This window comes from Lissotriton vulgaris, chromosome 7 (assembly GCF_964263255.1).
Source record: "Lissotriton vulgaris chromosome 7, aLisVul1.2, whole genome shotgun sequence".
Classification (NCBI taxonomy): Eukaryota; Metazoa; Chordata; class Amphibia; order Caudata; family Salamandridae; genus Lissotriton; species Lissotriton vulgaris.
This window is the reverse complement of record NC_141695.1, coordinates 1,775,967,058-1,776,038,768: the sequence shown is the minus strand read 5'-3', so window position 1 is coordinate 1,776,038,768 and position 71,711 is coordinate 1,775,967,058. Positions and strand designations below refer to the sequence as shown.

At 53.6% G+C, this 71,711-nt stretch overlaps 1 protein-coding gene across 1 annotated transcript; it reads left to right on the top strand.

Moving 5' to 3' along the window:
* Nucleotides 1-11,535: 11,535 nt before the first annotated feature.
* Nucleotides 11,536-55,774, top strand: LOC147706656 (anionic trypsin-2-like). The gene is made up of 5 exons (XM_086933161.1): nt 11,536-11,623; nt 31,411-31,567; nt 36,358-36,617; nt 41,732-41,862; nt 55,233-55,774. The coding sequence occupies exons 1-5, from the start codon at nt 11,584-11,586 to the stop codon at nt 55,380-55,382; spliced, it is 738 nt and encodes a 245-aa protein (XP_086789287.1). The 5' UTR covers nt 11,536-11,583; the 3' UTR covers nt 55,383-55,774.
* Nucleotides 55,775-71,711: the final 15,937 nt, after the last annotated feature.

Sequence of the window (71,711 nt, the reverse complement as noted above, 5' to 3'; positions counted from 1 at the left end):
ATATATGGAATTTCAATGGTTTTGTGTGAGTAAAATAAGGTTTTGTAAATGCGAATTCCTAACTATATATGGTCTATAACCTATGGTTTTTTCAGTGAATATATATATATATATATAATCAGGAATCCAATCCTGACGCGATGAAGATCATGAACAAACAGGTACAGACCACACAAGTGAAATTCAAGATGAAACGTGCTTTACTGGCAGCATGACGCGTTTCGACCGGGTAAACCCGGTCTTGATCACAATATATATATCTATACGTAGGTATAGTTAGGCGGAGGCCTTACCTGATTTCTCCCCGATTCTCAGACCACACACCTGGTACGAGTGGTGGGGGGGCTCAGTGCACCTTCTGATGTCAAGGAGAGGCCCCCTGGGGTCCCTGGTACCCTCTGAGGGGGTACGGGGGGGACGGGGTGGCAGAGGGAGGCTGCTAAGTACATCCTCTTAGAGGTATACCTTGGTCAGTTAGGGTGGGGGGCAAAAGATTTCCCATCACACTGGTACATAAAGTTAGAATACATTACAGGACAAGCGGGCACAAGAGGGGCGGGAAGAGCAGTGGGAAGGGAGGGGCACACATTTTTTTGTGACATCAACAACATGTTTGCAGTCTCTCCCTGCAGAAAGGAGAGAGTATGAAACTGAAAGCAGCTGCACCCCATTATTTGCCACAAAATACATGTATTAGGGGGTGTAATCCCCAAAACAACCCCCCAAGCTGCACCCTGCATCTTCTGAGGTCAGAGAGAGAGGTATTTGGGCTCACAGGAAGGGCTTTAAGTGGGCCGAGGCCTGCCGGTGCTCAGCAGGATGTATGACGTTACAACGCATACATTCACAACGCATACCATTACAACGAAACTTTTACAACGCAGGATCCATTGCAACGCATGCCATTACAACGCATGCCATTACAATGCAGCTGCTATTACAACGCATACACGCATTGCAACGTAAGTATGGGTGAGTATTTTTTAAGTTTTTTATTAATGGAAATGTAATAGTAGTGTAAGTGTTGGATAGTGAAGGGGTTAAAATTACTATTTTAACTCCAGTGGGGTGTAATAGTAGTGTAAGTGTTGGATAGTGAAGGGGTTAAAATTACTATTTTAACTCCAGTGGGGTGTAATAGTAGTGTAAGTGTTGGATAGTGAAGGGGTTAAAATTACTATTTTAACTCCAGTGGGGTGTAATAGTAGGGTAAGTGTTGGATAGTGTAGGGGTTAAAATTACTATTCTAACTCCAGGGGGGCGTAATAGTAGGGTAAGTGTTGGATGGTGTAGGGGTTAAAATTACTATTCTAACTCCAGGGGGGCGTAATAGTAGGGTAAGTGTTGGATGGTGTAGGGGTTAAAATTTAATTAAATACTTACCCATACTTACTTTGTAATGGCATGCGTTGTAATAGCAGCTGCGTTGTAATGGCATGCGTTGTAATGGCATGTGTTGTAATGGATCCTGCGTTGTAAAAGTTTTGATGTAATGGTAGTGCGTTCTTTTAGTTGCGTTGTAATGGCTGTTTCCTGCTCAGCAACAGCAGTTCTAAAAAGCAGGAACTGAGACAGGTCCCCATCAGACTCTTCATTCTCGTCCTCACCCCGGGGTGAAAAAAGATAGGGGCATATTACCAAGGGTGGTGATATTGAATTATTGCCGCTTTAGCGGCCGTTTTCGGCCGCTAAGCGACGATAATTCCATCGCCCTATTACCAAGCTGTCGCTAACATCAGTTAGCGACAGCTTTTAGGTGATAGCGAGCAGTTTGGGGCTCGCTTCGCATGTCAGCGATATTTATCGCTAATGACATGCAAAGTGGGCGTACCCAACCCATTAGCGACTGACAGCAGTCGCTAACATCGCTATCGCCTATTACCAAGAAAGGCGAAGCAATGAAAATATTTGCGCTAACCGCGAATATCGCCAAACCCTAACGCCTGCAAATACCAGTTCTTAGCCATGTTATCCAATGGGAGGTGGATAACATGGCTAACAGCATTTGCACGCTAATGCGTGAACACTGCGGGTTTTCGAGCGATATTCACGCTAACGCCTGCAATATTATCGCTTTTGAGATAAATGTTGGTAAGAGGACGTTATCTCAGCGATAATATTGGGCGAAGCGCGGCGTTAAAAAATACGAACGCTAAGCTCAGTGAGCGATAAATATCGCTAACTGTTGGTAATATGCCCCTTAAATCTTAGCTCAGCGGCAGCGATACCCCCCTCCCCCGCCCCCCCCCCGACCCCCCTTCACTGCCCTGGAGGTCACTTCAAAGGGACTCGTTGAAGTTCTTTCACAGTCTCACCATTTCAGAACTGAAGCATTTTCAATATTAAATACAACAAAGTCATAGTTACTGTTTATTTATCTTCTGCAACTAACAACCAGTGACGAAGGAATAGTTTTGGCTTCTGTGGGTGTGATGTTACCTGTATTATATTTCTGGATGACTGGACAGAAGCAGCAACATACCAGCTGGGCGGCACACTCTCTAAGCACTGAACTTTAGCTTACGTGTTTTAAGCCACGCCCTGATTACATCAGCCACGCCCCTTTGAGAGACCCAGAGTTTTTTTATCCCACTTAAAGCCCTGGTCACAGCTGCCCTGTGAGCAGTGTTGCCAGATTGGGCTAGATCATGCACAATTGGGCTATATTTTGCCGGTTGTGTGGTACAATATTGGTTTGTGCTAGTTGCCAGATTATAAATATAAATACAGAGCTCCAGCAAAGTAGTGTGTTAAAGCGCTTTATTAGATAAATATTTACTTGGCATCCTGCTGCAAAATCAATTTTAATGCATTCACCACCTTCTTGACTCTGTCCCTGCCCCTCCTTCCCTAAAGTAGCAATATTGGGCTAGTTTGGGCTACTTTTTGGTTTGCGTTGGGCTACAGAAATCTTTAAAAATCTGACAACACTGCCTGTGAGGGAGGAAGGAGGGATCCAGGGTTGTAAGGGGCATTTCTTTATCCCTTTATCACTTGGTCTGAAGTAAGGTAACACAGAGCTATCCTAAGACCCTTGGGGACCCTGTTAGATGTATTTGGGGCCCCCTGTTCAGAGCACAGCTGCAGCTTACACCAATTTCCAGCTAAGTGATGTCTTCGCGATGCCAAGCCATATTTCATCATATATTCGATGTTCATAAACAGCCCTTCCTCCCGCCTGGCACTGCCAGCCTGTAGTGCCACAAGAAACCGCAAGCCTTCCAGAGGGCGTTTCAGTAGTTCTTGGCGCTAGGAAGCCATGTTTTAGAGGGACAGAGGCTGCCCGCAGCGCGCGCAGTGCACCCATTCAAGAGGGCGGCCACCTTAGTGCCACCTTAGGCACATCACCACGTTCCACTCATGAAGACCCCAAATAGTCTCCAAAGTCCGGCGCCGATGCCACGTCACTTCCGGCGCCCAGAGGGTTGGGGAGAGGTACTTAACCTGCCCCCGCCCATCTGCCCCTCCTCTTTGTGCCTCCTGGTCACGACGTGGACATGAAACAACTTACATTCAATACATGTCATATGATTCTGAAGGATGAGAGGACCATGCCTAAGGTGCTAGCTCTGGGGTTTAGGGGGGGCGATGGGGGCGGGGTGCCATCGGTCCCAAGACTCCACGCTGTCCCCACCCAATAACCCTCCCGAGGGGGACCATATCCCACTTGCTGCTGCCCACATGGGTACCAATTTGAACCCTCAAACTTGGGACTCACCAAGTAGGAGGGGAGGAGGCTTAGTCGACCCCCAAATGTAACTGCACAAATCTGCTCACAGCGCACATGGGAATATATCACCCACGACAGCGGCTACGAAGAGAGCAATAGTTTAAGTTCTCTATGGGGTGATACTTCTTGCCGGCTGTACTCTCATACTTGTGGCGGTCAGCGGGCAGAGGTCAGGGGATTGTGCTGGCCACAAACAATAACTTGTTAATAAATATCCTGACGGGCTTGGCGGTGAGCCCCGCTGTGCGTAACAGAGAATCCTGAAATCAGGGCCCGGGCTGAGAGCGGTAAATGCGGGGCTCTGCCGACCCCTCACCCGAAGGCCCATAGTGTCTTTAGACATGGAATACATGCCAACGCCCTGGATTATTTGGAGGAGGACGGGGTTCACCTGCCAAAATTGGTCACAGACTCGTTCTTGTTGGACCGGAGCAGAGCTCTGGTAACAGCGGGTTGTAAATGAAGAACACGGCCTGCTTGGTGGGGAGTCCCAGGATGTGACGGCTGACATGGGGGGGGTTACAGGGCGATCCGGAGGCTGAATGGGAAATAGGGGTGCCCTCTTCAGGAGCACAATAGGGGTGCCCATGCTAAACCCCAGGAGTCTGTACGGCAGGACCATGGATGAAAACGACAGCATCCGCTAGGCGGTTGTACGCCTGAGCAACCAGGGGCTTGCCATACAACGCTCCCTAAAATGGCATGGGTAAAGTTATGCCCTGGTGGTCCATGGTATGTAAGGGGGGTCATCCCCACATAAATGGAAACACTGATTGGGTTGGCCACGGTGCGGTTGCCCCATCAGGCGGGCAGGACAGGTTCGGTGAGTCTCCGCTGCCTGCCCTTGGATCGCCCGTAAATTAACCCACCACGTTGGCATACTTCTTGTATGAAATAAACATGCAGGAAACTGTTTTCCAACAAACCTGTTTTGTGTGAATATTTATTGCAGCGCATGCTCTGTACCTCATGAGGGGGGGCATGCGCTGTACCTCATGAGGGGGGGCATGCGCTGTACCCCATGAGGGGGGGCATGCGCTGTACCTCATGAGGGGGAGGCATGCTCTGTACCTCATGAGGGGGGCATGCTCTGTACCCCATGGGGGGGGGCATGCTCTGCACCTCATGAGGGGGAGGCATGCTCTGTACATCATGAGGGGGAGGCATGCTCTGTACCTCAAGAGATGGGCATGCTCTGTACCTCATGAGGGGGAGGCATGCTCTGTACCTCATGAGGGGGAGGCATGCTCTGTACCTCATGAGGGGGGCATGCTCTGTACCTCATGAGGGGGAGGCATGCTCTGTACCTCATGAGGGGGAGGCATTATCTGTACCTCAAGAGGGGGGCATGCTCTGTACCTCATGAGGGGGGGCATGCTCTGTACCTCATGAGGGGGGCATGCTCTGTACCTCATGAGGGGGGCATGCTCTGTACCCCATGAGGGGGGGCATGCGCTGTACCTCATGAGTGGGAGGCATGCTCTGTACCTCATGAGGGGGAGGCATGCTCTGTACCTCATGAGGGGGGCATGCTCTGTACCCCATGAGGGGGGCATGCGCTGTACCTCATGAGGGGGGCATGCGCTGTACCTCATGAGGGGGAGGCATGCTCTGTGCCTCATGAGGGGGAGGCATGCTCTGTACCTCATGAGGGGGAGGCATGCTCTGTACCTCATGAGGGGGAGGCATGCTCTGCACCTCATGAGGGGGGGGGGGCATGCTCTGTACCTCATGAGGGGGGCATGCTCTGTACCTCATGAGGGGGGCATGCTCTGTACCCCATGAGGGGGGGCATGCGCTGTACCTCATGAGGGGGAGGCATGCTCTGTACCTCATGAGGGGGAGGCATGCTCTGTACCTCATGAGGGGGGCATGCTCTGTACCTCATGAGGGGGGCATGCTCTGTACCCCATGAGGGGGGGCATGCGCTGTACCTCATGAGGGGGGCATGCTCTGTACCCCATGAGGGGGGGCATGCGCTGTACCTCATGAGGGGGCATGCTCTGTATCTCATGAGGGGGGCATGCTCTGTACCTCAAGAGGGGGGCAGGCTCTGTATCCCATGAGGGGGGCATGCTCTGTACCTCAAGAGGGGGGCATGCTCTGTACCTCATGAGGGGGGCCTGCTCTGTATCTCATCAGGGGGGAGGCATGCTCTGTACCTCATGAGGGGGGCATGCTCTGAACCTCATGAGGAGGGCATGCTCTGAACCTCATGAGGGGGAGGCATGCTCTGTACCTCATGAGGAGGGGCATGCTCTGTACCTCATGAGGGGGAGGCATGCTCTGTACCTCATGAGGAGGGCATGCTCTGTACCTCATGAGGGGGGGCATGCTCTGCACCTCATGAGGGGGAGGCATGCTCTGTACCCCATGAGGGGGGCATGCTCTGTACCTCATGAGGGGGGCATGCTCTGTACCTCATGAGGGGGGCATGCTCTGCACCTCATGAGGGGGAGGCATGCTCTGTACCTCATGAGGGGGAGGCATGCTCTGTACCTCATGAGGGGGGCATGCTATGTACCTCATTAGGGGGGCATGCTCTGCACCTCATGAGGGGGAGGCATGCTCTGTACCTCATGAGGGGGAGGCATGCTCTGTACCTCATGAGGAGGGGCATGCTCTGTACCTCATGAGGGGGAGGCATGCTCTGTACCTCATGAGGAGGGCATGCTCTGTACCTCATGAGGGGGGGCATGCTCTGCACCTCATGAGGGGGAGGCATGCTCTGTACCCCATGAGGGGGGCATGCTCTGTACCTCATGAGGGGGGCATGCTCTGTACCTCATGAGGGGGGCATGCTCTGCACCTCATGAGGGGGAGGCATGCTCTGTACCTCATGAGGGGGAGGCATGCTCTGTACCTCATGAGGGGGGCATGCTCTGTACCTCATGAGGGGGGCATGCTCTGCACCTCATGAGGGGGAGACATGCTCTGTACCTCATGAGGGGGAGGCATGCTCTGTACCTCATGAGGGGGGCATGCTCTGAACCTCTCATGAGGGGGGAGGCATGCTCTGTACCTCATGAGGGGGGAGGCTTGCTCTGTACCTCATGAGGGGGGCGGCATGCTCTATACCTCATGAGGGGGAGGCATGCTCTGTACCTCATGAGGGGGAGGCATGCTCTGTACCTCATGAGGGGGGCCTGCTCTGTACCTCATGAGGAGGGGCATGCGCTGTACCTCATGAGGAGGGCATGCTCTGTACCTCATGAGGGGGACATGCTCTGTACCTCATAAGGGGAAGGCATGCTCTGTACCTCATGAGGAGGGCATGCTTTGTACCTCATGAGGGGGGGAGGCATGCTCTGTACCTCATGTGGGTGCATGATCTGTACCTCATGAGGGGGGCATGCTCTGTACCTCATGAGGGGGGCATGCTCTGCACCTCATGAGGGGGAGGCATGCTCTGTACCTCATGAGGGGAGGCATGCTCTGTACCTCATGAAGGGGGCATGCTCTGTACCTCATGAGGGGGGCATGCTCTGCACCTCATGAGGGGGAGGCATGCTCTGTACCTCATGAGGGGGAGGCATGCTCTGTACCTCATGAGGGGGGCATGCTCTGAACCTCATGAGGGGGAGGCATGCTCTGTACCTCATGAGGGGGGCCTGCTCTGCACCTCATGAGGGGGGAGGCATGCTCTGTACCTCATGAGGGGGGAGGCTTGCTCTGTACCTCATGAGGGGGGTGGCATGCTCTATACCTCATGAGGGGGAGGCATGCTCTGTACCTCATGAGGGGGAGGCATGCTCTGTACCTCATGAGGGGGGCCTGCTCTGTACCTCATGAGGGGGGGCATGCTCTGTACCTCATGAGGGGGGGGCGGCATGCTCTGTACCTCATGAGGGGGGCATGCTCTGTACCTCATGAGGAGGGGCATGCGCTGTACCTCATGAGGAGGGCATGCTCTGTACCTCATGAGGGGGGCATGCTCTGTACCTCATAAGGGGAAGTGAAATGAAAAGATTTCCCTTAGGTAAAAAACTAAGCGGGATGCCCAAAAGTTTAGTCTTGGACACAAGGCTTCACTAAGCAAAAGAATTTAACAAATAAAACAATTATATATAAGTATCAAAATTTATTCAAACATACAATAAAATCATGTTAAAACTCATTGTCATAGATAAAAAGAAACTATTCCTTCACATTGAATAAAAAAATTTTTTGTCAACAAATACACAATTTATACATATTAAAAATACCTATCGTGAAAAAAGTACAATTAAATCACCTTCCTGTGTATCTAAAGAGCAGATTTTTTAGAAAAGAGAGACATACAAACACTGGGACATAAACAATTTGTCTTTCATCAAGTGCACATCAAAACCCTCTTTTTCTAGCACCCGCTACAAGACTTGATTTTTTTCTTGTGTTCTTGGAGTAGGTTGGGAGATTGGATTGTGCGATGCTAGGCGTCGACGCGTTTCGATGGTTTTGTTTATTCATGTACCATCTTTATCAAGACTACTGAATATGGTTGTCTCTCCTGTAAGGGCACTGGATGGTTGCCTTTACCAACGGATCCTTATTCCATTTTAGATTTTCTTCACACCATATATTGATTCCTTTTTATAGTTTTGCATCCTTTTGCCAGGCGGTTTCTTAGAATCTTTCGGTTTGTACGCTGATATTGGTTCAGTTCCAACAAAAATGGTAGCTTCTAGCGTTCTCACTATTGGCTCCACTAGGGCGTTGTATCTTTAAATCTACTCGCCTTCTAGGACATATCTTATCCCAGGATTCCGTATTTCATCTTTGCACACATTTATACTAAACGTCAGGCAACAAAAATTTTTGGGGTCGGGAGACCAGAGTGTCGCGCTAGGTCTGCTGCACGAGGTTTTGGCCTCGCATTCGGTCCTAACTACGGAGCGATGCACTGTAGTCTTGCGTTGGGAGGAAGGTCTCCTTACAGCGCGTGTTTCCTGGTAACGGCACCCGACTCCCGTCCTTTCTCTTGCGTCTTTTTCAGGAAGGTAAGGGGAAGGCATGCTCTGTACCTCATGAGTAGGGCATGCTTTGTACCTCATGAGGGGGGAGGCATGCTCTGTACCTCATGTGGGGGCATGATCTGTACCGCATGAGGGGGGCATGCTCTGTACCTCATGAGGGGGGCATGCTCTGCACCTCATGAGGGGGAGGCATGCTCTGTACCTTATGAGGGGGCATGCTCTGTACCTCATGTGTGGGGCATGCTCTGTACCTCATGAGGGGGGCATGCGCTGTACCTCATGAGGGGGAGGCATTTGCTGTACCTCATGAGGGGGAGGCATGCTCTGTACCTCATGAGTAGGGCATGCTCTGTACCTCATGACTGGGGCATGCTCTGTACCTCATGAGGGGGGCATGCTTTGTACCTCATGAGGGGGAAGGCATGCTCTGTACCTCATGAGGGGGAGGCATGCTCTGTACCTCATGAGGGGGGAGGCATGCTCTGTACATCATGAGGGGGAGGCATACTCTGTACCTCATGAGGGGGAGGCATGCCCTGTACCACATGAGGGGGAGGTATACTCTGTACCTCATGAGGGGGGAGGCTTGCTCTGTTCCTCATGAGGGGGAGGTATACTCTGTACCTCATGAGGGGGAGGCATGCTTGTACCTCATGAGGGGGAGGCATGCTCTGTACCTCATGAGAGGGTAGGCATGCTCTGAACCTCATGAGGGGGGCATGCTCTGTACCTCATGAGGGGGGCATGCTCTATACCTCATGAGGGGGAGGCATGCTCTGTACCTCATGAGGGGGAGGCATGCTCTGAACCTCATGAGGAGGGCATGCTCTGTACCTCATGAGGGGGAGGCATGCTCTGTACCTCATGAGGGGGGCATGCTCTGTACCTCATGAGGGGGGAATGCTCTGTACCTCATGCGGGGAGAGGCATGCTCTGTACCTCATGAGGGGGAAGGCATGCTCTGTACCTCATGAGGGGGGAATGCTCTGTACCTCATGCGGGGGGAGGCATGCTCTGTACCTCATGAGGGGGAAGGCATGCTCTGTACCTCATGAGGGGGGAATGCTCTGTACCTCATGCGGGGGGAGGCATGCTCTGTACCTCATGAGGGGGAAGGCATGCTCTGTACCTCATGAGGGGGGAATCCTCTGTACCTCATTCGGGGGAGGCATGCTCTGTACCTCATGAGGGGGAGGCATGCTCTGTACCTCATGAGGGGGTAGGCATGCTCTGTACCTCATGAGGGGGAGGCATGCTCTGTACCCCATGAGGGGGGCATGCTCTGTACCTCATGAGGGGGGCATGCTCTGTACCTCATGAGGGGGCATGCTATGTACCTCATGAGGGGGGAGGCATGCTCTGTACCTCATGAGGGGTGAGGCATGCTCTGTACCTCATGAGGGGGAGGCATGCTCTGCACCTCATGAGGGGGGCATGCTCTGTACCTCATGAGGGGGGAATGCTCTGTACCTCATGCGGGGGGAGGCATGCTCTGTACCTCATGAGGGGGAGGCATGCTCTGTACCTCATGAGGGGGAGGCATGCTCTGTACCTCATGAGGGGGAGCCATGCTCTGTACCTCATGAGTGGGAGGCATGCTCTGTACCACAGTGCAAGGGAGCCTGTGTTGAGGGGAAGGTTGTTTATGTGCAGGGAAGTGTCCCTTCCTGCACATAAACAATCTTTAAATGGTGTTGTATAACTTCTATGTGCGCTGCCTAATGCAGCACACACAGAAGTTGCATAATGTCATTTTTTATTGATTGTTTATGTGCAGGAAGGGTTGCCTTCCTGCACATAAACATTCAATTGCCTTTTGCTGTTTCTATGCGCGCTGCACAGCGCAGCACACATGGAAACAACAAAATCGAGGAGAAATTAAACATTTCTCCACGTTGCACCTGTTAAAGACCAGATTTTTCTTGCTGTTAATTTTGGCGCTGCCCCAAAGTTACGCTGCACTCGTGAATAATGGGCGGCGTCAATATCAACGGGTTTTGTGGTGGAGCGCCCACCGCAACTACCATTGCCCCCCCTTTCACGCTAATTAACCACGTTAGGAGGCTTAACACTGCCTTGTAAATAAGGCGAAGCCCATATCGCCAGCACAATGTCGCTAAAAGTGAAGTTCCTTTGGTAATAGAGGCTTGCAAACTTGCCGTTGCATCTGCTGCTGAGGTTTTTGAGTTGTGGGTGTTTCTCTACTGAGGGGCTGACCCGACGCAATGCTTGGGACGCTTGGTGTGCTTGGGCTGCTGGGTACCTCGGCCACCGGTTTGTTTCGGCAGCAGAAAGGGTTGAGGGTGGTCACCTGCTGAGCTGCTTGAGTTGCTGATGGTTTCTGTTTGTGAAGTTGCAGGGATTCCTGGGGTTTGTTCTGCTGTGGAACTGCTGTATTTTGGCTGCTGACATGGATTGGCCTCTGGGAATGTTGGGTCTGGGAGATAGTTTGGAGGCTTGGTTGGTTACAGGGCTGTTTTGAGTCTCTGCAGAGCATCAGCCTCTTCTTCCTTTGAGGTTTCAGCTGCTGGCGCTTTGCTCTTAGGGGACCTGGAGCTCCAGACAGTCTCTTGTTTAGAAAGAGGCCCCTGGAAAGAAGCAGGGGTCCCCTCAGGGTTAGACTTACCTGGGAGCCCAGCTCCTTGCCACCCTGGCCTACTTATCTCCCCTCACATGCTCAGGTGTTCCAAGGGCAGCAAACACTGGACTCTGATAAAGAGACCACTCTGGGCCGGTAATGGGGTGGGGGTGTGGTGTCTGTGTGAGTGCAGCATGTGCTGCCTTCACTCAAAGCCATGGCCAGGAAACCCTGGTTAATCATAAACTTCCTCTCTGATTTTAAGGGTATAAACCTGTGGTCGGCCCAGAGTTCTGGCCGGTGCACCCTCCGACAGAGGCATGATGCTACTTCTGCTGTCAGTGCTTGTTGGAGCAGCAGGTGAGGGCACCACTCATTGGTGGCTGGAAAGACTGGAGGGTGTCAGGAGAGGAGGGGCAGCCTCCCTGGGGCAGATTTACAAGAAACGAACGCAGCGCGGTGACGCAAGTCATTTTGCTGAGTTGCATTAGTTTTGAAGCAAGGGAAGCATCATATTTACAACAATGTATGGCATCTATGTGCTTCCCCCTGCGCTGGCACAGAAACTGCTGCCATCAGAGCTCGTAGGCACCCTTGCACCATGGCGCACGGATGCCTGGGTCACGGGTAGATTGATAGGTCCCCTTCCTGCAAAAAAACAATCAATTGAGGTGATTTCCTCTTCCAATGTGTGCTGTGGAATGCAGCGCGCATTGAAAGAGGAAAAAAACCCAAGGAGAAGTAAAAACATTTCTCCTTGTTGCGCCTCGCAGCGCCACCCCTGGGGCGGCGTAGCACATTGACGTATTACCAGATTTACAATTACTCATAAATCTGAAAATGCATCAGTGGACATAGGTGTTGCTTAGGAACAACCACAGCAACACTCATGTCACGAAGGTAACATGACAAAGTGTCGCATGAACAGGGGTGATATTTACAAGCACAGGTTTAGTCATGCCGGGTGGTTTTACCTTTGCTTGTAAATATCACTCAGCAGGTTGAATAACTGTGCGTCACGCAACGTGACGCACAAACGGTGCAAGAGGTTTATAAATCAGCCCCCCTTGGTCTGACTCACCCCTTGGAGTTCTTTGCGGGGCTTCCACAGTGGTGAACATTATGAGGCTCCTTTCACCCCAATGTAGTGTCCGCACTCCGGAGCCTGCTATGACCGTATTTACAGCAGAGGGTATGTCAGACTCCATGGGCACCGCAGTCAGAGGTGACGGGGCCTCAGCCATGGCAGGGGGGGTAAGTGTCCTCTTCTGTCCTGAGACCTGTCTCACTATAGATCAGCAAAACTGGGCAATATACAGGCCCTTCAGCACTTGACTCTCAGTGGTAGCGATGGGGAGCAGGCACAGGCGTCTCAGGGAGGTTAGTGTGAGGGGAGCAGTCACAGGCGTCTCACGGAGGTTAGTGTGAGGGGAGCAGTCACAGGCGTCTCGCGGAGGTTAGTGTGAGGAGAGCAGTCACAGGCTTCTCAGGGAGGTCAGTGTGAGGGGAGAGCAGTCACAGGTTTCTCACAGAGGTTAGTGTGAGGAGAGCAGTCACAGGCTTCTCGCGGAGGTTAGTGTGAGGAGAGCAGTCACAGGCGCCTCAGGGAGGTTAGTGTGAGGAGAGCAGTCACAGGCTTCTCACAGACGTTAGTGTGAGGAGAGCAGTCACAGGCGTCTCATGGAAGTTAGTGTGGGTTGAGCAGTCACAGGCGTCTCACGGAGGTTAGTGTGGGGAGAGCAGTCACAGTCACAGGCGTCTCACAGAGGTTAGTGTGAGGGGAGCAGTCACAGGTTTCTCATGGAGGTTAGTATGGAGAGAGCAGTCACAGGCGTCTCACAGAGGTTAGTGTGAGGAGAGCAGTCACAGGTGTCTCACAGATGTTAGTGTGAGGAGAGCAGTCACAGGCGTCTCACAGAGGTTAGTGTGAGGGGAGCAGTCACAGGCGCCTCAGGGAGGTTAGTATGAGGAGAGCAGGCACAGGCTTCTCACAGAGGTTAGTGTGTGGGGAGCAGTCACAGGCGTCTCGCGGAGGTTAGTGTGAGGAGAGCAGTCACCGGCTTCTCACAGAGGTTAGTGTGAGGAGAGCAGTCACAGGCTTCTCACGGAGGTTAGTGTGGGGAGAGCAGTCACAGGCGTCTCACAGAGGTTAGTGTGAGGGGAGCAGTCACAGGCTTCTCACATAGGTCAGTGTGAGGGGAGCAGTCACAGGCGCCTCAGGGAGGTTAGTGTGAGGAGAGAGCAGTCACCAGCTTCTCACAGAGGTTAGTGTGTGGGGAGCAGTCACAGGCGTCTCGCGGAGGTTAGTGTGAGGAGAGCAGTCACAGGCTTCTCAGGGAGGTCAGTGTGAGGGGACAGCAGTCACAAGCGTCTCACGGAGGTTAGTGTGAGGAGAGCAGTCACAGGCGCCTCACTGAGGTTAGTGTGAGAGGAGCGGTCACAGGCGTCTCACGGAGGTAAGTGTGAGGAGAGCAGTCACAGGCGCCTCAGGGAGGTTAGTGTGAGGAGAGCAGTCACAGGCTTCTCACGGAGGTTAGTGTGAGGAGAGCAGTCACAGGCATCTCATGGAGGTTAGTGTGAGGAGAGCAGTCACAGGCATCTCATGGAGGTTAGTGTGAGGAGAGCAGTCACAGGCATCTCACGGAGGTTAGTGTGAGGGGAGCAGTCACCGGCTTCTCACAGAGGTTAGTATGACGAGAGAGCAGTCACCGGCTTCTCACAGAGGTTAGTGTGAGGAGAGAAGTCACAGGCTTCTCACGGAGGTTAGTGTGAGGAGAGCAGTCACAGGCTTCTCAGGGAGGTCAGTGTGAGGGGAGAGCAGTCACAGGTTTCTCACAGGGGTTAGTGTGAGGAAAGCAGTCATAGGCTTCTCGCGGAGGTTAGTGTGAGGGGAGCAGTCACAGGCTTCTCAGGGAGGTCAGTGTGAGAGGAGAGCAGTCACAGGCTTCTCAAAGACGTTAGTGTGAGGAGTGCAGTCACAAGCGTCTCACGGAGGTTAGTGTGAGGGGAGCAGTCACAGGCGTCTCACAGAGGTTAGTGTGGGGAGAGCAGTCACAGGCTTCTCAGGGAGGTTAGTGTGAGGAGAGCAGTCACAGGCTTCTCACCGAGGTTAGTGTGAGGGGAGCAGTCACAGGCGTCTCACAGAGGTTAGTGTGGGGAGAGCAGTCACAGGCTTCTCAGGGAGGTTAGTGTGAGGAGAGCAGTCACAGGCATCTCACAGAGGTTAGTGTGAGGAGAGCAGTCACAGGCGTCCCAGGGAGGTTAGTGTGAGGGGAGCAGGCACAGGCGTCTCACGGAGGTTAGTGTGGGTTGAGCAGTCACAGGCTTCTCACATAGGTTAGGGTGAGGGGAGCAGTCCCAGGCGTCTCACAGAGGTTAGTGTGAGGGGAGCAGTCACTGGCGTCTCACAGAGGTTAGTGTGAGGGGAGCAGTCACAGGTGCCTCAGGGAGGTTAGAGTGAGGAGAGCAGTCACAGGCATCTCACAGAGGTTAGTGTGAGGGGAGCAGTCCCAGGTGCCTCAGGGAGGTTAGTGTGAGGAGAGCAGGCACAGGCGTCTCACAGAGGTTAGTGTGAGGGAGCAGTCACCGGCGTCTCACAGAGGTTAGTGTGGGGAGAGCAGTCACAGGTGTCTCGGAGGTTAGTGTGAGGAGAGCAGTCACAGGCTTCTCACGGAGGTTAGTGTGAGGAGAGCAGGCACAGGCGTCTCACAGAGGTTAGTGTGAGGGGAGCAGTCACAGGCATCTCAAAGAGGTTAGTGTGGGGAGAGCAGTCACAGGCTTCTCAGGGAGGTTAGTGTGAGGAGAGCAGTCACAGGCGTCTCACAGAGGTTAGTGTGAGGGGAGCAGTCACAGGCGTCTCACGGAGGTTAGTGTGAGGGGAGCAGTCACCGGCTTCTCACAAAGGTTAGTGTGAGGAGAGCAGGCACAGGCTTCCCACGGAGTTTAGTATGAGGAGAGCAGTCACAGGCGTCTCACAGAGGTTAGTGTGAGGGGAGCAGTCACAGGTGTCTCACAGAGGTTAGTGTGAGGGGAGCAGTCACCGGCTTCTCACGGAGGTTAGTGTGAGGAGAGCAGTCACAGGCTTCTCACGGAGGTTAGTGTGAGGAGAGCAGGCACAGGCTTCTCACGGAGGTTAGTGTGAGGAGAGCAGTCACAGGCGTCTCAGGGAGGTTAGTGTGAGGAGAGAGCAGTCACAGGTGCCTTACGGAGGTTCATGTGAGGAGAGCAGTCACAGGCTTCTCACAGAGGTTAGTGTGAGGAGAGCAGTCACAGGCGTCCCAGGGAGGTTAGTGTGGGGAGAGCAGTCACAGGAGTCTCACAGAGGTTAGTGTGGGTTGAGCAGTCACAGGCTTCTCACATAGGTTAGTGTGAGGGGAGCAGTCACAGGCGTCCCAGGGAGGTTAGTGTGGGGAGAGCAGTCACAGGAGTCTCACAGAGGTTAGTGTGGGTTGAGCAGTCACAGGCTTCTCACATAGGTTAGGGTGAGGGGAGCAGTCACAGGCGTCCCACAGAGGTTAGTGTGAGGGGAGCAGTCACTGGCGTCTCACAGAGGTTAGTATGAGGAGAGCAGGCACAGGCGTCTCACAGAGGTTAGTGTGAGGGGAGCAGTCACAGGTGCCTCAGGGAGGTTAGAGTGAGGAGAGCAGTCACAGGCGTCTCACAGAGGTTAGTGTGGGGAGAGCAGTCACAGGTGTCTCGGGAGGTTAGTGTGAGGAGAGCAGTCACAGGCTTCTCACGGAGGTTAGTGTGAGGAGAGCAGGCACAGGCGTCTCACAGAGGTTAGTGTGAGGGGAGCAGTCACAGGCGTCTCACAGAGGTTAGTGTGGGGAGAGCAGTCACAGGCTTCTCAGGGAGGTTAGTGTGAGGAGAGCAGTCACAGGCGTCTCACAGAGGTTAGTGTGAGGGGAGCAGTCACAGGCGTCTCACGGAGGTTAGTGTGAGGGGAGCAGTCACCGGCTTCTCACAAAGGTTAGTGTGAGGAGAGCAGGCACAGGCTTCCCACGGAGGTTAGTATGAGGAGAGCAGTCACAGGCGTCTCACAGAGGTTAGTGTGAGGGGAGCAGTCACAGGTGTCTCACAGAGGTTAGTGTGAGGGGAGCAGTCACCGGCTTCTCACGGAGGTTAGTGTGAGGGGAGCAGTCACCGGCTTCTCACGGAGGTTAGTGTGAGGAGAGCAGGGACAGGCTTCTCACGGAGGTTAGTGTGAGGAGAGCAGGCACAGGCTTCTCACGGAGGTTAGTGTGAGGAGAGCAGTCACAGGCGTCTCAGGGAGGTTAGTGTGAGGAGAGAGCAGTCACAGGTGCCTTACAGAGGTTCATGTGAGGAGAGCAGTCACAGGCTTCTCACGGAGGTTAGTGTGAGGAGAGCAGTCACAGGCGTCCCAGGAAGGTTAGTGTGGGGAGAGCAGTCACAGGAGTCTCACAGAGGTTAGTGTGGGTTGAGCAGTCATAGGCTTCTCACATAGGTTAGTGTGAGGAGAGCAGTCACAGGCGTCCCAGGGAGGTTAGTGTGGGGAGAGCAGTCACAGGAGTCTCACAGAGGTTAGTGTGGGTTGAGCAGTCACAGGCTTCTCACATAGGTTAGGGTGAGGGGAGCAGTCACAGGCGTCTCACAGAGGTTAGTGTGAGGGGAGCAGTCACTGGCGTCTCACAGAGGTTAGTATGAGGAGAGCAGGCACAGGCGTCTCACAGAGGTTAGTGTGAGGGGAGCAGTCACAGGTGCCTCAGGGAGGTTAGAGTGAGGAGAGCAGTCACAGGCGTCTCACAGAGGTTAGTGTGAGGAGAGCAGTCACAGGCGTCTCACAGAGGTTAGTGTGAGGGGAGCAGTCACAGGCGTCTCACGGAGGTTAGTGTGAGGGGAGCAGTCACCAGCTTCTCACAAAGGTTAGTGTGAGGAGAGCAGGCACAGGCTTCCCACGGAGGTTAGTATGAGGAGAGCAGTCACAGGCGTCTCACAGAGGTTAGTGTGAGGGGAGCAGTCACAGGTGTCTCACAGAGGTTAGTGTGAGGGGAGCAGTCACCGGCTTCTCATGGAGGTTAGTGTGAGGAGAGCAGTCACAGGCTTCTCACGGAGGTTAGTGTGAGGAGAGCAGGCACAGGCTTCTCACAGAGGTTAGTGTGAGGAGAGCAGTCACAGGCGTCTCAGGGAGGTTAGTGTGAGGAGAGAGCAGTCACAGGTGCCTTACGGAGGTTCATGTGAGGAGAGCAGTCACAGGCTTCTCACAGAGGTTAGTGTGAGGAGAGCAGTCACAGGCGTCCCAGGGAGGTTAGTGTGGGGAGAGCAGTCACAGGAGTCTCACAGAGGTTAGTGTGGGTTGAGCAGTCACAGGCTTCTCACATAGGTTAGGGTGAGGGGAGCAGTCACAGGCGTCTCACAGAGGTTAGTGTGAGGGGAGCAGTCACTGGCGTCTCACAGAGGTTAGTATGAGGAGAGCAGGCACAGGCGTCTCACAGAGGTTAGTGTGAGGGGAGCAGTCACAGGTGCCTCAGGGAGGTTAGAGTGAGGAGAGCAGTCACAGGCGTCTCACAGAGGTTAGTGTGGGGAGAGCAGTCACAGGTGTCTCAGGAGGTTAGTGTGAGGAGAGCAGTCACAGGCTTCTCACGGAGGTTAGTGTGAGGAGAGCAGGCACAGGCGTCTCACAGAGGTTAGTGTGAGGGGAGCAGTCACAGGCGTCTCACAGAGGTTAGTGTGGGGAGAGCAGTCACAGGCTTCTCAGGGAGGTTAGTGTGAGGAGAGCAGTCACAGGCTTCTCACGGAGGTTAGTGTGAGGAGAGCAGTCACAGGCGTCTCACAGAGGTTAGTGTGAGGGGAGCAGTCACAGGCGTCTCACGGAGGTTAGTGTGAGGGGAGCAGTCACAGGCGTCTCAGGGAGGGTATTGTGAGGAGAGCAGTCACAGGTGTCTCGGGAGGTTAGTGTGAGGAGAGCAGTCACAGGCGTCTCAGGGAGGTTACTGTGGGGAGAGCAGTCACAGCCGTCTCACGGAGGTTAGTGTGAGGGGAGCAGTCACCGGCTTCTCACAAGGGTTAGTGTGAGGAGAGCAGGCACAGGCTTCCCACGGAGGTTAGTATGAGGAGAGCAGTCACAGGCGTCTCACAGAGGTTAGTGTGAGGGGAGCAGTCACAGGTGTCTCACAGAGGTTAGTGTGAGGGGAGCAGTCACCGGCTTCTCACGGAGGTTAGTGTGAGGAGAGCAGTCACAGGCTTCTCACGGAGGTTAGTGTGAGGAGAGCAGGCACAGGCTTCTCACGGAGGTTAGTGTGAGGAGAGCAGTCACAGGCGTCTCAGGGAGGTTAGTGTGAGGAGAGAGCAGTCACAGGTGCCTTACGGAGGTTCATGTGAGGAGAGCAGTGTTGGACAGGCCACGTGACGGGCCGCTCTCCCCCGGCTCGACCAAGCCCGAGCCAGTCATACAAGCACCACACCCCACCATTGCACGTCCTACGTCCCCTCAGGGACACCTGCCCCCGAGCATGATAACCTCGTGGGTCCGATCCACGACCGACCCACGCGCCCAGCCCGGGCCGCCATCTTGGACACTTCGCCACGAGGCCGCCTGGCCCCCGATCGACCTCAACCCTGGGCCTAGCCCGGCCTCAGACATTCCGGCACCACCCTCCACCCAGGAGGTGAGCGAGCTACTTGGCCAGTCAATGGGAGAAAGAGGTGTCGATGGTTCTCCCCCGGCCAGTGCCGCTCGCCCATCGCCTCCCCGGGCGCTGGCTCCACCCCCCTGCTGGGTGTCTGGACTCCCTCATCCCGGACCTCCCGACCTCCGAGTGCGAGGGTCCGGACATCAAAGCACGCCAGCCCTATAACTGGGGCAGCTCCAGAACAGGAAGGCAGTTGTATCTTGGAGTCGAGAGACGTAAAGAGGAACTCATCCTGGACGGACTACTGGCGCTGCCGTAGCTCTGTCCTGTGCACCATCGTCCTGCCTGTTGGCGCTGCCACAGCCGTCGTAACCTTCATCCTTCATCGTCGTCCGGATCTGCTGGCGAGGCCGCGGACCGTTGTAACCGTCATCTGCATCGGGACCTGCTTGGCTTCTCCACGGCCCGTCGACCATCCGTCATCCATCCCGGGACCTGCTTGGCTTCTCCACGGCCCGTCGATCATCCTTCGTCCATCTCGGGACCGGCTTGGCTCCTCCACGGCCCGATCAGCAAACACGCCGAGCTCGAGGATTGAGAGCTATTTAACTCATTGGTAACTAAGACTGTCCCGCTACCCTTTTCCTCAACCAGAGATCAGAACCGAGGGGACCCCTGAGTCCAGACCTCCTTGTATTATATCAACGTAACCTAAGAAGTGCATATAAAGTCTCGTTAACCTTCAATCTTGTGTGGTGTCCGTCTGTGGGGGGGGAAGTTACTTATCTGTACAGTCGTTGGAGACGGCTCTCCCTGGAGACCTCTCCCCGTAATCTCGGCCGACCCTCCCGGTCCGTCTAACATTGGTGGCAGCGGTGGGATCCGAATCACCGCATAACGTACAGAGAGTAGCTCACCCCACAACGAACAACAATGTCGACTAAAGAGAGCGGATCAACTGAGAAGTTCCAAATGGAAAAGCTAGAGGAATACAGCCATCGTGAACTAAAGCAGTTCTGCATCGAACTAGGTATCGCTACCACCGGACTAAGTACCAAGGACGATTTTAAGCATGCCCTAGAATCTTGGGCAGAGACCGGGGATGTCGAAGCCCCGGAGCAAAGCACCGCGAAAAAGACCAACACGGCCCCTGAAGAGCAAAGAACGGGTCTCTCGCAAGACGAGATCCAAGAAAGAGAAAAAGCCCGACTACACGAACTTGAAATGGCCCGACTCAAGATGGACATAGAACTCAAATTGGCCGAGCAAAAAATAAACTTAGAGCACCTTCGCCTCCGAGAAGAAAGAGAGGAGAAACAGAGGCAAAGGGAGCTCGAGGAAAAAAGACTAACGTACGAGCACGAGCGGAACCTAGCCGAGATCAACCTGCGCAAACAGAATAAAGAATTAGGGGTGCCCGACAGACCGTCCACCCCCGGGACCACGGACAAAAAAGTGCACATCCCCAAGGATGTGGTCCGAGAATATTTTCGAGAAGACGACATCCAGCAATGGTTTAAAGCATATGAAATCGCGATGACTGCGCACCGGATCGATAGAGCCGACTGGGGAGCCGGCCTATGGGGCAAATTCCTCAATGAGGGCCGCGATACTCTGTTACAGCTCCCAGACCACCAGATGACCTCCTACGACCATATGAAAGCGGCCCTCCTCACTCGCTATGGCCTCACGCCCGAGATGTACCGTCAGAGGTTCCGAGACTGCACACGCATTCCAGGTACAACTTGGGTGGACTATGTAACGTACTTTAGCCGAGCCTTCGAAGGCTGGATCAGAGGGAACAACGTCACGACCTACGAGCAGTTGTTCAATCTGATGGTATGGGAGCATCTGTCCAACAACTGCTTCATTGAACTACGCCAACACCTCCTCGACAGCAAGTTAACCGATCCCCGGCAGCTCGCAGCCGAAGCTGACCGGTGGGAGATCACCCGAGTGGGCCGGAATGGGTCCTACGAGCAGAACAGGAACAACAATGGTCACCACCGATCCAGAGGAGGAGGAGGGGGCCAAGGACGAGGAAGAGACAACACTCCGGCCGCCCCCACTACCAGCACCACCCCCCCGGCCAACCGGGGCAGCACCCCGGCGCGACCGGGATACAGGACCAATGTTACATGTCACCGATGCCAACGAGTCGGCCACTATGCAAATGACCCAAGCTGCCCGCAGTATCAGAGCCCAAGACCCCGCCAGGTGGCCGCCGCGGCACTAGGGGAAGAACAGATCTCCGAGGAACAAGAAACAGACGAGCAAGAGTATCAAGGGTGGGAGCCAGCCGCCATGACTCTCGCGTGCTTAGGGGGAAGAGACATGGTCCCGCGGGCCCCCCTACCCGCTAACACCCGAAAGTACGGCCAATGGGTGAGCATCAATGGACAACGGGCCGAAGCCCTTCGAGACACCGGGGCCAGTGTGACAGCCGTCCGCTGTCATCTGGTGACCCCAGAGCAATATCTACCGAACATTCTCTGCCCTGTACGATCAGCCGACAACTCGGAGAGTCTGTGTCGGATGGCCTGCGTCCCCTTTGAGTGGGGAGGGGTCTCCGGCATGTTGAAAGTAACGGTCCGAGACGACGCCCCCGTGGACTGCCTCCTCGGAAATGACCTGGAAAGCTCCCCGTGGGCAGCCGTGGAGCGAAAAGAACACTTGGGGATGTTGGGCGTCCCAGACTGGGCGTGCGTCACCACCCGGTCTATGGCCGCCCGTGCCAACCATCACCCGGAAGAACCAGAATGGCCGGCGCCTCCGCCTCCGGTCGCCCCCGCCGAGACCCCCGACCAGGGCATCCCCCTCGAACCTGCTCAACCTTCCGACCTTGCTAATCTCGACCAGTGGGCTCAAGAAGGGGGGCCCACACAAGAACAATTTCGTCAGGAGCAGAAGACCTGTCCCTCCCTTGAGGGACTCCGACAACAAGCGCTCGCCCAAAGCGCAGGGGATACCTCCGGAACTCATTGGGTCTACTGGGACAATGACCTACTGTACAGCGAGCAACGAATCGCCGAGCTGGGGGCCAACCGAGTACTAGTGGTGCCACTCCGCTTTAGAGACTTCCTGTTAAATCTGGCCCACGATGTCCCCCTGGCAGGGCACCTGGGACAAGATAAAACCTACAGCCGCCTAGTGACCCACTTCTTCTGGCCAAAAATGAGAAACGATGTGCACCAGCATTGCCGATCTTGCCCCACGTGCCAAGCCAGTGGGAAGAGCGGCCGCAAATTAAAGGCCCCCCTGCAACCCTTTCCCGTAGTCACGACCCCATTTGAGAGGGTCGGAATAGACATTGTGGGACCCCTAGACCCACGTACAAGACAAGGCCATCGCTTCATCCTAGTACTAGTGGACCACGCCACCCGCTACCCTGAGGCTATTCCTCTCCGGACCGTCACAGCCCCAGTGGTCGGCAGGGCCCTGATGGGGATCTTCTCCCGTGTGGGGTTCCCCCGAGAAGTCGTCAGTGACAGAGGCACGAACTTTATTTCCAAATACATGAAGTCCCTCTGGCAACAGTGTGGGGTCACCTACCGCTTCACGACCCCCTATCACCCCCAAGGAAACGGACTTGTTGAGCGGTTCAATCGCACACTAAAAGGGATGATCGGGGGATTGGAAGAACCCCTCCGTCGCCAGTGGGACGTGCTGCTGCCGTGCCTCCTCTTCGCCTACCGGGAGGTCCCACAGAAGTCCCTAGGCTTCAGCCCATTCGAGCTGCTCTATGGGCACCCAGTACGGGGGCCACTCAGCCTGATCAAAGAAGGCTGGGAGTTGCCTCCGGCCAAGAGTCCTCCAGATGTCTTCCGGTACCTCCTCACCCTCCGCAACCAGTCCCAGCGGTTCAGAGACCTAGCGAAAGCCAACCTAGAGGCCAGTCAAGAGGACATGAAGAGATGGTATGACCAGAACGCCTCATCTATTGAATTCGAGCCGGGGCAACAGGTCTGGGTAATGTCCCCCACAGAACCGTGCGCTCTCCAAGACAAATGGACGGGACCCTTCAAGGTAATCGAGCGCAAGGGACCCGCCACCTATCTGATCGATATGGAGTCCGCCCGGAATCCGCTCCGAGTCCTCCACACCAACAGACTGAAACCCCACTTTGCACGAACAGAACTCAGCCTCTTGATGGCCACAGACAACGGGGTTGAGGACGACTCCGAGCCTCTCCCTGACCTCTTGCGGACCCAGGAGCAAGACGGCTCCGTGGATGGGGTCCGACTCTCGGAGACCCTCACCCAGGAACAACGCCAAGAGTGCCAAGCCCTCCTATCACGATTTGCCAGCCTGTTCTCCCTCACCCCAGGTGTCACTTCCTGGTGTGTGCACGATGTGGACACCGGAGACAGCCCTCCTATCCGCCACCGGGCCTACCGCGTACCTGATCGGGTACGGGCCTGCATCCAGGCGGAAGTAACTAAGATGCTCACGCTCGGGGTCATCGAGCCCTCCGACAGTCCATGGGCCAGCCCGGTCGTACTGGTCCCCAAAGCAGCCGCCCCCGGAACCACACCCGAACTCCGGTTCTGTGTCGACTACCGGGGCCTGAATGAAGTCACCAGAACGGACGCACACCCCATCCCCCGGGCAGATGAACTGGTCGACCGAATGGGCGCTGCCCGCTACCTCAGCATCTTTGATCTAACGGCAGGCTATTGGCAGATCGGCCTCACACCCCGCTCCGACCCTACCTTTTTGGCACCCACTTCCGGGTGCAGACTGACCACCGACCCCTGCAGTGGTTGATGCATATGCGGGGGGAAAACCCAAAACTGCTACGCTGGTCCATCTCCTTGCAAGGTATGGACTTTACCGTTGAACACCGGCCTGGGTCTGACCACGCCAACGCGGATGGCCTGTCCCGGTTTTTCCGCCTCGACGAAGAGAGTCCCCAAGAGGATGGGTAACTCTCCCCGCCTTCAGCTGGGGGGGACGCATGTTGGACAGGCCACGTGACGGGCCGCTCTCCCCCGGCTCGACCAAGCCCGAGCCAGTCATACAAGCACCACACCCCACCATTGCACGTCCTACGTCCCCTCAGGGACACCTGCCCCCGAGCATGATAACCTCGTGGGTCCGATCCACGACCGACCCACGCGCCCAGCCCGGGCCGCCATCTTGGACACTTCGCCACGAGGCCGCACAGGCGTCTCACAGAGGTTGGTGTGAGGAGAGCAGGCACAGGCTTCTCACGGAGGTTAGTGTGAGGGGAGCAGGCACAGGCTTCTCACGGAGGTTAGTGTGAGGAGAGCAGTCACAGGCGTCTCAGGGAGGTTAGTGTGAGGAGAGCAGTCACAGGCGTCCCAGGGTGGTTAGTGTGGGGAGAGCAGTCACAGGCGTCTCAGGGAGGTTAGTGTGAGGAGAGCAGTCACAGGCGTCCCAGGGAGGTTAGTGTGGGGAGAGCAGTCACAGGAGTCTCACAGAGGTTAGTGTGGGGAGAGCAGGCACAGGCTTCTCCCATAGGTTAGTGTGAGGGGAGCAGTCACAGGCGTCCTAGGGAGGTTAGTGTGGGGAGAGCAGTCACAGGAGTCTCACAGAGGTTAGTGTGGGGAGAGCAGTCACAGGCTTTTCACAGAGGTTAGTGTGGGTTGAGCAGTCACAGGCTTCTCACATAGGTTAGGGTGAGGGGAGCAGTCATAGGCGTCTCACAGAAGTTAGTGTGAGGGGAGCAGTCACTGGCGTCTCACGGAGGTTAGTGTGAGGAGAGCAAGCACAGGCGTCTCACAGAGGTTAGTGTGAGGGAGCAGTCACAGGCGACTCAGGGAGGTTAGAGTGAGGAGAGCAAGCACAGGCGTCTCACAGAGGTTAGTGTGAGGGAGCAGTCACCGGCGTCTCACAGAGGTTAGTGTGGGGAGAGCAGTCACAGGTGTTTCGGGAGGTTAGTGTGGGGAGAGCAGTCACAGGCGTCTCACGGAGGTTAGTGTGAGGAGAGCAATCACAGGCTTCTCACGGAGGTTAGTGTGAGGAGAGCAGTCACAGGCGTCCCAGGGAGGTTAGTGTGGGGGGAGACCAGTCACATACCTCTCACAGAGGTTAGTGTGGGGAGAGCAGGCACAGGCGTCTGACAGAGGTTAGTGTGAGGAGAGCAGTCACAGGCGTCCCAGGGAAGTTAGTGTGAGGGGAGACCAGTCACATACCTCTCACAGAGGTTAGTGTGGGGAGAGCAGGCACAGGCTTCCCACGGAGGTTAGTATGAGGAGAGCAGTCACAGGCGTCTCACAGAGGTTAGTGTGAGGGGAGCAGTCACAGGCGCCTCAGGGAGGTTAGAGTGAGGAGAGCAGTCACAGGCGTCCCACAGAGGTTAGTGTGGGGAGAGCAGTCACAGGCTTCTCAGGGAGGTTAGTGTGAGGAGAGCAGTCACAGGCGTCTCACAGAGGTTAGTGTGGGGAGAGCAGTCACAGGCGCCTCACGGAGGTTAGTGTGGGTTGAGCAGTCACAGGCTTCTCACATAGGTTAGGGTGAGGGGAGCAGTCACAGGCGTCTCACAGAGGTTAGTGTGAGGGGAGCAGTCACAGGCGTCTCACGGAGGTTAGTGTGAGGGGAGCAGTCACCGGCTTCTCACAAAGGTTAGTGTGAGGAGAGCAGGCACAGGCTTCCCACGGAGGTTAGTATGAGGAGAGCAGTCACAGGCGTCTCACAGAGGTTAGTGTGAGGGGAGCAGTCACAGGCGTCTCACAGAGGTTAGTGTGAGGGGAGCAGTCACCGGCTTCTCACGGAGGTTAGTGTGAGGAGAGCAGTCACAGGCTTCTCACGGAGGTTAGTGTGAGGAGAGCAGGCACAGGCTTCTCACGGAGGTTAGTGTGAGGAGAGCAGTCACAGGCGTCTCAGGGAGGTTAGTGTGAGGAGAGAGCAGTCACAGGTGCCTTACGGAGGTTCATGTGAGGAGAGCAGTCACAGGCTTCTCACAGAGGTTAGTGTGAGGAGAGCAGTCATAGGCTTCTCACAGAGGTCAGTGTGGGGAGAGCAGTCACAGGCGTCTCACAGAGGTTGGTGTGAGGAGAGCAGGCACAGGCTTCTCACGGAGGTTAGTGTGAGGGGAGCAGGCACAGGCTTCTCACGGAGGTTAGTGTGAGGAGAGCAGTCACAGGCGTCTCAGGGAGGTTAGTGTGAGGAGAGCAGTCACAGGCGTCCCAGGGAGGTTAGTGTGGGGAGAGCAGTCACAGGCGTCTCAGGGAGGTTAGTGTGAGGAGAGCAGTCACAGGCGTCCCAGGGAGGTTAGTGTGGGGAGAGCAGTCACAGGAGTCTCACAGAGGTTAGTGTGGGGAGAGCAGGCACAGGCTTCTCCCATAGGTTAGTGTGAGGGGAGCAGTCACAGGCGTCCCAGGGAGGTTAGTGTGGGGAGAGCAGTCACAGGAGTCTCACAGAGGTTAGTGTGGGGAGAGCAGTCACAGGCTTCTCACAGAGGTTAGTGTGGGTTGAGCAGTCACAGGCTTCTCACATAGGTTAGGGTGAGGGGAGCAGTCATAGGCGTCTCACAGAAGTTAGTGTGAGGGGAGCAGTCACTGGCGTCTCACGGAGGTTAGTGTGAGGAGAGCAAGCACAGGCGTCTCACAGAGGTTAGTGTGAGGGAGCAGTCACAGGCGACTCAGGGAGGTTAGAGTGAGGAGAGCAAGCACAGGCGTCTCACAGAGGTTAGTGTGAGGGAGCAGTCACCGGCGTCTCACAGAGGTTAGTGTGGGGAGAGCAGTCACAGGTGTCTCGGGAGGTTAGTGTGGGGAGAGCAGTCACAGGCGTCTCACGGAGGTTAGTGTGAGGAGAGCAATCACAGGCTTCTCACGGAGGTTAGTGTGAGGAGAGCAGTCACAGGCGTCCCAGGGAGGTTAGTGTGGGGGGGGGGGCAGTCACATACCTCTCACAGAGGTTAGTGTGGGGAGAGCAGGCACAGGCGTCTGACAGAGGTTAGTGTGAGGAGAGCAGTCACAGGCGTCCCAGGGAAGTTAGTGTGAGGGGAGACCAGTCACATACCTCTCACAGAGGTTAGTGTGGGGAGAGCAGGCACAGGCTTCCCACGGAGGTTAGTATGAGGAGAGCAGTCACAGGCGTCTCACAGAGGTTAGTGTGAGGGGAGCAGTCACAGGCGCCTCAGGGAGGTTAGAGTGAGGAGAGCAGTCACAGGCGTCTCACAGAGGTTAGTGTGGGGAGAGCAGTCACAGGCTTCTCCGGGAGGTTAGTGTGAGGAGAGCAGTCACAGGCGTCTCACAGAGGTTAGTGTGAGGGGAGCAGTCACCGGCTTCTCACAGAGGTTAGTGTGAGGAGAGCAGGCACAGGCTTCTCATGGAGGTTAGTGTGAGGAGAGCAGTCACAGGCGTCTCACGGAGGTTAGTGTGGGGAGAGCAGTCACAGGCTTCTCACAGAGGTTAGTGTGGGTTGAGCAGTCACAGGCTTTTCACAGAGGTTAGTGTGGGTTGAGCAGTCACAGGCTTCTCACATAGGTTAGGGTGAGGGGAGCAGTCATAGGCGTCTCACAGAAGTTAGTGTGAGGGGAGCAGTCACTGGCGTCTCACGGAGGTTAGTGTGAGGAGAGCAAGCACAGGCGTCTCACAGAGGTTAGTGTGAGGGAGCAGTCACAGGCGACTCAGGGAGGTTAGAGTGAGGAGAGCAAGCACAGGTGTCTCACAGAGGTTAGTGTGAGGGAGCAGTCACCGGCGTCTCACAGAGGTTAGTGTGGGGAGAGCAGTCACAGGTGTCTCGGGAGGTTAGTGTGGGGAGAGCAGTCACAGGCGTCTCACGGAGGTTAGTGTGAGGAGAGCAATCACAGGCTTCTCACGGAGGTTAGTGTGAGGAGAGCAGTCACAGGCGTCCCAGGGAGGTTAGTGTGGGGGGAGACCAGTCACATACCTCTCACAGAGGTTAGTGTGGGGAGAGCAGGCACAGGCGTCTGACAGAGGTTAGTGTGGGGAGAGCAGGCACAGGCTTCCCACGGAGGTTAGTATGAGGAGAGCAGTCACAGGCGTCTCACAGAGGTTAGTGTGAGGGGAGCAGTCACAGGCGCCTCAGGGAGGTTAGAGTGAGGAGAGCAGTCACAGGCGTCTCACAGAGGTTAGTGTGGGGAGAGCAGTCACAGGCTTCTCGGGGAGGTTAGTGTGAGGAGAGCAGTCACAGGCGTCTCACAGAGGTTAGTGTGAGGGGAGCAGTCACCGGCTTCTCACAGAGGTTAGTGTGAGGAGAGCAGGCACAGGCTTCTCATGGAGGTTAGTGTGAGGAGAGCAGTCACAGGCGTCTCACGGAGGTTAGTGTGGGGAGAGCAGTCACCGGCTTCTCACGGAGGTTAGTGTGAGGAGAGCAGTCACAGGCTTCTCAGGGAGGTCAGTGTGAGGGGAGAGCAGTCACAGGCTTCTCACAGAGGTTAGTGTGAGGGGAGCTGTCACAGGCGTCTCACTGAGGTTAGTGTGAGGGGAGCAGTCACCGGCTTCCCACGGAGGTTAGTATGAGGAGAGCAGTCACAGGCGTCTCACAGAGGTTAGTGTGAGGGGAGCAGTCACCGGCTTCTCACAGAGGTTAGTGTGAGGAGAGCAGGCACAGGCTTCTCATGGAGGATAGTGTGAGGAGAGCAGTCACAGGCGTCTCACGGAGGTTAGTGTGGGGAGAGCAGTCACCGGCTTCTCACGGAGGTTACTGTGAGGAGAGCAGGCACAGGCTTCTCACGGAGGTTAGTGTGAGGAGAGCAGGCACAGGCTTCTCACAGAGGTTAGTGTGAGGAGAGCAGGCACAGGCTTCTCACGGAGGTTACTGTGAGGAGAGCAGTCACAGGCGTCTCAGGGAGGTTAGTGTGAGGAGAGCAGGCACAGGCTTCTCACGGAGGTTAGTGTGAGGAGAGAGCAGTCACAGGTGCCTCACGGAGGTTAGTGTGAGGAGAGCAGTCACAGGCTTCTCACAGAGGTTAGTGGGAGGAGAGCAGTCACAGGCGTCTCACAGAGGTTAATGTGAGGAGAGCAGTCACAGGCGTCTCACAGAGGTTAATGTGAGGAGAGCAGGCACAGGCTTCTCACGGAGGTTAGTGACGAGACCAGGCACAGGCTTCTCACGGAGGTTAGTGTGAGGAGAGCAGTCACAGGCGTCTCAGGGAGGTTAGTGTGAGGTGAGCAGTCACAGGCGTCCCAGGGAGGTTAGTGTGGGGAGAGCAGTCACAGGCTTCTCGCATAGGTTAGTGTTAGGGGAGCAGTCACAGGCGTCCCAGGGAGGTTAGTGTGGGGAGAGCAGTCACAGGAATCTCACATAGGTTAGTGTGGGGAGAGCAGGCACAGGCGTCTCACAAAGGTTAGTGAGAGGGGAGCAGTCACAGGCCCCTCAGGGAGGTTAGAGTGAGGAGAGCAGTCACAGGCGTCTCACAGAGGTTAGTGTGGGGAGAGCAGTCACAGGTGTCTCGGGAGGTTAGTGTGGGGAGAGCAGTCACAGGCTTCTCACGGAGGTTAGTGTGAGGAGAGCAGGCACAGGCGTCTCACAGAGGTTAGTCAATCAATCAATCAATCATGGGCATTTATAGAGCGCACTACCTACCCGTAGGGTCTCGAGGCGCTATGGGGGGGGGTGGGGGGGGGGGGGTGCCGCTACTGCTCGAACAGCCAGGTCCTGAGCTTCTTCCTGAAGGAGAGGTGGTCTTGGGTCAGGCGCAGGTCGGCAGGGAGGGAGTTCCAGGTCTTGGCGGCCAGGTAGGAGAAGAACCTTCCTCCTGTGGTGGCTCTGCGGATGCGTGGGACGGCGGTGAGGGCGTGTCTGGCGGATCGGAGGTGGCGTTTGGGAGCGTAGAAGTTGATTCGGTTGTTGAGGTAGCTCGGGCCTTGGTCGTGGAGAGCTTTGTGTGCGTGGGTAAGGAGGCGGAAGGTGATTCTCTTGTTGACCGGGAGCCAGTGCAGGTCTCTTAGATGTCCGGAGATGTGGCTGTGTCGTGGGATGTCGAGGATGAGTCTGGCTGAGGCGTTCTGGATGCGCTGGAGTCTCTTCTGGATCTTGGCGGTGGTTCCGGCGTAGAGTGCGTTGCCGTAGTCCAGTCGGCTGGTGACGAGGGCCTGGGTGACGGTCTTCCTGGTCTCTGTGGGGATCCACCAGAAGATCTTACGAAGCATGCGCAGGATGTTGAAGCACGACGAGGAGACGGCGTTGACTTGCCTGGTCATGGAGAGAGAGGAGTCCAAGATGAAACCCAGGTTGCGTGCTTGGTCCGTCGGTTTGGGTGCGGTGCCCAGGGCGGGGGGCCACCAGGAGTCGTCCCAGGCGGAGGGCGAGGAGCCCAGGATGAGGACCTCCGTCTTATCTGTGTTCAGCTTCAGGCGGCTCGTCGTCATCCACTCGGCTACCTCTCTCATCCCTTCGTGCAGGTTGGCTCTGGCGGTGGCGGGGTCGTTGGTCAGGGAGAGGATCAGCTGGGTGTCGTCGGCGTAGGAGATTATGTTGAGGTTGTGTTGGCGTGCGATGGCCGCGAGGGGGCTCATGTAGACGTTGAAGAGAGTGTGAGGGGAGCAGTCACAGGCGCCTCAGGGAGGTTAGAGTGAGGAGTGCAGTCACAGGCGTCTCACAGAGGTTAGTGTGAGGGGAGCAGTCACAGGCGTCTCACAGAGGTTAGTGTGAGGGGAGCAGTCACCGGCTTCTCACGGAGGTTAGTGTGAGGAGAGCAGGCACAGGCTTCTCACGGAGGTTAGTGTGAGGAGAGCAGGCACAGGCGTCTCACAGAGGTTAGTGTGAGGGGAGCAGTCACAGGCTTCTCACGGAGGTTAGTGTGAGAAGAGCAGTCACAGGCTTCTCACGGAGGTTAGTGTGAGGGGAGCAGTCACAGGTGTCTCGGGAGGTTAGTGTGAGGAGAGCAGTCACAGGCTTCTCAGGGAGGTTACTGTGGGGATAGCAGTCACAGGCGTCTCACGGAGGTTAGTGTGAGGGGAGCAGTCACAGGTTTCTCACTGAGGTTAGTGTAAGGAGAGCAGGCACAGGTTTCTCACAGAGGTTAGTGTGAGGAGAGCAGTCACAGGCGTCTCAGGGAGGTTACTGTGGGGAGTGCAGTCACAGGTGTCTTGGGAGGTTAGTGTGAGGAGAGCAGTCACAGGCGTCTCAGGGAGGTTAGTGTGTGGAGAGCAGTCACAGGTGTCTCGGGAGGTTAGTGTGAGGAGAGCAGTCACAGGCGTCTCAGGGAGGTTAGTGTGAGGGGAGCAGTCACAGGTTTCTCACTGAGGTTAGTGTGAGGAGAGCAGTCACAGGCGTCCCAGGGAGGTTAGTGTGGGGTGAGCAGGCACAGGCGTCCCAGGGAGGTTAGTGTGGGGGGAGCAGGCACAGGCACCTCAGGAGCCCACTTGGAGCTCACGGGAGGACATGTTGTGTCCACCCACTTGGAGTGTGTCATGGGTTGCTGACCCTCACGCATTGAGACGGCCGCACCGCCATTGGTCACTGGCGCGCTATGTCCCCTTCACTCGCAGAGAGGAGATGTTGTCTGTGTGATTACTACCCACCCCCCCCCCCCCACCCCCCACAGGCAGTGTCACCTGCCCCCAGGGTCACTCAGGAGCAGGTGTCTGACAGTCTCTGAGGTCAGTCTGTCTGTCCTTCCAGCTGCTGCCCCATGGGGTGAGGAGAAGATCGTCGGAGGCTACGAATGCCTGCCCCACTCTCAGCCTTGGCAAGCGTCCCTCAATTATGGCTACCACTTCTGCGGGGGGTCCCTCATCAACGACCAGTGGGTGGTGTCTGCTGCCCACTGCTGGTACAAGTAAGTCACTGCACCGCTGGTGCTCCTGGGCCCCTTCCGATGCTGGGGCCCATGGAGACGGTGGTCATGGGGCCCCTGCGGAGGGTGGTCATGGGGCCCCTGGAGAGGGTGGTCATGGGGCCCCTGGGGGAGGGTGGTCATGGGGCCCCTGGGGGAGGGTGGTCATGGGGCCCCTGGGGGAGGGTGGTCATGGGGCCCCTGGGGGAGGGTGGTCATGGGTCCCTGGGGAAGGGTGGTCATGGGGCCCCTGGGGGAGGGTGGTCATGGGGCCCCTGAGGGAGGGTGGTCATGGGGTTCCTGCAGGAGGGTGGTCATGGGGCCCCTGGGGGAGGGTTTGGGGCCTCTAGGGGAGGGTGGTCATGGGGCCCCTGGGAGAGGTTGGTCTGGGGCCCCTGGGGGAGGGTGGTCTAAGGCCACTGGGGAAGGGTGGTCTGGGGCCCCTGGGGGAGGGTGGTCAGGGGGCCCCTGGGGAGGTTGGTCTGGGGGCCCCTGGGGGAGGGTGGTCTGGGGCCCCTGGGGGAGGATGGTCTAAGGCCCCTGGGGAAGGGTGGTCTAGGGCCCCTGGGGGAGGGTGGTCTGGGGCCCCTGGGGGAGGGTGGTCAGGGGGCCCCTGGGGAGGGTGGTCAGGGGGTCCCTGGGGGAGGATGGTCTAAGGCCCCTGGGGAAGGGTGGTCTAGGGCCCCTGGGGGAGGGTGGTCTAGGGCCCCTGGGGGAGGGTGGTCTGGGGCCCCTGGGGGAGGGTGGTCAGGGGGCCCCTGGGGAGGGTGGTCAGGGGGTCCCTGGGGGAAGGTGATCTGGAGCCCCTGGGGGAAGGTGATCTCGGGCCCCTGGGGGAGTGTGGTCTGGGGGTCCCTCCCTCCTCTCTTTCCTTCTTCATCTTTCCATAATTCTGCTCCTCTCATGAGTGTCCTGATTCTTTGTCAGTGTCCCTAAGATTCCTCATCACTGGATTGGTCCTGAGAGTCATCTCTTCACCTCTGCCTTGTCCTTCTTCCCTTTTCATAGCTCCACTGCTCTCTCTTGTTTCTTGCTGTGCCCTGCAGTGCCTCTCACTGTGAACTCTCACTTTGGCTGTCTCTTTCCCTGCCTCTCACACTGAGCTCTCACTTTCGCTGTCTCTTTCCATGTCTTTCACAGTGAACTCTCACGTTGGTTGTCTCCCTTTCCCTGCCTCTCACACTGAACTCTCACGTTGGCTGTCTCTTTCCCTGCCTCTCACACTGAACTCTCACGTTGGCTGTCTCTTTCTCTGCCTCTCACACTGAACTCTCACTTTGGCTGTCTCTCTTTTCTTCTTTAATCTCCTTTTCTTTCTCACAGTGTCTCGCATGCACTGAGGCAGTCTCTTCTCACTGCCTGTTGCACTCTCACACCCACCTCCATCTTCCTGCCTCTTCAGTATTCCACCTCAATATCAAATCCAAACTATGGGTCTCAGGAAAGGGGTCGTTGATTTGATGTTTCAAATGCACTCAGGTCAGTTCACACAGACCCCTGCTCAGCCCCCAGGAGCTGTGACGCCAGCAGCAGGCGACCTCCAAAGAAGAGCATTTTAATTTCAAACAGTACAAAAAATGTTAAACTAAAGGTCACAAAACAGTAAAGTTCCCAAACCAATTAAGAAAAATTGAGAAACACTTAAAAAGCCGAAACACTGAGGGGCATATTTACAAGGGAAGTGGCGGCGTGAGGCGTTAGCCTTCCTGGCTATGACACGCTCCGCCACTCTAGAAACGCAGGGTTGCTCCATATTACAAGGATACGGTGCAGCCCTGCATTTCCCCCTGCGCTGGGGCTTAACTTAACAGCCTACGCAGACACCCTTGCTCCACAGTGCAAGGGTTTCTGCGTGCAGGGGAAGATTGTTTTCGTGCAGGAAGGTCCCTCTTCCTGCACGTAAACATTCGTTGAATGCTGTTTTGTAAAGTCCATGTGTGCTGCTTAATGCAGACACACAGAAGTTACAAAACAGCATTTTTTAAATTATTTTTTACGTGGATGAAGGGGGACTGTTAGACCTGGCACCATTGGCGGGGGTCTCCCCTGCATTCTTGCCTCTGCCTCCCGTGTTGTTGCTGTGTGTTGGACTCCGTTTTGCTGGTCTAGACGTTTTGGGCACTTTGTCACTGCTGTCCAGTGCCACAGTGCAAGTGCTCCCTATTGTAAATTATTGTTATGGATTAGTGATGCCATGATTGGCTCATTTGATCTACTAGTCAGTCCATAGTACAGTGCACTGCGTGTGCCCAGGGCCAGTAAATCAAATGCTGCTGGTGGGCTTGCAGCACTGGTCGTCCCACCTACAGAAGCAGCTTGTAAAGTGTGTCTAAGGTCTGCCATTGCAGAGCCTGTGTGCAGTCTGGGACTGCCATGTCGACTTGCTAAGTGCACCCACTTGCCAATCCCTAAACCTTCCCTTTTCTTCATATCAGACACCCCTAAGGTAGGCCCAAGGTACCCCTGTGGGCAGGGTGTAGTGTATTTGAAAGGTAGGACAGGCCCGATGTGTGAGGCATGTCCTGATAGTGAACTATGCACACGACTGTTATCAGTGTAATTGATACATAAGATCGGACACCTGCGGGAGTGGGTTGCCCACATCTCTCCCAGTCGTTGCATTCTCGCCTTGGTTTATTGTTTTTCAGGAGCATACCCCCTGATGAAGGGCAACGATATGCCCGAAACGCATTGGGGACATTTGCAACCTTTGTTTGATGTTCACCATTGATGCATATGGTTTATATTTTCACATGAGTGATGTGGGCAAATATAACAAGAAATACATTCATTGTGAAGATTAATAAGGATTTTAAATAAAAATGATAAGTTGACTTGAGATTAAATTGGTTACATTTTCCATGTATAAACTCGGCCGTGCACTGAAGGGACGCCTCGCCGGGGGAAAGGGCCACAGTTGTTATAGAGATATCTCATCTAAACATCCATGCGGTGTCCGGATAGCATGATTGGCCACACGCTCTAAATCTGACTTCAATATGTAACACACATGAAACATGAAAAGCGGCCTCCAAACCTCATGGCAGTGGAAAGATGGCGGGCTGATGGATACACCAGATATTACAATTTATGCTTGTTCGGTGCACAAATGTGTAAACCTTTGAGTAAAAATTAACCCTGCAATGGTCATTCTAAGTCAAGCTCCCTGCGCACCGTGCCAATAACAAGTGTAAACTCATGACATGACATAAACTACAGTCCAATTGAACCAAGCTAGGAAATGACAAACCTTTAAGAGCCCACCAATGATGGCCCTCAACACCCCATTGACGCTGAGGAGTGTCCTTCCACCTCATTCTTGAGTGAGGCGCTGTCTCCATCATCCGCTTCGTCTACTCCTCCTTGTGCCCTGCGCCTGCGTCATTAATAAGGTAAACACAGGCCTCTCCTCCCATCTTAGAACAACTCACTACCTTTGTCTATCATCTCATTGTAATGGAATGTGTAACAATCCAGGAACCAACACATCACAAAAATCCCCTAAAACATGACTTAATCCCACCCCCACTCCCTCCTGGGCAGGAAAGAGGACATCAGGCAGAACAATTCCATGCTGGGATCATCACCTCTGTCCTTAATAGAATTGAAACTTTCCTTCTCAATAGCCAGGGAATGATAGATTTCATGCCAGAATGGATGTGAGGATCTGAATGCTCACTGCTTTCTCTCCAAATTTGTAGCTACTCCGATAATTGACTTAAAGTAGAACTTCTTAACAGTTGATTCAAAGAATCATTCAACTGCGTTTATAAACTCTCTCCCACGGGGAGCCGAATGTTTTCCAAAGTTTGGGACATTAATTCCAGCCTCCTGCTTTACCCATTTTACCCATCTAGCAATGGAAGGCGAAGATACTGCCTTATAGGGTGTCTTGAGGGCAAACAACCCTTGATACCTTTACGCTGCTCTGGACTCAGGCGTCACTTCTCCATTGGCTTTGATACAACTTATTACACTGAGTTTAAAATGTTCAGGTCCCTCTTCTCTTTCTCCGACAGCCCCTTCTCCTGCAGCAACAAATAGATGTTGGTCCCATTTCTCTTTCTCCTGCTGCCCCACTGTGCCATGATTTTCCTTCTTCCCTTTCTATTATAGCCCCTATGCAATGCTGGTCCCTCTTCTCTTTCTCCTACAGCCCCTGTGCCATGATTGTCCTTCTTCTCTTTCTCCTACAACCCCTATGCCATAATGGTCCCTCTTCTCTTTCTCGCACAGCCTCTATGTCACATTGGTCTCTTCTCTCTTTCTCCTACAGCTCCTGTTCCATCATGGTCCAATTTCTCTTTCTTCTACACCCCGTGCCACGTTGGTCCCTTCTCTATTTCTCCTACAGCCCCTATGCCATGATTGTCCTTCTTCTCTTTCTCCTACATCCCCTGTTCAATGATGGTCCCTATTCTCTTTCTCCTACATCCCCTGTTCAATGATGGTCCCTATTCTCTTTCTCCTACAGCCCCTATGCCATGATTGTCCTTCTTCTCTTTCTCCTACAGCCCCTATGCCATGTTGGTCCCTCTTCCCTTTCTCCTACAGTCCCTGTGAATGATTGTCTTTCTTCTCTTTCTCCTACAGCCCCTGTGCCACGTTGGTCCCTCTTCTCTTTCTCCTACAGCCCATAGTCCATGTTGGACCCTCTTCTCTTTCTCCTACAGCCCCTATGCCATGATGGTCCTTCTTCTCTTTCTTCTACAGCCCCTGTGCCATGACGGTCCTTCTTCTATTTCTCCCACAGCCCCTGTGCCATGATTGTCCTTCTTCTCTTTCTCCTACAGCCCCTATGCCATGATGATCATCCTTGGGGACCACAATCTGAACATCTTCGAGGGCGGAGAGAAGATGATGAAGATTGACCGTATTGTGTGGCACCCCAGCTACGACTACCAGACCCTAGACCACGACATCATGCTGATCAAACTCTTCCACCCGGTGCCCCTGGACGAGACGGTGCAGCCCGTGCCCCTGCCCGCCGGGTGCCCGGCGGTGGGCGACATGTGTGTAGTGTCTGGATGGGGCAACACCCGCAGCGACACCGGTCAGTGGCCTCTGCCTTCCTTGTGCAGCCTGCTCCTTGGTGCCCTTGCCCACCAGCCTAGTCTGAGGACTGACCCTTCACTGCCTCAGTTGGAGGCTCAGGGCTTCACGCCAGCTTGGCACAGCTTCACCAGGTGGCATGGACACCTTCTTCATACCACCCTCCATGTTGATTGGCCTGAATTCTGGGGGCCTGGATGCTGGTCAGAGGCAGTCAGGGTCTTCACGGATCCTTTCTGTTCACCAGTTGACACTCCCAAGGGTGCTGTGTGCCCGTCCTCCAGCTCCTGGTACATTGGCACACTATTGCATTGGGGGGAGTGCCCTGCCTGAGATAAGGGTGCCCAGCAGCAATGGTATCGTAGCAACAGTGGCACCCAGATACTTTGATGACAAGCCACAGGAAACATCATGTGCCGGTGGTTGGTGGCATAGAGGGCATCAATGCTTGGTGTACATCCCTGGTGGCATTGATTGCCCAAGGGGTCGGCACACAGCATTGGTGCCACAGATTGCCCAAAGGGTAGGCACCTGGCATTGGTGGCATAGTTGGAGCTGATGCTTGTTGTGTGGGTCCAGTGTGGCATAGATTGCCCAGGGGGTCGGCACATGGCGTTGGTGGCATAGATGGCGCTGACACTTGTAGTAGGTCCTTGATGGCATAGACTTGTCAGTACGGCCCTATGCAGCTCTTTAAGGCTCCCGTCCTGCCCAGCACTTCAGATTTAAAGATGGGCACCACCCTGCGGGACACGTGCCTCGTGCCATCATAAGGGCGCAGAGATAGGACCTGACTTCCTGATCTCTGAAGAGAAGCCCAGTGTGGGTCCCCAGAGAGGTCAAACAGCACAGGGTGGGACCCAGAAAAGAAAGACGGCCCAGCTGGGGCCTCAGAGGACAGACAGCCCAGGGTGGGGCCCCAGAGGAAAGATAGCACAGGGTGGGACCCAGAGAAGAAGACGGCCCAGGTTGGGGCTCCAGAGAGGAAAGATGTCCGAGAATGATACCAAGAGAGGACACTCAGCCCCGCTTGGGGCCCCAGAGGGGAAAGAGGGGTCCAGCATGAGACCCTAGTGAGGAAAGACTCCCCGAATGGGGCCCATAGAGGAAAGACCACCCAGGGTGGGGCTTGGAGAAGAAATATAGATCAGGGAGGGGGCCCAGAGAGGACAGACAGCTCATGGTGGGGCCCCAGAGAGGAAACACATCCCAGGATTGGGCCTAGAGAAGAAAGACGGCCTGGGGTGGGGAACTAGAGAGGACAGGCAGCCCATGGTGGGGCCCGAAAGAGGACAGACAAACCACAGTGGGGCCCAAGAGAGGACAGACAGCCCACAGTGGGGCCAAATGGAGGACAGACAGCCCAGCATGGGGCCCTGGCGGGGAAAGACGAACTATCAGTGGCCTTCGACACCATCTCCCACTGCACACTTGTCACGAGACCACACAACGCCGGCATACAAGGAACAGCCCTGGACTGTGTCTGATCATTCCTCACCGGAAGAAGCCAAAGGATCAAACTCCCAGCCTTCCTCTCCGACCCCACGGAAATCACCAGAGGAGTCCCACAGGGGTCATCACTGAGCCCGACCCTTTTCAAAATCTACATGGCCCCCCTCGCAGCCATCGTCCGACTACATGGCATCAACATCGTATCCTACGACGACGACACCCAGTTCATCCTCTCACTCACCAAAGACCATACCACTGCCAAACTCATCTTCCAGAAAGGAATGAAAGAAGTCGCAGTCTGGATGACCAACAGCTGCCTGAAGCTCAGCGCTGAGAAGACAGAAGTCCTCGTCCTTGGTACCACCCCTTCTGAATGAGACAGCACCTGGTGGCCGACCGCCCTCAGAAGGCTCCCTTCCCCGTCAGACCACGCCAAGATCCTCAGCATCGTACTCGACTCATCACTCACCATGAACCGACAGGTCAAAACCGTCACCTCCAGATGCTTCAACACTCTCCACATCCTCCACAAGACCTTCAAATGGATCCCCCCTGAGTGTAGGAAGACAGTTAACCCACGCACTCATCACCAGCAGACTGGACTATGGAAACTCACTCTGAGCCGACAAAAATAAGTCTTTACTCCGCAAACTCTAGACAATACAGAACACCGCCACCAGACTCGTCCTCGACATCTCCCGACACAAACACATCAGTCAACAATTACGAAGTCTCCACTGGCTCCCCGTGGAGAAAAGAGTCACTTTCAAAATCCTCACCCACGCCTACAAATGCCTATACAACAACAGACCCAAATACCTCAACGACAGAATCAACTTCCACGTACCCAAAAGAAACCTCTGATCTTCCAACCTTGCACTGACCGAAATCCCATGTAGCCACAGAGCCAGAGCAGGCGGAAGTTCCTTCCATCACATTGCAGCCAAGACCTGGAAGCAGACATCAGACGTGCCCCCTCCCTAAGCACTTTCAGGAAGACCCTCAAGACCTGGCTCTTCAGCTAAACAGATCTGCAGACCGCTCCCCCTCAGCGCCTTGAGACCCTCACAGGTGACCCTCACTGCTTGACACAACATCCCTGGATGTCGCCTTCTTGACAGAGACCTGGTTTAACGACTCCTCCGCACCCGGCATCGCCATAGTAATCCCAGACGGCTACAAGATCATCCGCAGAGACCGCACCAACGGAGTCGGAGGAGGAATCGCCATCGTCCACAAGTACAGCATCAGGGTCTCGACTAGCACCGACGGCGCTCTCAGCACCGCCGAACACATGCATTTCCATATCCACACAGACCCTAATTCCACCCTCAGAGGCACCCTCGTCTACCGACCCCCCGGACCCTGCCCCCAGTTCAGCGACTCCATTGCCGACTTGATCAGCACGCATGCCCTAACCTCCACTGAATACATCCTCCTCGGAGACCTGAACTTTCACCTTGAGAGCAACAACAACAACTCCACAACCCTGATCGATAACCTTGCCACCCTCGGACTGAAGCAACTCGTCACAACACCCACCCACTCTGCCGGCCACATACTCGACCTAGTCTTCTCCTCAAGCCCGTACGTCTCCATCAGCCACACCACCGAACTCCTCTGGACCCACCCCCGCTGCATCCACTTCGCCTTCTAGAAACCCACCACACACCACCCCACCCAACAGATCCCCGCTGCTGCTGGAGCAAAATCACCGAAGACCAACTACACGCAAACCTCACTCTCAGCCCACCCACCAAACCCTCCAACACTGACGACGCTGCCCACAGCCTCAGACGCTGGATCGAGGACTGCACCAATACCCTCGCCGACGAAACCCCCCCACACAGAGACACCAGCAAGAGGGCCAACTGGCTCACACCAGAACTCCTAGCCTCCAAGAAAGCCTGCCGGATACTAGAGAAGAAATGGCACAGTGAACAAACTCCGGACAGCCACGCAGCACACAAGGACTCCATCCGTAACCACCACCACCTCATCCAGGCGGCCAAGAGGACCGCCTTCAAAGACCGCCTCGACAACAATACACACAATAGCAAGGAGCTCTTCAACATCGTGAAGTAACTCTCCAACCCCAGCTCCAACACCTATATCCTGCCGTCGCAAGCCCTGTGCGACTCCCGCACACGTAGCCCGACAGCACAACCTCAACATAATCTCCTACGCCGACAACACTCATCTGATCCTCTCCCTCCCCAAGGACCCCATCTCCGCCAAAGCCAACCTCCACGACGAAATGAAGGCTGTCGCCGACTGGATGAAGACCAGCCGTCTGAAGCTGAACTCAGACAAGACGGAGGTTCTCATCCTCGGCTCCAACCCTTCAGCCTGGGACGACTCCTGGTGGCCAACGGCATTGGGGGCAGCCCTGACACCCACCGACCATGCACGCAACCTGGGAATCATCCTTGACTCAACGCTCTCAATGACCAAGCAAGTCAACACCGTCTCCTCCTGCTTCAACACCCTCCGCATGCTCCGCAAGATCTACAGATGGATCCCGACGGATACAAAAAAGACGGTCACCCAGGCCCTTGTCAGCAGCAGTCTCGACTACGGAAACGCCCTCTACGCGGGAGCCCTGACCAAGCTCATCAAATGACTACAATGCATCCAAAACGCCTCGGCACGACTGATCCTCAATGTACCATGCCACGGCCACATCACCCCCCACCTGAGAAACCTGCACTGGCTCCCCATCAACAAGAGGATATCCTTCAAGAAAGTGTAAAAGACTCTTCGACCACAGCCAGAAGAGCGCTCTCCGTGCCCTGTTGACACATGAAACTGGTCTGAGTGGGTTGGAGGTAGTTGTTTTACTCAAGAAAAGCTGCTAGTAAGGAGTTAACATATTTTTCTGCTAAATAGCTTATTCCTGGCAGCACGGAAATGGGGCAATAATTAGCCCATTCCTCAGGATCCCGATTAGACTTTTTCAAAAGAGCTTTGACTCTCGCTTGTTTCCATAAAAGGGGGACCTGCCCCATTAAGAGGGAGAAATTTATCACGTCCTGGATAACTGGGGAAACTATCTCAGAGACCTGTGTCAGAATAGTCAGGGGAGCGGGGTCTGCGGGGAGCCTGCCAAAACCATGGAGCCACCACCCAAACGCAAGGAGTGGGGGACAGGACATTTGCCACTTGATCACCTCTGAATGACTCTCTTACTGTAGTTATGTCTGGTTTTCTTTTCTTTTATATATGTTGAATGAATGTTGTGTATAATTTTGCAGACATGTTTCTTGAACCCTTGCGGTTGGATGCTGAGCGTTTTGTAACCAGCGTTGCCACTTTTTCAGGACAAAAATACCAGTTATTTGTTGTTGTTTTAAGAGTTTGCAAAGGCCCAGATGTTAAACCAACTTGAACACCGTATGTGTTCATTTGCAACATGACTTTTCAGCCTTTGTTCACTTTAATTATTAGTCGGGGACCCTTAACGCAGAATGAAGACACATTTAAAATTGCTTTCTGTTTGTATTTGCTGGTCAAAGTATTTACAGATAAGGGTTAAAAAATCTGGCTTTAGGGGAAGTTGCTTATTTTTGTACCCGCCTGGACATGAAAATACCAGTGGTTCTGGTTGAAAACCGACCAGGTGACCACCCGAAGTGTAACTCCTTCCTGTGTGTCATTGTGCAGTGATGAACCCGGACCGGTTGCAGTGTGTGGACGTCCCCATCCTGAGTCACGCCGACTGCGAGAAGTCTTACCTTCTGACCAGCACCATGGTGTGTGCCGGCTACTTCGAGGGAGGCAAGGACGCCTGCCAGGTAACTGAGTGGTGGTGGTGGCCACCATCCTGGCCAAACCGGTCAAGGACGGGTCCAAGCTCCGCGCGGGCCCACCACTAGGGACCGCCTTCAAATGAACACCTGTCCAACAGCAGAAGGTCCACATTGGGTCTGGTAACGGGGAAAGACTCCAGTGTGTGATGACCCAAGGGGGGGGGAGACAACGGCGGAAGTTGGAGACAAGTCTGTGACAGGACCGGGGGGGGGTATAAGCAGGCAGGGAAGGGGCAGTCCAGTCTGTGATGGGCCCAATAGAAAGGGGTCTAGACATAGGGGAGAGTTAGAATTCAGAATGTGAATAGGATGGGGGGATAGACAACAGGGGATGTTAATGTCCAGTCTGTGATGGGGCCATGGGCAGTATAGACTAAGGGGGAGTTAGGGTCCCGTCTGTGATTGGGCCAGGAAGGGAAGGACAACAGGGGGAGTTGAAGAGAGTCCAGTCGGTGATGGGTCCGGGGGTATAGACAAAAAGGGACTTAGCGTGCAGTCTGCCACTGAACCCGGGGGGGAGTATGGACAATGGTGGGTATAGTCTGTGACGGGGAAGAGGGGTATAGACGATGGGGAGGGTTGGAATCTAGTCTGTGACAAGGCTGATTGGGGGGTAGAGACAATAGGTGGATTTAGAGTCCAGTCTGTGACGGGCCGTGAGGGGAGTATAGACAGCGGGGAAGCTGGAGTTCAGTCTGTGATGGGGCTGGAGGGTACAGACAACAGGGGGAGTTATGGCCCAGTTTGTGACACGCCCTTTCGGGGGAGGGTGTATTATTGACAATAGGGGGAGTTACAGCCCAGTCTGTGACTGAGCTAGAAGTATCCACAACGAGGGAAGTTAGAGTCCAATATATGACAGGGTCTGGGGTATAGACAATTTGGGGAGTAACAGTCCAGTCTGTGACAAGGTACGGAGGGTACCGTTGGAGCAAACCATATCCAATAAATCTCTCTATCAATTCCAGAAAAAAATGTAAATACAACCTTCTCAAATAAGTCCCTGAAAGACTAATAGCAGCTACCTACTACAAGGCCAACAACGATCACCTGAAAACTGACCTCATCTCTTACTCCCAACACCCTGCAAAATGGAGAGACGCCGTCCTACTCCACCTGCATATCACAAAGTCACCAACAATTGCTCATGGAATAAACTCCCAACCGTCCCTTCCAAAGCTTTAGGGGATCTCTCCATGGCTAACTCCAGAGCAGGGAACATACGAATCCAAGCACCCAGCCAGCACCTCAGCATCTTTGATGGACACTTCCCGGCGCTTCCAAAGCTTTAGGGGGATCTCTCCATGGCCAACTCCAGAACAGGGAACATACGAATCCAAGCATCCAGCCAGCACCTCAGCATCTTTGGTGGACACTTCCCGAGGCTTCTTGCCTCACTAACACGAGTTGTTTCTACTATCAACCGTTCGCTCTTGCTGCCTTCCTTAACAGTCGGGGGAAGATTTACAAACCCCTTGCGCCACTTTTAACATGGGAAAAGTGATGCAAAAGCGGCGCAAGGGGCTTGTAAATCTGCCCCTCAGTCCCTAACTCACCTCCCCAGGACTCCTCTACCACTCAAGCCACCACTGCTCCCCCTCACACCACACCAGCGTCCAAGGAGTGTCAATCCATCCAACATCTCACACACATTACACTTGATCACACGACCATGCTGCTCCTCGACATGCTTGCCAGAACCGAGCACACCAGCCCGGCTTCCAGTCCTTACCTTACTCTTACCCTCTCAAACTCGACTCTCCTTACTCAACTCTCTGAACCCAAACTAACCCTCCCCTTCTTCCCAACTTGATGACTCTGCCCCCAAAGGCTCTACTCTTCATGCCATAGAACCCCAAAAAAACCTCGCTGGGCTCAACCAGAGACCACCACGTCCCAATAAAATCTGAATTCAATCAGGGTAGCCATCAGCCCAAAACAATGCTAAGTAGACAGACTTCAGACTTATGACTAAAATGACGATCTTAAAAATAATAGCAAACTTGAAGCCTTCTGGCTACACTTCCGATCCAATGCCCTGACCCATAGTACAGAACCTCAACCATATTACCTCCCCGCTCTGGACCAAATTAGTGATGCCTCTCAGTCGAAAAGTAAGATCTTCTCCTATGGTTACCCCCACTTTTATGCCTGATGCTAAGCTGTTATTGACTAGTCTGACTGGGATCCTTCTAATCAGGACCACAGTCTATCTGCTTTCTCCATAAATTGTTGTGTTGAGTACTTAGGTAGATCCCAGATTGGATACTGGGGTAGCCTTATCACTCTAGTATATGGTACTAAGGTACCCAGGGCACAGGTACCCCAGAGACCTCCCAGGGGCTGCAGCCTGCATTATGCCACCCCTGAGAGGCCATGCAAAATGGATCTACAGAACTGCCATTGCAGTCTGTGTAAGTTGGCGCATGCACCACTTACTTAAGTACAGAAACCGTCCTCCTCGCCACAACAGATTACATTTGCTCCCTACTGGACAAAGGAAAAACAGTAGCCCTCATCCTCCTCGACCTCTCAGCGGCCTTCGACACAGCACCCTAACACGCAGACTCCACGAGGCAGGGATCCAAGACAAGGCTCTTGACCAGGTCTGCTCCGTCCTCTCCGGCAGAACACAGCGGGTCAGACTCCCCCTTTCCTTTCAGACCCTACACCTACCATCTGCAGACTCCCCCACGGGTCCTCCCTCAGCCCTAAGCTCTTCAATGTCTACATGGCTCCGCTCACCCCCATCGTCAGAACCTACGGACTCAACATTGTGTCATACACAGACGACACCCAACTCATCCTCTCCCTATCCAACAAAGCCAACACCGCCAGATACAACTTTCGAGAAGGCATGGAAGCCGTCGCCAAAGGGATGAAGAGCAGCTGCCTACAACTAAAAACCAACAAAACAGAAGTACTCATTATGGGCCCAAAACCCGACGCCTGGAACAACACCTGATGGCCTCCCGCCGTCAGTGCCCACCCACCCCCAGCGAACACGCATGCAACCTTGGAATCATCCTGGACTCTGAGATCAAAATGGACCGCCAGATCAACTCCGTCTCGTCCTCCTGCTTCCACACCCTCTGCCTGCTACGTAAGACCTTCAAATGGATCCCACTCGAGCACAGAAAGACCATCACCCACGCCATGGTCACCAGCAGACTCGACTATGGCAACGCACTCTATGTCGGAATAAACAAACACTTCATCCGCAAGCTCCAGACCATCCAAAACACAGCCGCAAGACTGCTCCTCAATCTACCAAGACACTGACATAACTCCTAGCACCTGCACACACTCCACTGGCTACCCATCGAAGCTATAGTCACCTTCAAGATGCTGACCCCCGCTCGCAAGGCCCTCCACGACACCGGACCAGCATACCTCAACAGCCGAGTCAAATTCCAAGCACCCCAAAGGACCCTACGATCAGCCCAGCTCTCCTACGCCATGGTCCAACTAGCCAGAAAGACCAGATCAGGCGGCTGCTCCTTCTACTTCCCCACAGAAAAAGCCTGGAACGACCTTTTGCTCCACATCAGACAGCCAACATCACTTGGCTCTTCAACAGACCCCTCCTTGATGGACTGGAACCTGCACCTCCGCTCCTCCCAGCACCTTGAGACCCTCACAGGTGAGTAATCTCACTCTACAAGCATGTGATTGATTGATAAAGGTTTCGTATATCTAAGGGTCACTGCACTTAAATCCTATAAGTCACCCCTGTAGCAGGCCTTTGCAATCCTCAAGGCAAGGTGCGTGGTTCTAAGTGAGAGGGTGCCCCTGCATGAGCAGGACACCCCTACAGGCTACGGAATCCATTCTCCCGGATTGTCAGTGAAGCAGCCATATACTATATAGAGGGGCATGGCGTAATTACACAATGACCCTCTCAAAAATGGCTGCAAAGAATCCTATGATGTTTGGTATTAAAAATGTTGGAATCATACTCCCACACCATTTGACGGTATGATTCCAAGCACTGGAAGAGCCCTCTGTTAGGCTCTCAGTGTTCCCGGTGCCAACCTTCTAGGCCGGACAGCACAAAATGGTTGCAGAGATACGATTCTGCCCTCCTGCTGCTAAGCCAAGCGCGAGCAGGGGAAGGCAGAACAATAGGCATCCAGTCACAGGAAGGTGTGACCACCTCCCAGACAGGGTTTAGTGTATTAGGCCTGGGTGGCTGCTCTTGCCAGCGCCACTCATTCTGCATGAGGGGCACATTTGGTGTCCCCATGCATAGTCCAGTTCAAACTAGCTCTGAGAGCCGTTGGCTCCTGATCTGGCGTGAAACTGGACAATGGACAGGGGAGTAACCTCCCCCCTGTCCGGACCCTCCCCTGGGATGGTTCCCTGAATCTACCCAACCCTGTCCTTAGGGTACTTAAGGGCTTCCTTGGGTGTACGTCCCTAGATTCGTCGTGGGATAAGATTCAGATCAGACATCACTTCTTCTTCTACCACCTGCGCACTCTGGACTTCGTTTGGGCTCGGCTTCGTCTCCTGTCCAGTCTGTGCATCCTCTGTGCCTGTGCACCATACAGGAACCTTCCAAGGCATGTGAAGCGTCAAAAACGCCTGAAGGAATCGTCTTTGGAGTGAAGGAGTCAATCCCCTGCATTTGCAGGGAATACAACTAAGTCGACCTGTGGTCTGCAAATCCTGAGCTCCTTCCGACTCCGTGGGCTCTGCAACACAGGTGGTGGTTTTCCTCAGCTCCCGAGGCCTGCCCTGCCCTCTCACCAAGTTTGAGGCCAGTATCCCTCGTGGGGGTTGGAATAACTGAACCCCTGTGCAGTGCATCCAACTTACAGTTGCAAAGGCTTGTTGGCTTCTTTTCAAGACGATCTTCGGGTTCCAAGTAGCCCCAACCTCCAGCACCTCCAGTGCCCAGAATCTTCAGCCACACCGCATCATGTGCATCGTGGACTGCGTCTTTTGGTGAGCTCACAAATCAAGACTCTGGACACTCTTTATGGGGCCTTATGCCTTTCTAACTCCATCCACTCCCCGTGCATCACCCTGGACAAGAGCATGTCCATGGTGGGGAGCGTCAACAACTCCACCAAAGGAGAGCTTTGCAGACTCAGACACCTCAAGAAAGTAGAGCTGTTTATCCCCTGATGATTTTAGATTTCAGTGCAATCAGTAGTCTCAAATGTCTTCCCATCGAAGGCAGATTGCATTTCCCAGACAGCCGGCACCACCCGCAAACTGCCTCATAGACAAAAAAACTTAGAACCAGAATCCCAAGCGCTGGAAGAGCCCGGGCTCCGAGAAGCTCCGCTGCTTCTTCTCGACCTACAAACTTCAAGAAGAACTCATCTCAATCTCGCTCCTTCTAAGGTAATGCTCCAAAGATCTGGAACTCGCTCCCTAAAGGTCTCCGCTGTGACCCGCTACTTTCCTCAGGTCAAATCTCTCCTCCTCACAGGCACACTCCTTGCTCCTTGTTTTTCGGTTCCCTCATTCATTAACCCCTTCCGGACGGTCGCATTACCTGTTCAATTGCATCCGGGTGACGTGCTCAGTCGCCTTCTAGTCCCTGATGCCTTTCGCCTCCATGTACCCTGTGTTTGACTCCATAACCATAGAATGCTGGACTGTCTTGTGACGTTTACATTAATAATTGCTTTTGTTCCTCATAGAAACGTATTTATGTACTTACATCACTTGTAAAGCACTCTGATACCCTCATGTCTATCAACCGCCATATAAAACTCAAAAAAATAACAAAATAAAAAATTAGGGGAGTTAGAGTCCCATCTGTGACAGAGTCAGGGGGTACAGACAGCGGGGGAATTAAGTCCAGCCTGTGACGGGGAGGGGGGTCTAGACAAAGGGGAGAGGTAGAGTCCAGCCTGTGACCGGAGGGGGGGGGGGAGGATATACAACAGGGGGAGGTAGAGTCCAGTCTGTGCCTGAGTCAGTGGTGGGTTCTGACTGGCCCTTCACTCTCTGCCAGGGGAGGTATGGAGGTTTTAGTTTAATGTAAGCTGGACATGCGCAGTCCTCAGGAAGGTAAGCAACCAGTGGCAGTTTGATTTCACGCTGAGGCCTGTGTGCAGTTTGGTACCACGAAGACAGATTTAATGCTTTCTTGTAAGTATGGGCGGAAAATCCATTCAACTCGCGGATTTTGAGGATTTTCGGTAAATTCGCAATGCGCGAGATTCGCAAATTTCCCGCAAAATCGGATTGGGTCAAAAGTTCAAGCTGACTTTTGTAACTCTTTTAGAATGGCGCCGGCAAGCTGCCAGAGCCATTCTGAATTAGTTACAAAAGTCAGCATCAACAGGAAGCTCTAATAGATAAAGTAAAGCAGGTACTCGATGTGAAGCTCAAATTCAGTTACACAATCAGTAATCACCCCAAACTTGGGGTGATTAATGATTGTGTAACTTAATTTGACCTTCAACTCGAGCACCTGCTTTACTTTATCTATTAGTGCTTCCTGTTGAAGCTCTTTGTAGCTATTTTAGAATGGCGCTGGCAGCTTGCCGGCGCCATTCTAATTGGGGCTGAGGGCAGAAGGGCACAAAAGTGGGACAGAGGGCAGAAGAGGACAAAAAATGAGTGGGGCAGAGGGCAGAAGGGCACAGAAACGAGTGGTACAGAGGGCATAAAAAAACGAGAGGGTGGCAGTGATTAACCAGGCAAAAAAAAAACCCGCGAACACGCAAAGCGCCCCGCGAACACGCAAAGCGCCCCGCGAGCACCCGTGAACACGCAAAAATATAAAAATCGCCCATGCTTACTTTCTTGCACCTAAAACAAGAAGCACATGGTCCAGTGCAAGCTTCTCTCACACACAGAACAGGTACAATACTGCGAGCAGCTTCTCTCAGACCCAGAACAGATACAGTGGTGGGAGCAGCAGAGCAAGCTTCTGTCACATTCAGAAATGTAGCTATTCTGGGTCTGACAGAAGCTTGCACTGCTGCTCCCAGCGGTGTACCTATTCTGGGTCTAACAGAAGCTTGCACTGCTGCTCCCAGCGCTGCACCCATTCTGGGTCTGACAGAAGCTTGCACTGCTGCTCCCGCGCTGTACCCATTCTGTGTCTGACAGAAGCTTGCACTGCTGCTCCCAGCGCTGCACCCATTCTGGGTTTGACAGAAGCTTGCACTGCTGCTCCCAGCGCTGTATCCATTCTGGGACTAACAGAAGCTTGCACTGCTGCTCCCAGCGCTGCACCCATTCTGGGTCTAACAGAAGCTTGCACTGCTGCTCCCAGCGCTGTACCATTCTGGGTCTAACAGAAGCTTGCACTGCTGCTCCCAGCGCTGTACCATTCTGGGTCTGACAGAAGCTTGCACTGCTGTGCCCAGCGCTGTACCCATTCTGGGTCTAACAGAAGTTGCACTGCTGCTCCCAGCGCTGTAGCCATTCTGGTCTGACAGAAGCTTGCACTGCTGCTCCCAGCGCTGTACCCATTCTGGGTCTGACAGAAGCTTGCACTGCTGCTCCCAGCGCTGCACCCATTCTGGGTCTGACAGAAGCTTGCACTGCTGCTCCCAGCGCTGCACCTGTTCTGGGTCTGACAGAAGCTTGCACTGCTGCTCCCAGCGCTGTACCCATTCTGGTCTGACAGAAGCCAGGTCGGGCGCCATCTTTGGTGAGTCCCGAACCCCTACTGGACTCGAGTTAGCGGTTCAGCTCGGGGAGGGGCTTGGGCCTTAAATAGAATTGGAATCTGCGGGCCTGAGCGACTGATCAGGGTGGTGGCAGCACCTTGCGATTTCGTTTGGGAAAGGCGAGCAGACTGTGAGAGATTCTCTTCTGCTCACTCACTCTGCGTAGCATTGTTTCATTAGCTCTTTTAAAAAAACTTAATTTTAACACCCAATTGATTTAATAATTGCGTTGTTTGCTGCTTATTAACTGTACCGTTTTTTAATAACCTGTGCGCTGCTTCCCGGTCTCCCTGTGCCCCGTTCCACCGCGGCTTGCTTGTGCCGATTGCTGTGGAGGGCCAGGTCGGGCACCATCTTTGGTGAGTCCCGAACCCCTACTGGACTCGGGTTAGCGGTCCAGCTCGGGGAGGGGCTTGGGCCTTAGATAGCGATGCCACATAGAACGCGCAGCGGTCTCGCGCAGCAGGCGCTCCGTCTGCGCGCCGAAGGAGCGCCAAAGGAGGGCCCGTCTGTGCCCGTTCGTGCCTCTGACAGGCCCAGGGTCAGCCATTCTGCCCGCCTTCCCCTCGGTCGACCTTGGCCTGACAGGATCATGTACTCTCGTAATGACCTTTTGAGGCTGAATTTGCCCGCCGGAGAAGGTATTTGCTTGCGGGCGGGACGGGACTGCGCTACTGTGAAGTGCTCGAGCTGTGGTTTCCTCCCCCAGCCCTCCTTACCCCCACGTTCTGCCGGTGGTACAGGTCATACGACAATCAGGGCCGGGTTCATCAATGCCAGATCCGTGGTGAAACATGTAGCTGACATCTTTGACATACTGGCGGACGGCCAATTTGAGTTCCTTTTCATCACGGAGACGTGGCTTACGGACTCGTGTGCCCCGATTGTTGAACTTGCTGTCCCCAGAGGATTTAAGATTGCAGGAGCTGATAGGCCCCTAGGCAGAGGGGGCGGACTAGCTGTAATTTTTAAGGAAGGGTGGCACTTCGCCTCTGAGCAATCCGCTGCAGGGGTTGATGGTGAAGTTCTCCACTTCTCCCTTACTATTAGTCCCCACTTCACCCTGGGTGGGTCACTGATCTATAGGCCTCCGGGCTATGCCAGTCACTTCATTGACACTTTGGAGGAGTGCATAGTGCCACGGGCCCTGAGCTTTCCAAAATTTCTTCTGGTTGGTGACTTCAACATCCATGTAGATGTCACTGACTCTACTGAAGCGCGTCGACTGGGGGAAGTTTTTGATTTGGCACAGCTCAAACAATGGGTGGTCTCTCTGACTCACGCTGGAGGTCACCTTTTAGACCTAGTTTGCTCTAACTTTCCCATCAAGGCTTTAAGCTTAGAAAAGGTGACGTGGTCGGATCATGATCTTGTTAGGTTCTCATGGGAGGTGGAAAACGTAGGTAGACCTGCTCTTGCACTGCCCGTGAGCCACCCCCAGAAGATCAACCTGGTTGCGTTCGGCCAGGAGCTATCTAAAGCTCGCCCGAAGCTTACTCCTGTGATGGGGGAGGGAGTTAGTGGCTTTAATGGGTGGGTTCTGCAGGCGGCTAATGCGTCTACGAAACATTCTACCGTGTCTAGGTTCCGACACACCCCCTCTCAACCCTGGTTCTCTCCTGAGCTGAGGGAGCTGAAACTGGGATGTAAAAAACTGGAGCGAGCTTGGAGACGTGGGTATAGCTCAGAGACAAAGGCCGCCCTGCGCTCAGCCCAAAAAGACTACTATGCCGCTATTAAGATAGCCAAAGGGAATTATTATGCAGGGAGAATCGCTAAAGCGGAAAATAACAGTAGAGAGATTTTTTCTATTGTTAAAAGTTTCGTATCCCCTATTGCTGAAACTATCATACTCCCTTCCTCTGTGCAATGGTGCGAGGACTTGTCTAACTTCTTCATAAATAAAATAGCTAAAATTCAGCAGGACTTGCTCTCCGCGTTACCAGCGGATAGTTCAGTGGATGGCCTCCCTATTATGCCATACCATTGTGAAATCCAGCAGTTTACAAACTTTTCGCTGGTTGCGGAATGTGATGTCCTGCCTCTCCTTCAGTCCCTTAAATCGGGCTCTCCCTCTGATCCCTGCCCTGCCCGGGTACTTTCGGAAGTGGCTAGTATTGTCTGCAGTGATGTCACCCAGATAGTGAATCTCTCTCTATCTTCAGCAGAGGCTCCCGTAAACTGGAAGCAGGCAAAGCTTTTGCCGCTTCTGAAGAAACCTGGGCTAGATGCTACTGTTCCCGAGAACTATTGTCCCATATCCCTTTTGCCAGCATTGGCCAAAATATGCGAGAAAGTGGTCTTTCGTCAACTGGAGAGCTTTGTTGAGACCTCCAAAGCTCTGCATCCAGCTCAGTCAGGCTTTAGGGCGGCCTACAGCACGGAGACTGCTCTGGTGGAGATGGCGGAGTCGATTCGGGAGTGTCTGGATGAGGGCGGCAGAGCGGTCCTGATTTTGCTGGACCTCTCTGCCGCGTTCAATACCGTCCCTTACGAGCTCCTCCTCGCCAGGCTGTCCGCAATTGGCATTGGTGGCGGTGTCCTGACCTGGCTGTCCTCATTTCTTTCGGGCAGGACACAACAGGTCTGGATGCCGCCTCATGCCTCAGAGCCTAAACCACTCCTCACTGGGGTCCCACAGGGATCTACCCGTAGTCCCCTACTGTTCAATATTTACATCACCCCCCTGGTTTATCTAGCGGAACAGTATGGGGCTAAGATTATAGGGTATGCTGATGACACACAGCTGCTGTTCACTTGGCCAGATGACTACCTGGACACTACAACAGTCCAGCTTTGTCTGTCCTCAGTTTTTCGCTGGCTAACTTTGGCTCAGCTGAAATGCAACGAGGACAAATCTGAGGTCCTCTTTTACGGCTCTTTCCCTTCCAGTTTCAAAAACTCGTTGTGGCCCCCGAATATTCCTAGCCCTAAGGTGATGGGTGGCCCCGCAAAAAGTCTTGGCATATGGTTCGGGGAGGACTTAAGATTTGAGGACCACATAAAGAAATTATCCGGGACATGCTTTGCTACTCTGAGAATGTTACGAAGATTTTTTCCACTGCTTCCCAGAGAAGCCAGGGAGACTGTCGCTCAAGCACTCATTCTAGCAAGGCTAGATTACGCAAACGCCCTGTTTAGCGGCATCCCCGCCTATTTGGTTAAGCGTCTGTTGGTTATCCAGAATGCCGCTGTCCGTCTCCTTTTTAATGTTCCGAGATGGAAGAGCGTTCGCTCTCATATGTCTAGCCTTCACTGGCTGCCAGTGCCACAACGCATCCTGTTCAAATCCCTAGTGCTCTCATTTAGAGCTACTCATGACCAAGGACCTGCCTATCTGAAGAAGAGATTTACCCTCTATGCTCCCACACGAGCTCTTAGATCGTCCTCTTTGTTCAAAATGACTCTTCCTCGCTTTAAGCAAACTAGACTAGGGGGCCAGTCAATAGCTGTAGTGGCAGCCCGAGCCTGGAATGCCCTCCCCCTCCACTTGCGCTCCACTCAGTGCGTAGCCCAGTTCAAAAGAAATCTGAAAACCCATCTTTTCAGGAGTGTGACATAAGTTGATTCTCGTCTGCCCTCCTCTGCTCTTTCCCATCGCGCCAGGATACTCCCAAGTAATAGAGCGCGTTATAAAATGGTTTATACATACATACATACATACATACATTATGTGTCTGACAGAAGCTTGCACTGCTGCTCCCAGCGCTGTACCCATTCTGGGTCTGACAGAAGCTTGCACTGCTGCTCCCAGCGCTGTACCCATTCTGGGTCTGACAGAAGCTTGCGCTGCTGCTCCCAGCGCTGTACCCATTCTGGTCTGACAGAAGCTTGCACTGCTGCTCCCAGCGCTGTACCCATTCTGGGTCTGACAGAAGCTTGCACTGCTGCTCCCAGCGCTGTACCCATTCTGGGTCTGACAGAAGCTTGCACTGCTGCTCCCAGCGGTGTACCCATTCTGGTCTGACAGAAGCTTGCACTGCTGCTCCCAGCGCTGTACCCATTCTGGGTCTGACAGTAGCTTGCACTGCTGCTGCCAGCGCTGTACCCATTCTGGGTCTGACAGAAGCTTGCACTGCTGCTCCCAGCGCTGTACCCATTCTGGTCTGACAGAAGCTTGCGCTGCTGGTCCCAGCGCTGCACCCATTCTGGGTCTGACAGAAGCTTGCACTGCTGCTGCCAGCGCTGTACCCATTCTGGTCTGACAGAAGCTTGCACTGCTGCTCCCAGCGCTGTACCCATTCTGGGTCTGACAGAAGCTTGCACTGCTGCTCCCAGCGCTGTACCCATTCTGGGTCTGACAGAAGCTTGCACTGCTGCTCCCAGCGCTGTTCCCATTCTGGGTCTGACAGAAGCTTGCACTGCTGCTCCCAGCGCTGTACCCATTCTGGGTCTGACAGAAGCTTGCACTGCTGCTCCCAGCGCTGTACCCATTCTGGTCTGACAGAAGCTTGCACTGCTGCTCCTAGCGCTGTACCCATTCTGGTCTGACAGAAGCTTGCGCTGCTGGTCCCAGCGCTGCACCCATTCTGGGTCTGACAGAAGCTTGCACTGCTGCTCCCAGCGCTGTACCCATTCTGGGTCTGACAGAAGCTTGCACTGCTGCTCCCAGCGCTGTACCCATTCTGGTCTGACAGAAGCTTGCACTGCTGCTCCCAGCGCTGTACCCATTCTGGGTCTGACAGAAGCTTGCACTGCTGCTCCCAGCGCTGTACCCATTCTGGGTCTGACAGAAGCTTGCGCTGCTGCTCCCAGTGCTGTACCCATTCTGGGTCTGACAGAAGCTTGCACTGCTGCTCCCAGCGCTGTACCCATTCTGGGTCTGACAGAAGCTTGCACTGCTGCTCCCAGCGCTGTACCCATTCTGGTCTGACAGAAGCTTGCACTGCTGCTCCCAGCGCTGTACCCATTCTGGGTCTAACAGAAGCTTGCACTGCTGCTCCCAGCGCTGTAGCCATTCTGGTCTGACAGAAGCTTGCACTGCTGCTCCCAGCGCTGTACCCATTCTGGGTCTGACAGAAGCTTGCACTGCTGCTCCCAGCGCTGTACCCATTCTGGGTCTGACAGAAGCTTGCGCTGCTGCTCCCAGTGCTGTACCCATTCTGGGTCTGACAGAAGCTTGCACTGCTGCTCCCAGCGCTGTACCCATTCTGGGTCTGACAGAAGCTTGCACTGCTGCTCCCAGCGCTGCTCCTGTTCTGGTTCTGGTGATACCTGTCTGGGGCTGAGAGACGCTTGCACTGCTGCTCCCAGCTCTGTACCCATTCTGGGTCTGACAGAATCTTGCACTGATGCTCCCAGCGCTGCACCTGTTCTAGTTCTGGTGATACCTGTCTGGGTCTGAGAGACGCTGGCACTGATGCTCCCAGCGCTGTATACGTCTGGGTCTGGTGATACCTGTCTGGGTGTTGTTTGATTGGATCCTACATCACATTTACACTGAAATCCATTTTTTCTGGGATAAGTGCACACAAGAGGGAAGGAACCTACATGCCCTGGGTGGGGTATACTATGAACTGGATAAGAAATAGGAAGGAAGAAGGACAGGAGTAGAAGGGCTGGAGATGGAGAGGCTAGGTCAGGCAGAGTCAGGCACTCAGAGTCAACGTACCTTTTATGACGGGGTGGTTGGATAAGAGCTGTTGGTGGAATAATGGTCACGGCTTGTTTTGGTGGATGATTCTTCTTCGTCTTTCTCTCCTGGTGCAGGGTGACTCTGGAGGGCCACTGGTCTGTGGTGGTGAACTCCATGGCATTGTTTCCTGGGGCTACGGCTGTGCAGAGAGAAACTACCCAGGGGTCTACACCAAGGTCTGCGCCCTGCTGCCCTGGATCCACAGTACTCTGGCATCAAATTAAACCCAGAACCATGAAAGGCCGGCCAAAGCGAAGACCACTCCAGTGCCTACCGATAGAATCCAACACCTCATGAGGCCGGCCGAAGCAAGGACTACTCCTGTGCCAATCCATAGAATCGAACAGCTCTAGAGGCCGGCCGAAGAGAAGACCCCTCCTGTGCCAATCCATATAATCGAACACCACTAGAGGCCAGCTAAAGCGAAGACCACTCCTGTGCCAACCCATAGAATTGATCAATTCTCTAGAGGCCGGCCGAAGCGAAGATCACTCCTGTGCCAATCCATAGAATCAAACACCTCTCAAAGCCATACGACAGGACTCTTTTCTGCTAAGATAAATATTGGTGAGGCTACTGCACAACAGCACAATAAAAAGTTTTGGTAGCATCAGAACACTTTGTTTCACGATTTTGTTGAGGGAAGAAGTGATATTGGATGTCAGGTGTCATTACGCTGTCTAGACCTTCGGCTGTGGGCCACAGTCTGAATCCATGGGGCGCCTTGGGTTCCACTCAGACTCTGTGCCTCCCACATTTCAACACTGAAGCGTGTGGGTTCAGGTCACCTGGTGTGAGCAGTCAGAAGGGTTTAATCTTGAAACAGGCAATATCACCCAGAAGAGGGTTTCCAGGTCTCTTGTGAATGTGTGACCCTAGGCTCTAATCATAGACGGACAGGAAGAACGTTCTATGCTTTTGGGGCATAGTTACAGGAGTGTAAGTGTTTGCATCCTGTTTAGTTTGGGAATGTCCCTCCTATTTTGTCTCAAAGACGTTCATTTTCTGAGGGTAGTGAGCTCGAACAGTTCATACTTACTCTTGCGGAAGGGCGTGGCACAGCAACCCATAAACACAAACACCTGGGGCCGGCTTTAGATGTCGGCAGACGGGTCACTCCATCAAACAGTGACGGATAACCCGTCCATCGTTATATAAATCCCAGTATATCCTATGGAATTTATGTTTCGACAGACGGGATAACCCTCACCAATGTGACAGACTAACCCGTCCGGCAAGACCAAATTCAGGCTCTAAATATGAATACATTGTCTTTACAGGTTTTTAATCGATAAACGTATATTACTTTTCTAATTCTTGCATTCAGTATACTAGAAAAACCTTCTTCATTTGGGACTTCACTCAAATCTTTATAGATATCATGGTGATCTTGCTCAGACTCGTTGGGGCGTTTGGTAGAGGAGGTCTTTCCCTTCATCTCCAGTTTCTGGTACTTCATAAACTGTGCGCCCGCCCTTCCTCGCCTCCCTTCATCGCTCTGCCCTCATTGGAACTTAACTCTGATGCTGAGCATTATTCCAATGCTCCCCTTTTCGATTGGCTGCAGTGGGATTTCCATTGGTGTTGACTAATGAACATAGATTTGTTCCCCTGAGAAGCCCAGTGATCCAAACCACTATAGCTAGAATCTTGATCATTTGGACTGAGAAGAAGCAAATGGCGATCACTTCGTCCTCCGGGCTCATTCAACGCCGAAAAGGCATCCGACAGGGTGGATTGGGAGTCTATAGGAGCTCATGGGCGAAATGTTTATCCCCAGTACTTCATTGAATGGATTCGAATACTTTATTGCACTCTGCAGGCCTGGGGCCCGATTCACAAAGATAAACTGAGACGAAAGTATAACTTTATGACTTTCGGTATTCTCAGAGGGCATGTGAGAGTAGTAAAGTTAGTTTTGGGCTCCGTTTAACTTAAGTTTGCACTCCAAAACTTAATTTGAACTGAGACAAAAGTCTAACTTTACTACTCGTAAATGCCCTTTGAGAATGTCAAAAGTCGTAAAGTATACCTTTCGTCTCAGTTTACCCTTGTGAATCGGGCCCCAGGTTTTTATATATTAAAAAAGCTCCCTCACATTTGAAGTCGGTCAAGATACCCACCAAGGGTACCAGCTTTATTTATTTCAGTCTGAAAACTTTAGTGTATGGTTCACCGAAAGCACCTAACAAGGATGCCCGCTTTACCCTGCACTCTGTGCCTCATGTGTGAGGCACAAAGTCCCTGTTGTAGCACAGAACACACATTTAGCATTCAGTCGAACACAGCTGATGAGATTTGGTTGAAGGTGTCCCAGGCCATGTAGATGACCAGGTAGCCAGTCAAGCTCAGGGCCAGGTTCACAAGCCCCTTGCGCCGCCGGCGCGTCACTTTTTGTGACCCACTGGCAGCGCATTTATCTGCCCCATATTTACAAGGGCGTGTAAAGCCACCCTGAGTGGCTTTTCCTCTTCTTGTAAATACGGCCCCTTCACACGCAGCACTTTGCATGAGAGGGGCGTTCCAAGGGTGTTGCTGTGGGTGTTCCCACGTAACACCCATCATGAAGATAGAATCGGAGGGAAGTGGCGGGCGAACAACAACTTACTGCGCAGACCGTCTCCTCCTGGTGTATAATACAAGCGGCAGTCGGCTGCTCGGACCTTCCCCCTTCTGCAGCCAGTCCTTCCTGCCGCTGTGCACAACAGCACTCTGCCTTCTAGCCGCTGTCCTGGACAGCGAAGTGAAGTTTTATTCTTTTCAAGTCATTGTCCAGACAGCCTTCTATTTCACTTCCACAATAAAAGATGCACATTCACGCGATCTGTCAGGCCTGCCTTCGGGAATTGTGGGATTGCCCTGCGGGCCAGTGCGAAGAATCCAAGGAAAGCACGCTGGACGCGTAGCTGGGGATTGCGGCATAAGATCTTGGCAATGAAAACATTTCTCCTTGTTGCGCCTCGCCACGCCACCTCTAGTGTGGCGTAGCATTCAGACGCATCTCTAGATTTGCGATTCCTCATAAATCTGGAAATATGGCTGGTTCTGTGGGTGTTGCGTTGGAACACCCACATCAACACCCATGGAACGACCCTTCCACGCACAGCGCTGCGTGTGAAGGGACCGTATTTACAAGGAGAGGAAAAGTCACGAAGGGTGGCTTTTCCTGTCCTTGTAAATATAATGGGGCAGCAAGATGCGCCGTCGGTGCGTGACACAACGGTGGCGCAGGGGGCTTGTAAATTTGCCCCTCAGTGTCTACATTTGTATAAATTGTCTCACTCGGATGTCAGTCATAGCAGGAAGCGTAAATTGAAACACAAGGATTTGCTGAACACTGATATTAATCCTATTGGTGCACGAAGGGGGCCTGTTTCTGTGGGCACAGGATCTCATTGGTTCTCACAAGGGGAGGCCTGCTTCGGAGTTGTATTAAACAATGCATGTTTTGTCATTGTGAGGAAAAGCACAACCTTGAGATGTTTTTGGCTTCCTTCACCTGGGATCTGAGGGGCCCCTGGGGACCCCCTGGTGGGGTTTGGGATGAACTGAGATCCAAGTTAATCCAGGATTTCCGAGTGGCTTGCAGGAGGGGGGGCGCCTCAGAGGGAGGAGTGACATCATAGACTCACCCGGAAGTGACGTCAGCATCTATGATCTGCACCTACCTCTTCACCACACACCTCACACCCTGGGTCTGTGGGTCACAGTCATAGATTGATGGTCCACGCCTGCCTCCTCACCAAATACCACCCGCCTCCTCACCACATACCACCTACCTCTTCACCACACACCACCTGCCTCCTCACCATATACCACCCTCCTCTTCACCACATACCACCTGCCCTTCACCACACACCACCTGCCTGCTCACCACATACCACCTGCCTCTTCACCACATACCACCTGCCTCTTCACCACATACCACCTGCCCTTCACCACACACCACCTGCCTGCTCACCACATACCACCTACCTCTTCACCACACACCACCTGCCTCCTCACCACATACCACCTGCCTCTTCATCACACACCACCTGCCACCTCACCACATACCACCTAAATCTTCACCTTACACCACCTGCCTCATCACCACATACCACCTGCCTGATCACCATACACCACCTGCCTCCTCACCACATACCACCTAAATCTTCACCACACACCACCTGCCTCATCACCACATACCACCTGCCTCTTCACCACACACCACCTGCCTCATCACCACATACCACCTTCCTCTTCACCACACACCACCTGCCTCATCACCATATACCACCTGCCTCTTCACCACACACCACCTGCCTCTTCACCACATACCACCTGTCTCTTCACCACATACCACCTACCTCTTCACCACACACCACCTGCCTCATCACCACATACCACCTGCCTCTTCACCACACACCATCTGCCTGCTCACCACACACCACCTGCCTCTTCACCACACACCGCCTGCCCCCTCACCACATACCACCTACCTCTTCACCACACACCACCTGCCGCTTCACTACATACCACCTGCCCTTCACCACATGCCACCTGCCCTTCACCACACACCACCTGCCTCTACACCACACACCACCTGCCTCTTCACCACATACCAACTGCCTTTCGCCACATGCCACCTGCCCTTCACCACACACCACCTGCCTACTCACCACACACCACCAGCCTTCTCACCACACACCACCTGCCTCTTCAACACACACCCCCTGCCTCTCCACCACATACCACCTGCATCCTAAGGACACACCTCACACTCTGGGTCTGTGGGTGACACCCATAGATTGATGGTTCACACCTGACCCCTCACCACATACCACCTTCCTCTTCACCACATACCACTTGCATCCTAAGGACACACCTCACACTCTGGGTCTGTGGGTGACACCAATAGATTGATGGTCCATCCCTGCCTCCTCACCACATACCACCTACCTCTTCACCACACACCACCTGCCCTTCACCACATACCACCTGCTTTTCACCACACACCACCTGCCTCCTCACCACACACCACCTGCCTGCTCACCACACACTACCTGCCTCTTCACCACACACCACCTGCCTCCTCACCACACACCACCTGCCTGCTCACCACACACCACCTGCCTCTTCACCACACACCACCGGCCTCTTAACCACACACCGCCCGCCTCTTCACCACATACCACATACCTCTTCACCACACACCACCTACCTCTTCACCTCACACCACCTGCCTCTTCACCACATACCACCTGCCCTTCACCACACACCACCTGAATCCTAAGGACACACCTCACACTCTGGGTCTGTGGGTGACACCCATAGATTGATGGTCCACACCTGCCTCCTCACCACATACCACCTACCTCTTCACCAAACACCACCTGCCTCTTCACCACATACCACCTGCCCTTCACCACATACCACCTGCCCTTCACCACACACCACCAGCCTCCTCACCACTCACCACCTGCCTCTTCACCACACACCACCTTCCTCCTCACCACACACCACCTGCCTGCTCACCACACGCCACCTGCCTCTTCACCACACACCACCTTCCACTTCACCACATACCACCTACCTCTTTACCACACACCACCAGCCTCTTCACCACACACCAACTGCCTCTTCACCCCATACCACCTGCCTCTTCACCACACACCACCTGCCTGTGAGTCTTCACCACATACCACCTGCAACCTAAGGACACAACTCACACTCTGGGTCTGTGAGTGACACCGATAGATTGACGGTCCACACATACCCTTCATCACATACCACCTACCTGCTCACCACACACCACCTGCCTCTTCACCACACACCACCTGCCCCTTCACCACACACCACCTGCCTCTTCACCACACATCACCTGCCTCTTCACCACACATCACCTGCCTCTTCACCACACACCACCTGCCTGCTCACCACACACCACCTGCCTCTTCACCACACACCACCTTCCTCCTCACCACACACCACCTGCCTGCTCACCACACACCACCTGCCTCTTCACCACACACCACCTGCCTCTTCACCACATACCACCTGCCTCTTCACCACACACCACCTGCCTCTTCACCACACACCACCTGCCTCTTCACCACACACCACCTGCCTCTTCACCACACACCACCTGTCTGCACACCACACACCACCTGCCCTTCACCACATACCACCTGCCCTTCACCACACACCACCTGCCTCCTCACCACACATCACCTGCCTGCTTACCACACACCACCTGCCTCTTCACCACACACCACCTGCCTCCTCACCACACACCACCTGCCTCTTCACCATACACCACCTGCCTCTTCACCACACACCACCTGCCTCTTCACCACACACCACCTGCCTCTTCACCACACACCACCTGCCTCTTCACCACACACCACCTGACTCTTCACCACACACCACCTGCCTCTTCACCACACACCACCTGACTCTTCACCACACACCACCTGCCTGCTCACCACACACCACCTGCCTCTTCACCACACACCACCTGCCTCTTCACCACACACCACCTGCCTGCTCACCACACACCACCTGCCTCTTCACCACACACCACCTGCCTCTTCACCACACACCACCTGCCTCTTCACCACACATCACCTGCCTCTTCACCTCACATCACCTGCCTCTTCACCACACACCACCTGCCTGCTCACCACACACCACCTGCCTCTTCACCACCCACCACCTTCCTCCTCACCACACACCACCTGCCTGCTCACCACACACCACCTGCCTCTTCACCACACACCACCTGCCTCTTCACCACATACCACCTACCTCTTCACCACACACCAACTGCCTCTTCACCACACACCACCTGCCTCTTCACCACACATCACCTGCCTCTTCACCACACATCACCTGCCTCTTCACCACACACCACCTGTCTGCACACCACACACCACCTGCCCTTCACCACATACCACCTGCCCTTCACCACACACCACCTGCCTCTTCACCACACATCACCTGCCTCTTCACCACACATCACCTGCCTCTTCACCACACACCACCTGTCTGCACACCACACACCACCTGCCCTTCACCACATACCACCTGCCCTTCACCACACACCACCTGCCTCCTCGCCACACATCACCTGCCTGCTTACCACACACCACCTGCCTCTTCACCACACACCACCTGCCTCCTCACCACACACCACCTGCCTCTTCACCACACACCACCTGCCTCTTCTCCACACACCACCTGCCTCTTCACCACACACCGCCTGCCTTTTCACCACACACCACCTGCCTCTTCACCACACACCACCTGCCTCTTCACCACACACCACCTGACTCTTCACCACACACCACATGCCTCCTCACCACACACCACCTGCCTCCTCACCACACACCACCTGCCTCTTCACTACACACCACCTGCCTCTGCACCACACACCACCTGCCGTTCACCACATACAACCTGCCCTTCAACACACACCACCTGCCTCTTCACCACACACCACCTGCCTCTTCACCACACACCACCTGCCTGCTCACCACACACCACCTGCCTCTTCACCACACACCACCTGCCTGCTCACCACACACCTCCTGCCTCTTCACCACACACCACCTGCCTCTTCACCACACACCACCTGCCTGCTCACCACACACCACCTGCCTCTTCACCACACACCACCTGCCTCTTCACTACACACCACCTGCCTCTTCACCACACATCACCTGCCTCTTCACCACACATCACCAGCCTGCTCACCACACACCACCTGCCTCTTCACTACACACCACCTGCCTCTTCACCACACATCACCTGCCTCTTCACCACACACCACCTGCCTGCTCACCACACACCACCTGCCTCTTCACCACACACCACCTGCCTGCTCACCACACACCACCTGCCTCTTCACCACACACCACCTGCCTCTTCACCACACACCACCTGCCTCTTCACCACACACCACCTGCCTGCTCACCACACACCACCTGCCTCCTCACCACACACCTCACACTCTGGCTCTGTGTGTGCCACCACCTTTCATTTCATGAAAGCTCCCGCAGGGAGGGGCGTGGCTACCATTGGTGCAGCAGGTGCAGTGGCACCGGCGCCCGAGCACTGATAGTTGCAGCCGTTAGAGGGGCCCTTATGCTTGCTGCCCCGGGCCCCTGGGTCCCCCGAGCCGCCCCTCAGGTGATGCCTGGGTGTAAACTCCTCTTGATCTCTGGCTTGCACTGGTGAGGTCACTGTCGGGTGTGTCCACCCCAGAGCACCGCATGATTATCACATGTAAGGCGCTGTAATCACGGCTTAGGTGATAATTACAGGCTGAGGCTGCTCCTGGCCTCGGACATCTGAGGGCCTTGAGCTCAGCCCGGCCCTGGGCCCAGCACCCTCTCATCTGTCAGCAGAGCGGCTCAGGTGAGCTCAGCGCTTCCTGTGATCCTCGGCAGGCAGCGACAGGCCTCCCTGCAGCACCCCTGAGGCAGGAGGCACCGCACCCCCGGGGCACAGGTCCTAACAAAAGGAGCACGGATACTACCCAAGGTAGTCAATGCGCCGTGACATCATGGCGCGTGACATCACGAAGCGTGACATCACAGCGCATGACATCACGAAGCGTGATATCACAGCGCTTGACATCGCGAAGCGTGACATCACGAAGCATGACATCACAAAGCAGGAAATTACAGCGCATGACGTCAGGAAGCGTGACATCACAAAGCATGACATCACAAAGCAGGAAATTACAGCGCATTAGGTCGGGAAGCATCATAACACGAAGCGGGACATCACAGCGCATGACGTCACAAAGCATCACACCACGAAGCGTGACATCACAGTGCATGACGCCACAAAGCCTGACATCACAGCATATGATGTCACAAAGCATCACATCAAGAAGCCTGACATCACAGCGCATGACATCATGAAGTGTGACATCCTGGTGCGTGACATCACAAACCATGACATCACGAAACGTGACATCACAAAGCGTGACATCACAAAGCATGACATCACAAAGCATGACATCACAAAGCAGGAAATTACAGCACATGACATCAGGAAGCATCATAACACGAAGTGTGACATCACAGCACTTGACATCACGAAGCGTGACATCACAAAGCATGATATCACAAAGCGTGACATCACAAAGCATGATATCAGGAAGGTTGACATCAAAGCGCATGACGCCACGAAGCATCACATCACGAAGCATGACATCACAGTGCATGACGTTGCGAAGGGTGACATCACAGGATATGATGTCACAAAGCATCACATCAAGAAGCCTGACATCACAGCGCATGACATCATGAAGTGTGACATCCTGGTGTGTGACATCACAGCGCATTACATCACAAAGCGTGACATCACGAAGCGTGACATCACAGCACATGACGTCACGAAGCGTGACATCACAGCACATGACGTCACGAAGCGTGACATCGCAAATGCCTTTACAGGAAGTAGCATTACAACCGCACAGGAAGTGACATCATCGCTTAAGACCTCACAAATATGTTTACTAGTTCTGTCATGAGTGCATTTGAGCACATTACAATATTTATCAAAAGAGAATTTGCGTTGGGGCGGTGCCAAAAAAGTGACGCAACCTGATGCAAAATCTGGGTCTCAATTTATAGAAATGTAGCAAATTTATCATAACGTCGCGCAGCATCTCGCAGCGAGTCACCTACATGATGCGTGTCAGGGAAAGGGCAGAATAGCACCGCGATTAATAAGACACGGCGCATTCCTGCCTTTCCCCAGTGCTGGCGTTCAGTGTGGTGCCGAGCGCCACTGCCGGCACCCTTGCACCGTGGTGCACGGGTGCCTGTGTTGTAAGCAGGACTGCGGCCCTTCCTGCACAAAAACAATCCCTGCAGGCATTTTCCTCTTTCTATATGCGCTACGGAATGCCGCCACAAAGATATTTCTCCTCGTTACGCCTCATTTGGGGATTCGTAGCACTTTGATGCATTCCAAGGTCCACCACTAATGGTGAATCTGGGAACGCCGCAAAATCCATGGCTGTTGCTTGGGAACACCCACGACCCACCCATGGACCGCCTCCTTGGCTCACAGTGACGCAGCGCAGAGACTTGTGCTGCGTTGCGATACTCCAGATTTATCAAACCGCTCAGGGTCCCACCAGGGGGCCTTGCGGGGTTTGATAAATTGCACGTAAGGGTTGCTCTGCTTTTGCATCCCGCTGTGTGGCACAAAAGCGACGCGACGCTCTCAGAAATGTGCCCCTTATGTTTAAAACTTTGCCACAGCAACATTTACAAGAGAAACGTTGCAGTGAATCCGTTCTGTTTAATTGGTTTCAAAGTTTGCACTTTCCAGCATCTCATGAGGTTAAGGCACCTGCTGCAGGGATCTTTGTGAGGAGCAGCATGATTGCAGCGCTCTGGAGTGTCCTGTGTTTGCTGGACAGATCTGTGCGTTGTTTCGTCTCAGTTTTGAACCAGGGTAGCGCAGAGGGTTAATATGTCTCCTGCAAACCACATTATGGAACACACAGATGACAGATTTTGTTTTTAAGCAGCTCGGTGGGTGGATTACTGTTTTTAAGACCGAGGTCCTGTTGTTCCTTGCGGTTCATACACTGGGATTCTTCCAACACAGCGCAGTGAGGTATGAGGGGCGAGTGACTCCGACACCTTGTAACCCTCGTTGCCGTATGTAACACATCCTGAACATTGATTTACACACGTATCATTCACTGTCAATGTACGCAGGGGCAGATGAATGAGTTCTGGCGCATCTCTGCAAATCAGCAGGGATGCGCCAGAACTGATGCGTCACGCAATTTCCTCCTTGCGGCACCACAGATGCGCCACATTTACAATGCGGCGCACCATGGTGCAAGAAAGGGCAGATGCGTGACGCATCTTGTGGTGTACGGGCGGCGCATTGCTGGAGTAGTGTCGCAAGTGCGACGCAACTTCTGCAATGTACAGAGGCCACCCATACATAACGTGGTGCGTCACTCCTTACGCCTGCTTCAAGCAGGTGTACGGATTTGAAGCAGCAGCGTCGTTAAACTGACTCAGTGAAATCTTGTATATTTCACTGCGTCAGTTTTACGGGGCTTTCCTACGAGGGAACGCCCACCCTGCGACAGAATGCCCACATGAAACCTGACGCAGGTTTATGTGGGGCAGGGCTTTACAACGTGACGCATCTGCCTAGATGCGTCACGTTGTAAATAGGTCGCAGGGATGCGCCACGTTTCCGCGCCGTTGCGTGACGCAACAGCCGCGTAAACGTGGCATATGTCCGACATAAATCTGCCCGCAGTGTTTGTGTGATGTAAAGCGCTCCGACACCCTGCAAACGTGTTTAAATTGTTATTTGTGTGAATACTGGGGTGACCAACGCATCTGGCGTCTTTTATATCTCTTATATACAGGGACAGGACAAAGTCAAAAGCATTCCTCTCATGAGTCCCTGTGAAGTGATGAGAGGCGAACCTTTGTTTACTATGAGGCTTCGAAGACTCCCAGCCAAGATACTCCCACACAAGGAGGTCTGGTGGCCCTTACCTTCAGCCTTTGTTTTGGGCTCAGATGGACTTTATGATAAAGCCCCCTCCCCGCCTGCCCCTTGCTGCTCGGAATCAAATAGACAACTGAAGGTGCTGTTCAGTTCAGTTCAAAACAAAGTTTATTTGGACTATACAGACCTTAAACATATAAAAATCGTCATAAAAAACAATGCCTAAAAATCCCAAATTACACAATAAAACGATAAAACAACATCATAATTATCAAGTTAAAATTGTTCGTTCTCAACTTCCAACCATAAAACATATCCTAACACGTATCATAGGCTGAGGCAAGAATTCTTTATTGGGCGCATTTCAAATTCCTTTCGCTTGTTACATGCTCTCCCCGAGGGCACCGCCTTTAAACGCATCACCGCACGATTCCAGGGTGAGATCGTGGATCCTATTTCCGGCCGTACTTCCTACGCATATCCTGCCGAGAGGCGAACCTTAGGGGGCGAATCGCATTTCAAAAATTCTTTTACTTTTTGAATAAACCTTCCCAGAGCGCAGGCGTTTATCCAAACCCCTCATTTCTAGTAAAGAGTTCTGCTCCCTGTGCCCTTTTTTTCTTGCTATATTTTAAAAAAATGGGCGTAACATTTCTTTCCGTATATCTGAAACCAATTGGCAATCCAATAAAATGTGTTCGATATCAGATGTTGTCCCCATTGAATAGTTACATTTCCCCTTATAGTCGATCATTACCCCTTTGACTCCATTGTTGGAGTCGCAGGGGTTGACACCGATTCTCAGCTTTAAAACTTCTCTTCTCAGTCGTTGGCAGGTTACTCTATCAATGTAGGGGAAATTAAATTCATTTTGCAATGAATTAGTCATAAAACATACTGATTGTTTCCCCTTAGTTACTCCTGATCCTTAACTTCTGAGGTTTCTTTTCCCAGAGACCTAAGTTCCCTCCTCTCGGCCTAAATTTGTGGGGACAGAGGGCGGAACTTAAGCCTCATCATTGTAGAAACTTTTATCAGGGTTTTTCTTTCCCCTTTAGACCATGTTAGATCGCTGCTCACTGTTAGACCTGGCACCATTGGCGTGGGTCTCCCTTCCCTTTTTCGCCGTTGTCTCCTCTGTTTTTGCTGGTAATAGATGCTCTGGGCACTGTGCCACTCCCAATCAGTGCCACAGAGCAAATGCTCCCTCTGTAAACATGATTGTGAATTGGTATATCCCTGATTGGCTTATTTGGGTTACCTATCAGTCCCTAGTAGTATGGCCTGTGTGTGCCCGGGGCTGGTAACCCAAATGCTGCTGGTGGGCCTGCAGCGCTGGTTTACGCCACCCACAGAAGCAGATTGTAAAGTGTCCCTCAGACCTGCCACTGCAGTGTCTGCGTGCAGTCCAAAACTGCCATCTTGGCTGTGGAGTGCCCACACTTCCCAGCCCCTGACCCTTCCCTTAGCATCATGTCAGTCAGCCCTATGATAGGTGCATTGTGTGCGTACGGTAGGACATGGCTTGATATGTGTAGCATGTCCTGGTAGTGAATCACCCTCCATTTTGTTTTTCACTACTGCAAAGCTACCTGTTCTCCATAGGCTAGAATGGGCAGACTGGCTATTACATCTTATAGTCCCATCTGACTCAGGGAGCATGGTAGAAATTCGAGTTTAGTATGCCTGAACTCAGAAGGATAAAATACATATTTTAGTGAAGTTGGTTTTAACATTCTGTCTTTGAAAATACCACTTTTAGAAAGTAGGTATTTTCTTGCCTAAGCCTCCAGTGTGCTCTGCTGTTATGTGTATTGGCTGTCTGGGTTTAGAGGGGCAAGGCAGGCTGAGTCAGACCTGGGTTGATTAGAGAGTTCTGCATTGAGTCCTGGGGAGGGGTGACCCTTTTGATCTGAGCAGGGCTGTGCCTGGCAAGGTGAATGCTGGCTCCACCTCCTACCGTGCGTCTGATGGCAGACCCCCTCTTTCTGAAAGGAAGGATGCAGCCTGGTAAACAAAGTGCTCCAGGCCTGAGCAGAACTGGTTCTGGCTGGGTTCAGTGACTAGAGACTTTTGAGAACAAAGACTTTTGGGGTTTGAATATCTGTGCGCAAACCCCTGATTTTTGTATTGCTCCTGGATGTCAAGAGGAACCTCTGTCCGTGTTACTGAAGGAATCTGCAGGAGAGGACTGTCCTTGGGCTTGTGTGCTGTTTCTTGGATTGGCCTGCAGTAGTTCCCTTTGGACTTGGAAGAAGAGATAAAAGGACTTTTGAGAGACTTTTATTTTGCTAAGCAATCACCCAAGGGCTAGAAGAGAGCTAGCCTCCTGCTGGAGTCGCAGGCCCATCTGACTCCCCCACTAGCCTCCTGATTCCTCCCAGTGAGAATTTCTATCTGCAGGTGGGGCCCTTGTGAGTTCCAGGGCCTCTAGTTCTACTACAGTGAAGATAGTGCTGAAATCGTCGCTAACGCCCATTGCGAGCCGCCGCAGCTGAAGAGTGCCAGAAAAATCATTGCGCTGCTGCAAAGCGCTCGCAAACCGAAGATCATCGCATCGCATGCTTGCGGGCCACAAAGTGCTCGCTAACCCCCGAGATCATCGCATCGCACGTTTGCTGGCTTTTCGAAGGCTCGCTAACCCCAGATCATCGCATCGATATCATCACAGAGCGGGCATGGTGCGTCCGCCATTTTCCTCGCATCGCACCCGGAACGTCGCTACCTCACGGGGCACCATTTTCTTTCATCGCAACAAGATCGCACACGCAACAGGATCAGCGCATCATCCTCCCTCTTGGCAAGGATTCAACGCATTGCTGGCCTAGCGTGAAGAAGTCTGTCGCATTGTCCCGCACGCACCCGCAGACCGGCGCATCATCCTCCCTTGCGGCCAGGAATCATAGCGCGGGGAAAATCATTGCTACAGTTCATTTGCGACATTTTGCTTGTTTTGCTACGAAATCCAGGTACTTTGTAAGTAAAAGGGTTGCAGAGACCCCTGCTTTGAGCTGAACCCCTATTTGAACACTTTGAACTCTTTTTCCAGATTTTCAAGAGTACCCCCATTTACCAGTATTGTGGCTTTTTACCGTTATTGGTCTTGTGTTAAGTCTATATATAAAAATACTTATTTTTTATAACTACTTGTGTGGTGTCCCTTTGTAGTGTCCTTCACTGTGTTACTGTGTATGATCATAAATGCTTTACACACTGCCTCTGAGATAAGCCTAGCTGCTCGTGCCACGTTACCCCATGGTTGAGCAGGGTTTATCAAAGGGTGTAGCCCCCTTACTCTGACTTAGGAAGAAGGGTCCCTACTTGGACTGTAGCCCACCACTGCCAACTAGAGACCCGAATTTCTAATACTCACTATTTCGTTTCTGCACCACTTTGAGACTTTATTATCCTCACCTACTGCCTGGCGCTGCCAGAATCTTACCAGGGCCATGCCGACCATTAGTCCACGAGGTGATACCTGTTTCTACCCTCACCGCTTCCACCATTGATGAGTTGGGCAAGGATAATACGTTTTTCAGGGCCTTTCCCTCTTCACCGTCCCATCCAGTTTTCCCACTCGGGTATTGTAGTTCGGCTCCACATAGGGACTGCGGTGGAACCACAGCTGTATATGCTTTTAACACCGGTCTGTCCGACTTCTCCCCGTACACTCCATTGACTTTCTTTAAACCCCCAAGTGAAGCTGATGTCCTTACTTTCAAAGCCTCGAGGTGGGTAGACCAGTTCATGTTCTTCTGGAACCACATACCCAAGTGCCTGTATTCATCTATTATTCCCAACTTTGTGGAGCCCACGCACCAGCTGAACCTTATTCTCTTTCCTCCAAACCTCATGATCTTTGTTTTGTCCATGTTCACTGGAGTTTTTTAAGCCCACAATATTTGTTTAAACTGTTCAGCTTTCGTTGCAGACCAATCTCTGTCTGGTCTACTATTGCTAGTTCATCTGCATATAAAAGACAAGAGATATGTTTCCCCTCTACCTTTGGGTGGCCCCCCTTTCTTTGCCTAAAACTGAGGGTAAATCTGCAATGAATAGGGAAAATAATAGGGGGGCCAGTACACACCCCTGTCTCGGCCCATTTACAATCTGTATTTTTGAGACAGGCTCCCCTCTGTATCTAGAATTACTTGCGCCCAGTTTGAAGTATGAAGCTCTTGTATCAGGCTTAGTAAGTCTCTTGGGATGCCGTAACCAATCAGCGTCTCCCACAGCTTCTCTCGGTCAACTAAATCAAACGCTGCACGAAGGTCCTCGAAGCAGCAATACAGACTTCCAGTCTGCTCAATGGACTCCGCGCAATGGACCAGAGCGCAAAGCAGTGGTCGACCGTTGAGTGTCCCTCCTTGAAACGCACCTGCGCCGGGGGCACAATCCGGTTCACTTATGCCCACTCCTTAAGACTCTCCAAGATTAATTTGAGAAGTACTTTTTCACCTATATCTAAGAGGTTGATTACTTGATAGTTCTTTGGGGCATTAATGGGCGATTCACAGAACTAACTTAACACAAAATCCTAAAAGTACTACTTTTGGTATTCACAGAAGGCATTTAGTAGTAGTAAAGTTAGGATTTTCTCTTAAGTCTGTCTTAAGTCTGTCTTAAGTCTGTCTTAAGTCTGTCCTAAGCTTGTCTTAAGACTGTCTTAAGTCTGTCTTAAGTCTGTCCTAAGCTTGTCTTAAGACTGTCTTAAGTCTGTCTTGCGTTTTCCAACTTTCATTCCCTTTCCCCCTCCTTTTTCCCTACTCCTTCTTTAATTATACTATTTTTCCTCGTCCTAAGTTTTCGTGAGCCTTTTTCTTTACTTTCCTTGGCTTCTGTGTTACTCACAGGTGTTCCTTCTCCGAGATTATTTGCCTTTGGTGTGGCTAACCTTACCTTCTTTCGTACGAGCACTTGTTTTTCTTCTCTTACTTCCTTCCTTAACCCCTGCTGTCACTTTGGGCTTGGGATACCCTGCTTATAGCTCCTCCTTTCCTCCCATTTTTTTATAATCGTTGGGTGCCGTGAAATATATACACTATGCCCTTCGTTCTGTGATG

Coding starts and splice junctions, on each gene's coding strand:
- LOC147706656 (XM_086933161.1), top strand. CDS start 11,584: ATGATGCTACTTCTGCTGTCAGTGCTTGTTGGAGCAGCAG. Junction 11,624..31,410: donor AGTGCTTGTTGGAGCAGCAG/GTGAGGGCACCA, acceptor CTGTCCTTCCAG/CTGCTGCCCCATGGGGTGAG. Junction 36,618..41,731: donor CAACACCCGCAGCGACACCG/GTCAGTGGCCTC, acceptor GTCATTGTGCAG/TGATGAACCCGGACCGGTTG.